Source organism: Carex rostrata, chromosome 6, assembly GCF_964058835.1.
Source record: "Carex rostrata chromosome 6, lpCarRost1.2, whole genome shotgun sequence".
NCBI lineage: Eukaryota > Viridiplantae > Streptophyta > Magnoliopsida > Poales > Cyperaceae > Carex > Carex rostrata.
The window spans coordinates 1,473,223-1,545,311 of record NC_135923.1 but is presented as its reverse complement, the minus strand read 5'-3'; the positions used below and the strand labels follow the sequence as shown (position 1 = coordinate 1,545,311).

Sequence of the window (72,089 nt, the reverse complement as noted above, 5' to 3'; positions counted from 1 at the left end):
AAAAATCCTTTAAATATATTTTAAATCTACAATTTTTTTTTGCGACAATATCTTAAAGTTGTATTTTTCTTTTGATAATTAACCAAGTAAAGTCTATACATACATACATACATACGTATATATGTATGTCCACAACAAAATTTAGGTACACAACAATTATTATTTTATTTATTTATTATTTTTTATTACAATATCTTTTATTTTCAGTTTTTATTTTTAAAAATTAATTATAAAAAGATAATATAGTGGATCCATATTTGATGGAACTGAGTTTTTTTTTTTGCTTCCTCCAAAGAATCCGGAAAAAAGAATTGATTTTATTTTCTATGACGCATGGGCTGTGGAAAACAGTTTATGTTGACTACCTTCTTTTGACCGTTTCAGTTGTTTGATAAACTTTCTTGCAAAGTAAGCTGCCTACAGGAATTCAACCTCTTGACCAAGACAAGAAAATATATATAGTTTGCAACAAATTAATTCTATTGTAACATTTTCCTGCCTTTATTCGCTGTTAAAATTTATATATATATATATATATATATATATATATATATATATATATATATATAGAGTACGGCTAACGCGCTTCCTCTAGCATATGGGCCGAAATGCTTCCGGTGGAAAGTTGAAATTTCAAAATCCAAAAAGTCGATCTGAACCGTTCATCTTCTTCTCCATATTAATATCTGCTTGGAGACCAAATTTTACATTTTTCTGAAATTTTTTACTATTTATTAAGCCATTTTGAAAATCGCTGATCCAACGGTAGCTTCTGATTTTTACTGTTTGGTAAGCCACCGTTGGATCAGCAATTTTCAAAGTGGCTTAATAAATAGTAAAAAATTTCAGAAAAATGTAAAATTTGGTCTCCAAGCAGATATTAATATGGAGAATATGATGAACGGTTCAGATCGACTTTTTGGATTTTGAAATTTCAACTTTCCACCGGAAGCATTTCGGCCCATATGCTAGAGGAAGCGCGTTAGCCGTACTCTCTCTATATATATATATATATATATATATATATATGACTGGACTGGAGCATTTCATGTAATTAAAGGTTAATTAAAATATTCACCTGGAAAAAAAGTTTCCATATTGTGCTGCTGCTGCATCTTAATTACTAGCAAATTAATTGTTGTTGTATAATTATACATGCATCTAGATTTAGTGTGCATGCATGTCAACTCACTATTTTGATTCTTAATTACAGCCAAATGCATAAGAATTGATTTTCTTTTAAATGTTCAACTGAAAATTAATTTTAAAGATTAAATTTTTCAAGGGCTAGACTGATTTTGCTTTTAAATAGAAAAAAAAATAAATACTTTATTCCATGATCGATGCTTAGATTTTCTTTGAGTAGGAAAAAAAAATATAGTTTAGACCATGATGCTTAGATTATTTCAAATAGAAAAAATAGATAGTTTATGATATTATTAGATATATTTTGAATAGCAATTTGGATATTGTACTAGTTCAATATGAATATTTTAATTCCTCAATTTTGTGTTACTTATTCTTCTACGATACTTTAGATAATGTTGATAATTTATCAAAATATAAAATATAATTTTTAAAAAAAAAAAAGAAGATAGTTTTCGCTATAGCTAAGCTATTTGCAATAGCTTTTTTATTTTAAGTCTTTCCGCTATGACGCGATAATCACTATTTAGAACCTTGGTATTTGTTATTTCAGAGATTTGGCTCTTATTTTTTAATTATTTAAATAAAGCAAAGCGCTGGTCTGTAAATTTGATAAGAGCATATATATATATATGTATATATATATATATATATATATATATATATATATATATATATATATATATATATATATATATATATATATATATATATATATATATATATAATCATACTAGAAAGTGTAAACACATTTGACATAAATATATATACTAGACACGGTTATCATCACTTAACCTGGCCTAGCTACCAAGTTTCTATTATATATATAGACTATATATTCAAATTAACTATTAGACCAACTCTTGTATGACTTAATTACACAGTTTACATCAATTATGATTGTTATTTTTAATAAACAATATTAATTTCTATAACAATCGGTAACAGATTATTGTAACAAATTATGATCATATAATTTTTTTAAACATTTTATTCATTCGTAAAAATAAAATAAAATAAAAGTAATGAATTCAGGTCCTCTTTATATATTTCTTTTGATTCAATTAATTCAAATCCTCTTTTATTATTGTTAAATGAAGTTTTCTTTATATTTCCTTTGACTCCTCCGTACATTAATTAAGTATATAGAAAGGTATTAACTTAGATATATACTGTCAAACAGGAATTTTTTTATAAACCATAATTAGAAAATTCAATTTTACCAAACCAACATGATTATTTTTTTTTTATCAAAAACCACAAGGACCGAAATGACATTTCGGTCCCGCATTTTTTTTTGGGACCGAAATGCCAATTCGGTCCCCACACTGATTTCATAGTTTTTCCAACACACGGCCGCAAAAAATCCAAAAAGGCAATTCGGTCCAGGGTGTTTTCGGATTTTTTGTGGCCGTGTGTTGGAAATTAAACTGTGATTTAGGTTTTTGTTTAGTGTAATTTAGGTTTTTGTAGTGTAATGATCAATTGTATAATTTTTTAGTTTGCATGTAGAGTAATTTACCGACATTTTAATTTCAATGATCTTTGAATAATAAATGAAACCCTAATCCATTAAAAAATAAGCAAACACACACAATAAATAGTAAATGCATTTTAAAGGTATTGTCATTTAGAGAGCATGGGTGCGTTATCGATGTTTTGACAATGAAACATCGATGCACTTTTGCCGTCGTTAAGCCGGGCATAAAACATCGGTGCGTTATCGGTGTTTTTGCATGGAAGCATCGTTTTTTTTTAACTTTAAACAGCCATAACTTTGGCTAGAAAAGTCAGATTTGCGCATATGACCCCAATTCGAAAAGGGAGGGACGAGACGATCGGGACCTTGCTTCAGAATTGCAAAAAAAAATATCGTTTAGTGCCTCAAAAATTCAGTTTAAGTTTTCTATCAACGGAAGACATACAATGACCAGTATTTTGTTTAGTGTAATTTAAGTTTATGTAGTGTAATATTAATTGTAGAATTTTTTAGTTTGCATGTAGAGTAACTTAGCTTTTTGCATGTAGTATAAATTAATGGTTGAATGAATTATTTTTTTAGTGTAGTTTAAGTTTATGTAGTGTAACTATTAATTGTAGAATTATTTAGTTTGCAAGTAATTTAACTATTTGCATATAGTATTAATCAATTGTTGAATGATTTATTTTTTTTTCAGTGTAATTTAGATTTTTGTAGTGTACTTGTAGAATAATGTAGAGTAAAAGAATGAATGTTAATATTTAATTGGGTTTGCATGTCATGCATGTCAATATTTAATTGGATTTGCATGTTAATTTTTTTTTGTATGTATTTATTTATATTGTAGTTTTATTTATATTGTAGTGCAAAATGGATGATGAACTACCCTTAGGACCTTTATTGTAGTTGCCTCAAGGACAACACAAATTATACTTGGTTAATACGAGGGTATTTGTTTAATATCGGTTTGGATTTAAATTTACTAATTAAATTTTTGGTTAATCTTTTTTTGCATGGAAATTATCGTTCCAGCCTGATTATGCACTGCATCCATGGCAATTATAGAACAAGGGTATTTATAAAAAAAAAAAGGACCGAAATGCCAATTCAGTCCCAGCTGAAAAAACACTGGACCAAAATGGTATCTTGGTCCCATGTATTACACCAACGGCCACACGGTTTCCTACGAAAATCTGTGAAATCAGTTGGGACCGAATTGACATTTTGGTCCCAAAAAAAAATGCGGGACCGAAATGTCATTTCGGTCCTTGTATGTTTTTTTAAAGAAAAAGTAATCATGTTGGTTTGGTAAAAATGATTTTTTTAATTATGGTTTATAAAAAAAATCGTCAAACAGATGTTATAAAAATTAAGTAAAAGTTAAACATCCAATCAAAATTATAATATGAGCTAATATTCGTTCAATAACTGAAAAATCTTGATGATGTGAAGTGTGAACGTTGAAAGTAAAAATCAAAGAAAGTGCATCGCTCTAATGCTGGCTAGTGTTGCTGTTGTTCACTGTGTGGCAAATTGAATGTACTAGCAGGTGGCAACCGCAATAATTCCGGCGCGGTTTAGGCAAATATATTTTGCTTCTGATCACTAGGGTTTTCATCACAGATTTAATTTATATCAATTTTATTCAGTTCTTTAAGCCTAACGACAGAAATAATTGATGTAACTTGTATTTTCTTATATTTTTTCATTCAATTTTTATTTTTCCTCATTATATTATGATATTTTGTTTTCTTTAGTTTAATAAAATTTAGTAGACAAAATCCACTATTTTAGCAACAAAAGAGAGCTAATTTTAAGTATAGATTTATGTAGCAACAAGTTAGATTACATCAATGCGCTCAAGCTTAGGGGTGTCAATCGGTACGATACAGATAGGGTGGGAGTCTTTTCATATCCATACCCACTAAGAATTGACATTATTCATAGTTTACCCATATCATAAAGAATTGATCTTACCTTACTCTACTCTTACCCGTTAGAATTATCGGGCAACGAAACGGTAGCGGGTGATAACAAATAATACTAATTACAAATAAGCCATAAAAATCATTAATTTCACACATATCAATCACATTACTAATAAGAAAAATGTACAATCAATTCCAACTAATATTTTTTTATAAAGCAAGAGAATTCAAAAACACAATCTCTTTGGATAAATTTTATTATTTAACTAAATAACAAAATGTGCAAAAAATTAATATATTTAATATTTTTTATAATAAAACACTGAATAACAAAAGTCACTCACTCATTATTGCTCAAATTATATTATATTAAATATTTCACAAATAAATTCCACCATCACTAATTATTACTCAAATATTATTTTATACAATTACCTATAAGACAATGGATACGAAATAGGCTTTACCCGTACCCTTATCCATTTAGCTAATGAAAAAAAATTCTTACCCATACCCATACCCTATAAGCTAATGACAAAAAAACCTTACTTATACCCGCTTTATTGAATACAGTATGGATAAGGTAAACGGTTAAAAGGGTATCATTGACACCCCTACTCAAGCTCCTGGTCAAGAAGAACTGGCTCAAGTTCTCGGCATTGCTTAACAAAAAGGGCTGCTAATGAGTCGAGCCGGCTCGCAAATCAATGAGTTGAGCAGCTCAATATTTCATAACGAATCAGACTCAAAACTAAAAAATGCCCTAACTCGACTCGGCTCACTTTTGAAATAAAAAGCTCAGCTCGGCTTGACTCATATAAACACTTGGCTCGACTCGCGAGCTCGCTAGTCGGCTCATGAGCCGGCTCATATTACATGTTAAAAAATTGATTATTTAATTATTTGAAAGAAATGATTGAAGTGGGATAAAGATATTCTTGTGGAGAAAGGTGTAGGTCCGATGCCCATCGGACCTAGTTTGGTTTCGATGGGCAGATATTGTTAGTTTGTAATAATCTAGAAGTCAATAAAACGATAAATTATCATAAAACTTTGTTCATGAATTGAATGTTTATATCATTTTGTTACCTTGGATATTATTGCATTTATGGATCATTTCGAGTTCATGACTGAAATTGTGAAACTCCATAATATAGATGATATATACTCTTAAAATGTCACTGACCAAGGTAATTAGCAGGAACACTAATTACCGCTATAAGGTTAGTATGTGGATTAAAAGATGGTTAAGTTTTACAAACCACTTGACACGAGATGTCATTTTAATCACATAGATACATGTTATAGGAACATGGTATTTGACAGACCCCGAATGAGACATTAAATAGAATTGTGTTCGTGTCATTTATGTTTTCATTCAGTGTCATGTTCTACAGTATGAGGTATTTATTGTTCCCACTGAGAAATATGTATATGTGATTGTTATCCACCGCTGTCCGTAAAAAGCAGTCATAACGGTAGCATTTCCATATGTATAGCTTAGCTGAGGAAGTGATAGTCTGCCAAGAATACTATTTGTCCCTCGTATCTCTATACGAGCTATAGCATCACTGGGCCCCTTGGTAGAGTTAGATTATCTGCATGCGGTATAATTACAAGAGTAATTATATTTGGTAATTTACTCAAGATCAAGAAAAGATTCAGTTAGCAAGGATGACACACATCTACCTTGAAACTGATCTGATAGCTATGAGACAGAAGAACAGACACAAGTAAATAGTTTACTGGATCGTGATATTGTACAGTACAGCATCATCTGTGTAATTGGATGGTCATGATGTGTTGCCAGATACCACTCATGATTATAGAAGTTAAAACAGTTTTAACTCTGTTTACCAACATAACACATATCCTATTGGGTCACACCATATAGGAGCTACTCGGAGAATCTTACTGATTAATTATAAATTGATTATAATTAATATTAAGATGGTTATAATTAATTATACGTGATATAATTAAATTATAAATGTCATTTAGAATGACAAGCAGAAACAACGATTAATTTATAAACGTACACATTACGTTGTATAAAAGTTACCGAACAACAACCGAAAAAGAAATATAATTGTATATGACAATTATATATATTTGATTTGGATTTTAATTTGTTAATTATGGATTTGAATTATGGGTTTAAAGGCCCAAAAATAATCAAAGCCCAAAGTTAAATCCCAAAATCAAAGCCTTTTACTATTCATGCCTTAATGGGCCAAGGGCAAAATGGTCATTTCACACCTATGCCACCTTGCATGACACCTTAGGGTGTAGAAGCATGGAGAAGAGTGTGGAAGGGGTATTTTGGTCATTTCACATATTAAAGCATGAGATGTCAAGGTATTTTGGTAAATAGATTTGTTTTGAGGGGTATTTCGGTCTTTTGCGAACCTCCTCAAAACACTATAAATAGAGGGGTGAGGGTAGAGAGAAAACTTACTAATTCACGTGTTAATCTGATTACTTCGTTAATCGGTTTTTCTCTCTTTCCCGGTTTCGTTTATTACGAGATTCGAAAAAATATATTTTTGCAAACTCTGCGGTATTTCTTGTTTTGCTTTTAAGTGAAACGAAATAACTTGGAGTCTCAAATATATTTAATCTGTCCCTTTTTGGTGAATAGTGTTTCTGCAGAATTTCACGGTTTACGGTATTTCTGGCAAAAGAAATAAACTGCTCTCCGGTTAGTCCTGGTGGATAACCGATAGAGGTATCACACGTGTGATACTCCGAGTCGATTCCTTCCCTGGTGTAGCTCTTCTTGCTCGGTCTGCATTCCAACTGTGATTTGGAAACAAGGTATAAACATGTTATATTAATCTATTTAATTGATAAATAGATTTAAAGCTTTAGAAAATCAATTATGGAGTAGATCTGTAAATATGATTAAATGGATCTTCCTGATTCATTTAATCCGTAGCTTAAGGTAGATGTAAAATTTTTTGTTTTACTCTTTCCGCACCTTAAGCTAAATCAATGGGTTTGAATCGTCAAAAACCCAACAGATATACTGTCTAATTTGCTTCATGATTTGTGCTCACGAATATTAAAGCAGACGCAAAAGTTCTGGCGTGAATCCTAAAGCCAATCCAACTGTGAGTGAACCCGTTGGAACCAAAGTAGGTCCGATGCCCATCGGACCAACTCTGTTTCCATTCTTGTGACTTTAAATTACATTTTGAAAAACTTTGACTATTTTTTAAAGAAATGATCTAAAGAAATTTGAAAAAAAGATCATTTTTTTAAAATAATTGCAAAATGCCGGCTCATATTACATATTGAAAACTTTGAAATTTGAAAAAGGAAAAATTCGAAATTTGAAATCTGAAAAAAATTGAAATCAGAAAAATTTTGAAATTTAAAAAAAATTTGAAATCTGAAAAATTTTGAAATGTGAAAAATTTGAAATGTGAAAAAATTTGAAATGTGAAAAAATTTGAAATTTGAACCTTTTCCAAATTTGAACTTTTTTCAAATTTCAAAATTTTCAGATTTCAATTTTTTTTCAGATTTCAAAATTTTTCAGATTTCAAATTTCAAATTTCAAATTTTTCCTTTTTCCAATTTCAATGTTTTTCAACATGTAATATGAGCTGGTATTTTGAAAATAATTTTAAAGAAATGATAGTTTTTTCAAATATCTTTAGATCATTTCTTTAAAAAATAATCAAAGTTTTTCAATATGTAATTTAAAGTTACAAGAATATCTCTATTCCACTTCGTTCATTTCTTTAAAATAGTTAAATGATCATTTTTTCAACATGTAATATGAGCCAGCTTGCGAGCTCACGAGCCGAGTCGAGCCAAGTGCTTACATGAGCCGAGCCGAGCCGACTTAGGGGCGGAACCAAGGGGGTGCGAGCAGAGGCTAGACACCCCTCATAAAATCTGATTTTCTTACTGGATCTACTGTGCACCAAAGAAGTAATGTTCATGTGGCACCCCCCAAACTTATCAAATAGAGGCCTCCTGATTCCGCCTCTGGAGTCAAGTACTTACATGAGCCGAGCTGAGCTGAGCTTTTTTTTATTAAAAGTGAGCCGAGTTAGAGCCGAATCATTTTTGCTTCTCTCATTAAGCCGAGCCGAATTTGAGCCGAACCTTAATCATTAGCAGCCGGCAATTAATGTGGAGACCTCAAATGTGATCTCCATTCACTATTATTAGAGTATATGATGGTATTGTGAAGCATGTCATCCTAAAAAGCCCACATAAACGTTTTTTTTTTTCAGATGCACTTCCTTTGCGGAGCTTATTGTTTGTTTATGAGAATCGTTTTCCTTATCATGACATTGACAAGCCTCTACCGTAACTATCCCGGCCGGGTAACCCTCAAGACCTTCGATTAAGAGACTCGAAAAATATGATTAAGGGCGGGGTATCTACGAGTTCAGAGAAGAGGGGTAGACATAATTATGATATGCACACTTAATTCACGACATACTAATATGCCCATAGCATTTTATTTTTGGTCAAGTGACAAAAATAATGTCCTCTATGTGGGATTTCACAGGTTTGAAATTCGAAAGAAAAATTTATTGTGGATATTAAATAGTTGGGTGGCTTAACTTTCAATCTTTACCGTCCGTTGCAGAAGCGTTCAAGAGATAATTTTGTCAAACATATTATGGACATACAACAATACCCGCTCATCTCTACTGAGTATGAATGAGGGATAAAATGGAGATGGATGACATCGGGGGGTTTCTCATGTGCCTCGGCTTATAAGGTGATAGATTAAAGAGGAGTTACATCGACGGACCAAGCTATTTGAAAACTGTAAATCCCAATGAAAATCAAGGTGTTCTTGTGGCTAATGATTGGCAATAAAATCTTAAGACAGGACGTACTAATCGGGCGTGGATGCACGCTGCAGTCAACATGCTATCAACTGTGTAACTCACAACAGGTGGAAACAAGATATATATCATCTCTTTTGAGATTGCCGATACACGACAAGATTCTGGGTGGGACTCTTAGCCCCCACTACAACATCACCATACCGCTCGTGGGACCTATCTCTCTAATCTGGACCATGGGAAGATACCGGCAACACGTCAATTTGTTTTATTAAAGGGAGTCACTAAAAAATAGAAAACAGATTAAGAGCTCTATGACAGTTCTTGACACAACCTTGTAATCTATTAAGAACTCTATGTCAGTTCTTGACATAACCTTGTCATCTAAACTTTTTTCGTTTAATGGAAACCGGACTTCGAATTTTTAACTAAAAAAAAAAAATTAAATCTCAACCGAGAAATTGGAATTCAGTGCCTATTTAAACATATGGGGTCTGTTTCGAGATTCATGTCTAGTTAAAACTTCTAACTGATTTAATTGTACCTGGTTCGGTATTACACTGTATACGAATCCCGGGGGTTAGATGGTTTGGATGTGTTGTTGATCAATACAATTCGTTTAGGTGTGGTACATATGAAAACATATAAGAGGGCTTTCAACTTTCAACCTTGTGTGTCGATCAAGTCTTTCTTAACAGTATATACTTCAAACTGTTAGACCGAGAAAACAATGGATGAAATATTGTTAATTATAAATTAGGGGATGTATACTACAATATTTACCAGTTGTTGCTGTTAAGTTGATTCCTCTTATTGTAATAGGAATATACTGTTGTAATTATCTGATAGCTTCTATCAGAATTTCAAAAAAAAGAGAAAACCATTTAACATGACTCACATAGTTATAGCAACTTTAATTTCTTCCCACTCTCCCCTTATGTATACCTCTCCACATCTCAAATCTCCAATCACACAATCAAAAGGAAATTCAAATTTAAACAAAGCTATATTTATACATCTGTTCCATTTCTATTCTTCTCAAATTATACAGTCCGACTCTGATCGATCAAAAATTTGAGATGGTGTTAAGTAAAAATCAGAGGATGTGCATCGTTTTGATGCTATGGCTAGTGCTGGTTTTGTCGAATGTGTGAAAACTCGAAGCCAATGGGCCTTTGCCCGGAAGCGGACGAATTTTTTTTATAAACCATAAATAATAAAAAAATTTAACGATAACAATATGATTATTTTTTTTTTTAAAAAGCATAAGGACCGGACGGTCTGTCCGGTCTCACAAATCGTTTTTCTCCAGACCGGACGGACCGTTCGGTCTGGAATTTTTTTTTTTTTTTTCGTTTTTTTTAGTTTTTCATTTCTTTTTTTATTATCCGCCACATAAGATCGGGATTTTTATAACTTTTCTCCGGACCGAACGGACGGTCCGGTCTTAATTTTTTTTTTTTTTTTGTCTTTTTTCGTGCCTTTTTCCCGTGAGTAATTGGGGTTTCTCTTTTGTTGCACTTTTCTCCGGACCGAACGGACGGTCCGGTCTTAAATATATTTTTTTTTCTTCTGTTTTTTATGTTTTTTTCTGTGTCTGAGCTAGTATTATTATTCAGCTCGTCAAAACGAGTTGCCAAATCATTCACTATCGGTATTTCGGGTGGATCATCACAATATATGGGTGAATCAGACACCGTTGGGTCTCTGCTACTTCCAGGTACACTACCCGGATATGGGTTATAATTGATCTGACTAACAACTGGTATTGACTCAACCACTAAATCAAGAAGTTTAAAATTCAGTACCGGAGTGGCATATTCAAGCATCATGTGCCATATCGTTTCCAAGTCTACGCTAAATAATTGGTATTTTTCTGCTGAGCCAGGTGGTGCCGTGTTCAAACGAGCCTTGATTGTCAGATCGAACTAGCTAGCTAGGTAGCAAATGAATGCTAACATATATATTTTTTCTTAGCTCATCAAGACTCGTTAAATTAGTAACAGGAAATGTGCAGGTCGGTGCGTCTGAAATTTCGCATCCATAATAAACATTTATTATCACTTGAGACATTATCTGAAAAAAAAAATCACAATCAATCGTCGATATCATTTTCAATTTTACAACCTAAAATGTGATCGTAGTTGAAAAAATTAACTTACTACAATCTTTAGATGAAAGCTACCAATACAATGCAGATGCCGATCTGTAAAAACACAATATTTTGGTAGAGCTTGGTTTTTAGTTGAAAATGGTGAAAATGGCGAAGAAGAAGAAATCAATTGTCTGGTGAAAATGGTGGAGAAGAAGAAATCAATTGTCTGTTTGAGGAAGACAGAAGATGGATATTTATAGTGAAAAAAATTACATGGAGACCGAATCCCTAATCCGGTCTCCAATTTAAATTCTCGAGCTTACTCAGTCAAACTAATAATAATTATTTCTTTAGAAAAATTAAAAGGTTTACTTTATCTTTACTTTAAAATTATTTACAAAAAGTCACACAAATAAACAAAAATCGGTGAACTGCTGATGAAAACAGTAATATTAATAACACTTTTTCAGTCAAACTAGTAGTAATTATTTCTTTAAAAAATCTAAAAAGTTAACTTTATCTTTACTTTAAAATTGTTTGTAACAATCACGGCAAACAAAAAACAAAAAAAATGATGAAAATAGTATTATTATAAGAAAAAAAATGACCAAAACAGTATTATTTGAAGAAAAATAAAAAAAATTAAGACCGAACCAACCGTCCGGTCTGGAGAAATAAAAACAAACTAGACGGATCATTCGGTCCGGAGAAAAAGGCACGAAAAAAAAATTAAGACCGGACCGTCCATTCGGTCCGGAGAAAAGTGATAAAAATCCCGATCTTCTGTGGTGGATAATAAAAAAAGAAATGAAAAACAAAAAAAAAACGCAAAAAAAAAAAAATTCCAGACCGAACGGTCCGTCCGATCTGGAGAAATACGATTTGTGAGACCGGACGGACCGTCCGGTCCTTATGCTTTTTAAAAAAAAAAAGTAATCATATTGTTATCGTTAATTTTTTTTAATTATTTATGGTTTATAAAAAAAATTCGAAGCTGACTGTTGTCTGTTAGTCAGCTGTTAAGCTTCTTAATAGGAAGTGGGCCCTCTAATTGTACCATCCCCAAAATTTTCGGCGGTCATTGCCCATGAGATTTCTTCTCATCACGCTCATAATATTCATTTTCATTTTCATTTTCTCTTGTAAATCAATCGTCAATGTATATGCTTTCTTTTTTGTTTTCCTTTAGTCAATCTCTAATATGTGGTTGACGGGAAAATGTGTAAATTTAATTCATTTATTCAATTGTAGTTTGATCTTGTAAGCTATATATATATAGTAAAAAGTACTAATCTTAAAGTTGAAATAAATAATCGTTGTTTTTTTTAAGAATTGTGATATATATATTTTTAAATGGGTGCTATTATAGTTGTTTGGATAATTTTTGTTCTCAATCATCAAAATTACACAAGCTGGAATTTGCAGAGTTGGCACGTGGCATTCCTTTGATGGTAATTGACTCAAAAATGAAAATTGCTACTAACTAAAAGTCTTTTGCTCAACTCTTTCTTCCATCAAATATCAAGCATTAAAAAAAAAAAAAACATTAATATATATTTTGAGACTGGATATTGTATAGATCATTGCAAACTTTAATAATTGATGTAAGATGTCAGAACAAATTTTATGTGGCGACACATCTCTACTATTTAAAAATAAATAAATAGATGTGGAGTCTTTATACATGAGCTAAATATTAATTATGAGTACCTATTTAATTATTTTGTAAATGAAAAACAATAGACAAGTCTGTCACCTTTAAATAAATATATTCATATATAAAAAAAATTCTTATTCGTATTTCAAACCCTTCGTCCTTTTCACACATAAGATATAATCTTTAACCACTAAATTAAAAACTAATTTTCGAAGATAGTTCTCTTTGAAATTTAGAATTTTGTTTAAACAGAAATTAATGAAAAAAGCAGCTAAGAATAGACAGAAGGTTAAGAGCTCTATGTCAGTTCCTGACATAATCTTGCAATATAAACTAATTTTGTTTATTAGAAACCATGCTTCGTTTTTTTTTACTTAAAAAAAAAAATTAAATCTCAATCGAAATATTGAAATTGGGTACCTTTTTAAACATATGAGGTATGTTTTGAGATTCATGTCTAGTTAAAACTTTTAACTAACGACTCAGATCTAATTGTACCTAGTTAGGTATTACACTGTATATGAATCTAGGGGTTAGATAGTTTGGATGTGTTACTAATCAGTACAATTCGTTTAGGTGCGGTACATATGAAAACAGAGAAGAGTGTAGGCTCTCAACTTTCAAACTTGTGTGTCAACCATGTCATTTTTAACAGTAGATACTTCAGAAAACCATTTAACGAGACTTAGACTGTTATAGCAACTTTAATTTCTTCCCGCTCTCCGCTAGATCAAAACAAGGGACTCACGACTTCATTTCTCTCTCTGCTTTCCTTTTTCTTTTCTTTTTTTGAAAACTTAGTAGCGGCTACCAAGCTCCGCTTCCCTTTTTCTAGTTGGAAATGATTTATGCAAAATACAAATGGCGTAAAGCAAATATGATCCGAGGGGAATGCACGGGGCTTTTTAATATTTGTGCTAAAGCAAATCGGACGGTTTGAATTTAAACTGAAGATTTGTGTTTGTTGGTGGTGGTGTTGTGTTTGTGTGGGTGGGTGGGTAGGGGGGTATGTTGAATTTGTTACTGATCGGTACAATTCATTCAAGTGTGGTACACAAGTAAGCAGAGAAGATTGTGGCCTTTCAATTTTCAACTTTGACCAAGTCACCAAGCCCATTAGTAGACCTAGCTGAAAGTAAAAAAATTAGAGAAAGTGCATTGCTCTAATGCTTTGTCTATCAATTGTTGGTGTTATCTAATGTGTCTGTATGTCTATTTAGAGCAGCTGGTAAGACACTCCACTCTTTCAAGAGAGATGTGGGTTCGAACCCTGTCAAGCCTATAAGCAATTCTCAAAGAAAAAATTTGAAGCAACCAGGTTATTATTTGCATGGAAGTGGCAACCACAATAATTCCAGCGGTTCATGCAAAAATAAAAAGAGAGATAATGCTAGCTAATATTAAGTATAGTGTTACAAGGTATATATTACATCAATGAGCTAAAGTTCCTGGTGAAGCAGAACTGGCTCAATTTCTCGACACCATTCAACAAACATACTGTGGCCAGCAATACGGAACTTACTATTTGCTTGTGTACGTAGTCGTTTTCTTTCTGACAAGAACAAGCTTCTGCCGTTAATTATGTGGATAACCTCCGAAACCTCCAATTAAAGAATTCAAAAATGTGATTAAAAGTGGTTCTATAAGTTCAGAGAAGAGGGTTACACCGCAATCATGGTATGCACACCTAATTCACCCCTAAGGCATACTAAAGATATATGTTTAGCATTTTACTAGTAGAGCAGAATAGGTCTGATAGGCTTCAAGTTTGTCCAATCTATTTTAAGATCCGTGCAATCCGTTTTAATATTTGTGCATTTCAGCTTCAATTTTTGTGTGCACAAATTTTAAAACGGATTGGACGGTTTTGAAACACATCAAACATACAGCCTAGTCAGCCTATTTTACTATGACTTTGGTTTAGGTGAACTGTTGTACAACATTTATGTGAACTGCTGTTTTTATCATATCTTTGTACTGTAAAGTATGATCAAGACAAAATTAGACTGTGTAACCATGATAGATTCTGGTAAATTGGAGTAGCAAGCTTCCTTAAGCTCTGACAGTCAGCCTTTTGACCTTTGGTTAATATTTTGGCTGTACAACCAAGTTCTCTTTAACTTTTATATTTTGAATTTCTTCCAAGTCGGTGTGTGTGACTCGCAGTTGTTCGTGGAATTTACAAATTCAATCAAAATTAAGGGAATGCTCTTCCGATCACTGCGATGACTCGGCTAGAACATCATCAGATCTCTATTGGTCACGATAATGGCCTACAATCAAGTCAATAACACCCTTTCTCATACTCTTTTACAATATAATACACTAACTTAAGATTACCTAATATATTTTAATGAAATTAGAACAAAAGAGCAAATTCTAGATAAGTGACTTGGAGAAGAAGATCAAAACTTGGAAATGATTTCTGCAGAATGCAAATGGCCTAAAGCAAATATGATCCGAGGGGAATGTACGGGGCTTTTCAATATTCGTGCTAAAGCAAATCGGATGCTCTGAATCTAAACTGAAGATTTGAGTTTGTGGGTGGTGGTGTTGTGTATGTGTGTGTGTGGGTGGGTGGGTTGGGGGTATGTTGAATTTGTTACTGATCGGTACAATTCGTTCAAGTGTGGTACACATGTAAACAGAGAACATTGTGGCCTTTCAATTTTCAACTTTGACCAAGTTGATACTTCAAACTGTTAGACCAAGAAACATGATTGACACGGTTATACCAACTTTAATTTCTTTCCGCTCTCTTCTTATATATACTTCTCCCCATGCATTTCTTTCATCTACATCCCAAACCTTAATTCCTTATACCTCTCTCCAATCACACAATCAGAAACAAATTCAAATTTAAAGAACTAGACAGTCGAGAATTCAAGATGGCGCTAAGTAAAAATCAGAGATTGTGCATCGTTCTAGTGTTATGGCTAGTGCTGGTGTTGTCGAATGCGCGTCAAGTCGAAGCCGCTAGAACTTTGGCCGGAAGCTGGCCATCATCGGTCAGTCAACTGTTAAGCTCCTTGCTAAGAAGTGGGCCCTCTAATTGTACCAAAAATCCCAAAATTTCCGGCGGTCATTGCCCATGAGATTTCTTCTCATCATGCGCTTAATTTTCATTTCCATTTTCTCTTGTAAATCAATTAATCCTCTGTGTATAGGCATTCTTTTTTATTTCTCTCTTCAATCTCTAATATGTGGTTGACGGGGAAAAGGTGTAAATTTAATTTATTAATTTTTTCAATTGGAGTTTGATCTTGTAAGCTATATAGTATATAGTCAATAACTACTAATTTTAAAGTTGATATAAGTAACAACATGATAAAAGAATTTGTTTGACGAGTGCTATTAGGAGAATTTTTGTTTTCTCATGACGGTCAAACTTCAAATTCGATGGTTGTTGACAAAAAAAATGAAAATTCCAGCTTGCTAAAAGTCTTTTGCTTAATTCTTTCTAACCGTCAAATATCAAGTATGAGAAAAATAAAAATATTATTATATATTGGTATTGATTAAAACTGACTGATTACGTTGTTATATTCGGCAATCAATTAATAGCGCTTTATTTCGATTAATCGGCCGAACTATGGGTCTTTTTTTTTATATATATATATATATATACTTAAAGGAGATAATCAATTGCTTTAAAAAAATTAAGCACTTTAATATGGAAGAAATTGTATATAAAAATATATTTTTCTTCGCCATAGAATATACAATACCTTTTACCTCTTTTTTTTTAGAAAAAAAAAATGCCTCAATTCTTTCTCTTTTTTTTTTAAGATAAAAATGGGATCAAGTTTCTTAATTTTAAATATTCACAAAATACTTCTAGTCAGGTCTCGAAGTTGTGATACAGAAGATATTCTCTTAGTATTTATTTGTTTTTGTTTTTGCCAATTAGATAAGTCTACACATTTTAGACCATGAAGTGGAGACCAAAAGTTTAAATAGCATTTATCGTGTCATAGTGGAATTAATGGTTAGAAAAATAATACTATGTCCATGTAATACTGCTATAACGTGCTATAACACGCTATAACACACTATAGTATCAATAGCGCGCGTTATAATTTTTATAGTCCGAAAATGTTATAGTGACGCAATAGCAGCGCTATTTAAAACCTTACTAGAGACCGAATCTAACAATATATATGCACCATGTGTTTCAAAAACAAGCACATCTTATTTTAGGGGGGCAAATTAAATTGGGAGCTAGTCAAGTACAACTGTTATATTTATATTTATTTTAATTTCTAATTAGAATACCTTTTTATTTTCCCATATTGGCGATTTGTTCTTGCTCCAACTTCACATATATATGAAGTAATCTTGGTAATTGATGTTGAAAACAGTTTATGTAGACTACCTTCTTTTGACCGTTTCAGTTATTTGATAAACTTGTTTGCAAATTAATCTTCTTACATGAATTCAATCTCTTGACCAAGATATGAAAATAGCTTGTAACAATTAAATTCTCCTTCCTTAATTTGGTGTTGAAATTTATACTTTACTGGACTGGAGCATTTCATGTAAAGGTAAAAATATATATGATCACCTGGAAAAACATTTCCAGATCGTGCTTTAATTTTTTTAACAAATTAAATGCTATTATTTTTGCTTATACATGCATTGATATTTAAATAAAGTAAATAAATCAGGAGGGTTTATTATTATTATTATTATTATTATTATTATTATTATTTAAATAAGCAAAGCACTGGTCTGTATATTTGATCAAAGCATATTAGTCATACTAGAAAGTGTAAACATATGTGACATACTTGACACGGATGTCATTAATTCTTCACTTAACCTGGCCTAGCTACCAAGTTTCTATTATATATATAGACTATATATTCAAACTATTAGACCAACTCTAGTATGACTTAATTACACGGTTTATAACATTTAGAATTATTTTTAATAAACAATATTAAACTCTTAAATCTATAACAATCGGTAACAAATTACGATCATATAAATTTTATTATTTTTCTAAAAAAAATATTCATTCTTAAAAGAAAAAATAAAAGAAAATATGATTGAGAATAATGAAATTCAGGTCTTGGTTCAATTAATTTAAATCCTCTTTATTGTTGTTAATTATATGACATTTTCAATTTCCTTTGATCTGCAAATTAATTTAGTATACAAAAACAGATTCACTTAGATCTATACATTAATAGTCAAACATGTGTGATTTGAAAATTTAAGTAAAAGTTAATACTCTGGTCAAAATTAAAAGATGAGCTAATTCTCATTCAATATATAACTGAAAAATCTTGATGATGTGACTTTAAAAGTAAAAATCAAAGAAAGTGCATCGCTCTAATGCTGGCTAGTGTTGGTGTTGTCTATTGTGTGTCAACTTTGAAGCGACCCAGTTATTGCATGGAAGTGGCCACCACAATGATTCTAGCAGTTCATGCAAACAACGTTTTCATTCAATTTTCATGAAAATAACGTTTTCATCACAGATTTTAATTTATGTCAATTTTTTATTCAGTAGTTTATAGGTAAGCCTAATGAGAAAAACAATTGATGTAACTTGTATCTTTTTTTCATTCAATTTTTATTTCTTCTCTTTATTTTGTATTATTTTTTGTTGTTATTAGTGTAATAAAATTTATGTCAATTTTTGTATTTAAGAAAAAAAAAAGGTAGCTAATTTTATAGTTTTATGTAGCAATAAAGTAATAAGATAACATAGTGATATATAATTCATTGTTATTTGCCACTTGCGGGTCAATTGTGACTCGCTACATTGAGAAAACTAACTTTCTCAGCTTTGACTATCTGCAGGAATAATAAAACAATAATTAATTAATAATTAATTAAAACTTTGTAATAAAAGGCTAAAAGCCGAAGCACAAAAGTCTACCAAGTCCTCTCTCTCCACTTTGTCAAGATGGAAAAGTCCATTTTACCCCCACCGAGTTACCATTTCAGTCTAATATTTGACCCACTTATTAAATTTTCTTTACTTTTAATAGTTATTAAAGGCGTCCGCGTTCCCCTTTTTCAGACAACTTTGTATGGTTTAATTTATTGGTTTATTTTAGATTAGACAGTTTATATTAATAATTTTGACCGTATACCCACCTACCTTTCAACCTTTGACATGTTTGGTTTGTCTCATATTAATATGAGACTGTTTGATCTGAAATAAACGACTGAGATCAATCTAGATTAATTTAATGGTCACATAGTTTCATACTATAAGTGGTGTGCATTGTAAATAAAACATTTTGGACGGCGCACATTGGAAAATTAAATGCCTAATTCAAATTAAAAAGCACCACCTTTCAAAAACTAAAAGTAACAAGCACACAACATGAAGTTCAAACTTTTTTGCTTGACGTTTTTTTACTTTATATAATTAAATATTAAAATAAAAAGTATACAAGAACTTGTACTGCCATTACTTTTTATTACATATTTATAGAAAATTAGTATCAACTTTATTCAAACGCAAAATAGTATAAAATTGAACAAGTCCCGCAATTCAATAAGAGAATGCCTTCATTTTTAAAAGCGTTAATGAATCAAAATTTAAATCATAAATATTAAAATAAAACTGTTAAATGTGATCTATGTTATTTTTTCTATGTGTTCATAAAAAAAAATATCATATTTCGAGTTTGTTTTTATGTGAATCAATAATTTAAAATCAAAGTCTAGAAATTATCTACATTAGTATGTTTTTACAAGATTTTAATGACAAACAAAACAAAGTTAAAATGCTATAATTTTTTACACGTTCATAGCTAGATAAAATGATGTAAATTATATCCAATGGTTTTATTTTGAACTTTTAAGTTTTAAATTTTAAGTTATTAAAGTTTTTAAAAATAAAGGTACAATAAAGACACAAAAAATAAAGACATTTGAATCCTCCCCATTCAATAATCTCTTGTGCTGACCTCTTTACACATTAAATTAACATTAATTCTATTTGATCAAAAAGAGAAAATGATGGCATGAAGAATTGCTCAAAAAAACACATGAATGTAGGATTTTCTTTGTTACACATGTCCAGTATCTGATCAACTATCTGAATTCAAACATTGCTTGTAGGAAACATAATAGGAGACTAGCACCTAATTTATTCTCCGGTTTTGACTGGTGCAAACAAATATGGATAGCAAAATTTTAATTTGAAAACTTAACTCTAAAATATTATGAAAAATAACCTACAAATTGGGTCAGCATTTTCTCAAAAGTTTATTACAAAATGCATTGAAGATAGTGTACGTACACAAAATGCATTCATCAAACAATATTCTGCCTACGGGCTTCACCTCAAAAAAATAATAATAATAATATTCTCATAAATTCATGTAGATCTAATCAAATTGTTATCTTTGGAGAGAGAAATAAAAAAATAAGTAGTCACTAGTCAGAGCATCAACTTGAAATTTTTGAAGGCCAAGAACGCATGTGTTTGTGCTACATGTTAGATCTTTATTTTTTAAAAAACTCTTATTAACTAAAAGTATATAAGATCGAGTGTTATAAAAAAAAGTTAAAACCGAGAAATAAAAAGTAAAGAGATAAATGGGTCGGGTTGATCGATTTTAATTTAAATTACCAACACAACTTATTATATAATTAAAAAAACTTACAAGCAAGAAATATAACATTTTCAACTAAAAATAACATTAAAAAGTGCTAATAAAAAAATTTAGAACTTAACAAGTTGTTACACAAAAATAAATTGCAGCGGCTCAACGGAGGCAGCGGGGGTGAAGGGCAGCGAGCGAGGGAGAGGAGAGGTGTGGCGGTGGGGAGAGAGGGAGGAGGAGAGGTGCAGGGCTGGTGCCAGCGGTAGTGGCGGAGGGAGCAGAGCCGGAATTTTTTTTTTGTCTTTCTGTGGTGCGGAGGGAAAGGAGCGAGACAAAGAGAGTGAGAGACAGATACGACTTCGTGGGGGTATTAAATGGGGAGTGAACCGCCCGTAGCACAGGCGCCTCACTTTGTTTATGGCCCATCGTCCTCACGGGCACCCCGCTAGCTCTATGGACCGCTTCTGTAATAGACGCTCCACTGGGAATTTTGGGCCGCCCGTGGGCCTGGCGGTCAGGGCATAAATAAAAAAAAACCAGAAGCATGGTTATTTTTAAAATTTTCTTTTTTGGAGGGGGTATTAATAAAAATGGCTACTATCTATGAGTCACGAGTTGACTCAAGTTGTTCACAAATTGAATCCAAATTATAATTTTTGACTCAAAACTGGATTAGCAACTCGGACAACTCGGCTCATGAGTTAACGAATTGAATCCAAGTTGCCCTCAACTCGGATTCAACTTAGCTCATGAGCAACCTAAATCAAACATTCTCATATTTTGAAGGAGTTTTACACACCTAATTTAAGATAATAAAAAAAAGTATTTACACACCCCTGAGATCAGGGTGCTTTACTCATCTAATTTAATTACATTAAATTGTACACAAAATGCATTGATCAAACAATATTCTCATAAATTAATTCATGTATATCTGATCCAATTATAATCTTTGGAGAGAGAAATAAAAAAATAAGTTGTCACTAAGAGCATCAACTTGAAATCGTTGACGGCTAAGAAGGCATGTGTTTGTGCTACATATTAAATCTTTATTTTTAAAAAATCTTATTAACTAAAAGTATGAAAGATCAAGTGTTAAAAACAATATTTTATGTGTAAAAGGTTTGAAATTAGAATGAAAACTCTTTTTTTAGATATTAAATAGTTAAGTAACTTGACCTTCAATTTTTATAAAAAAAAAATTGAAACCGAAAAATATGAAGTAAAGAGATAAACGGGTCGGGTTGATCAAGTTTCATTATTTAAATTACCAACACAATTTAATATAGTGGAATTATGTTACTTTCCAATTTGTGACCAATTAAACATGAAATACTATTTAATTTGAACTTTATGTTAGGCGGTAGGGTTTTGCGTATTATGCAGATTTTGATTAAAAAAATGTTATAACAAAATAAGTTATAATAATATATAATTAAAAAAAATACAAGCAAGAGATATAACATTTTTCAACTAACAATAACATAAAAACATGTTAATTAAAAAATTTAGAACATAACAAGTTGTTACACAAAAATAAATTGCTTTATGAAAATTAAGAACTTAACAAGTTGTTACTCAAACTTTTATTACAAAATTCGTATTCAAATTTTAATTATCGGGTTAATCAAAATACAATTCATATTTAATCAATTTAAATTATAATTTCATAGTTTTTTTTTTATGAATCAACTGAACCGATTTAAACTAGTGTTGTAAAAAACGTCCGTTTCCGATTAATTAGTCGATTAGCCATCAATGATAACCAAAATGTTACATATTTCCTCAATTATTCGAATCGAGATCCGCTGCTATTCTTTCCATACTCTTCCCATACTCTTCTCTCTATCTCTCTCCTCTTTATCTCTCCACTTTCTCTCTCCTCCTCTTTTGAAGAGATAGATAGACACATAAAGAAAAGCACAAAGCTGTTATTCTTAGAAGAATAGTAGCAGATTCGTATCCCAATTATTCAGCCAGTTATTTTTTATTATAACTGATTATTCTTGATTATTTTCAGTTAATCACTTGATAGTACTATGTCCGTCCGATAACCGCATACTGTGATTTGCAAAACTGATTTGAACTAAGAGCCTTGAAAACAAAGTACCATTGCGTCACTAGTGTCCGAACTTACCGGACACGTTTGTCTGCTTTTACTTTTAAACCTTGTACAATTACCAAGTAATTTAATTGCATCCAAAAAAATAGAATTTTCAAATTATTTGACCAAATGTTAACATCCTATGCAACTATGACTTCCACGCTCTATTTCTTTCTTCATTCCTTCTCACTATATATACCAACCACACCATGCAAGATGCAACTCTCTTCTACATCAAACATCTTCACTTTCACAAAGAGAAATTTTCAGATTTCAAATTTGAAAGAAGAGCAACCTTTTTTTTTTCAATTAAATCTCCAAACATGATGCTAGGAGCAAATCAGAGGAGGTGCCTCATTCTACTTCTATGGCTGGTCCTGGTGTTGTGTAATGTGTGGCATCTCCAGGCTGCTAGGCCTAGGCTATTAGGGGCATCCAATTGTACTGGCAACCCTAGCAACAATGGAGGCTCATGCCCTCCAGCACACTGAAGTGTTTTTTTTTTAACAAGATTTTTAATATTTATTTTCCCCAATTCTTTCCAATTATGAGCTTGGGGTAATCATATATCTGGAACATTTTTTGTACATGCAGTTTGGTCAATATTTTTTTATTTTTCCTTTGATCAGAAAGCCAATTAAAGCTTCTGTGTAAAATAAGAGGATAATGTTAAGTTTCATAATTTTATTCTTTTGGAATTAATTTAATTGCTTTTCTTCTGAGGGTCATGTTTGCAGTCCAGTTCTGTCAAATTGTATTGTCAGCATTTCATTGTTATGGATTTTACTAACATGATTGACATGGTTAATAAATCAACCAAAAAACATTGGATAGTAAAATAAGAAGTTTAAATTATGAGTAAATAATTTATATAATGTTTAGTGTTTAATATCCCACTATATCAAAATATAAACAGCAAAGTCGTAATTTTAATTCATCAAACTTCACAGAGTTTGATATCAGATTTCATAATTTTCAATCAAGTGGTCAAAATCTTCACACATTATAGCAAAAACTTTAATTAATATTAATATGTCTTTTTGAAACTCTTGATAATGACGGTTAAATATAATTTTCATTAATTAAACATAAATTGCATTTATTTTTCTACATGCAGACTATTATTCATATCAAACTATATCAACATCTATAAAACATCAATATCATCAACATTAACATCTAAACCTTAATATCTAATAGCACAAACAACTTAAATAACAAAATAAAACAAACCCTTTGCATCAGTAATAATTTGACCATTATGAGTGATCAAAGGAAAGGGGACATCTTCTTCTTTTCCTGCTAAGTTTGCAAGTGGGGACGTCGGCACGGCCTGAACCTTCCCTTCTTTATCAAAGATTTTGTGGAGCGAGGATATTGATGAGAGGGTTAGGGCACTAAAGATGAGAGGATTGACGGCTAAGACTATTGTCGTCAACTCTCTTTGAAACTTCCGATGAGAGTGGAGGACGGAAAGATGCCAGAAGAAATTACTAGCGGCTAGGGCTACTATCACTGACTCTCTCTTATTTCGAATAGTGCAAGGGACAATGAGAAAATACAGAAGTTGTAGTAGGATAGTGGGGTGGAGAGGAGGGGAGTGGCATGTTGACACAAATAGTCAAGCGGAGGGATAACTTGCTACCGGTCTCCGTCCTTGCCCAGAAAGAAGAAAATAGAACATGAATTACTGACGAAAATAGTAGAGCGAAGGAGATATGGTTGGAAGGGAGACGGATGAACGGACTAGGCAGAGGAGGTGGAATGGAGTAGTGGCTAGAACTTTAATCAATATTAAATTTACTAATTATTTTTATTATAAGAGATTCAATTGGTTATGCCTTCTTTACTTTATTAGAGTCAATTTCGAATTGCAACTCCATTTCAAATCCGTTAGTTGCAATTGCATTTTCAAATATATATAGCTTTGAGCAGAAAGTTTTTCTAAATTCATCAAGTTTCTTTATAAATTCAACTCTAAAATTTGTTGGATTGAATTCAAATAACAAATTCAAACTGTTAAACTTCTTCTACTTTATGAGTAATGTGTCTACATGCAGAAAATATAAAATTTATTTTGTATAGAGTCAAGTAGTTAAATAGCTTAAAAAAATAAATGCATTAAAATTAATTTATAAACCTTCTAATTTTTACCACTTAAATTTATATTAAATTAATTCAAATTTTTAAAATTTTCACATATGTAGACGTATCACTCGTAAGTAGAAGGATTTTAATAATTTGACTTCATCGTTTAAAACCAATTCGATAGATTTTATAGTTGGATTCATAAAGGAACTTGACAAACTTAGAAACACTCGTAATTCTACTCTATAGCTTTTAACATTTTGTATTACTTTTCAATCTCTTTTATACAAGTCTGTAGACGCATACATACACACTCATTAAATTTAAAGCTTTAATTTAATGGTGATCTTGTGGTTTTTAATTTTTTTTTTCTCTTTTGTAAAATGAGGAGAACTACTTGAGAGTTTAAAAAGTTAATTCCATCTATTTAGATACGCAGCCGGCTAGCAAAATTCTTCTTTGACCACCTCATAATTTTTTAGATACGCAGCCACCAAATTTCCAAGTCTTGGAAAGTAACCTGTATAAAATTTGTATAAAATTCTTCCTTGACCACCTGATATATATATATATATATATATAGGATTTGGCTAATATGCTATGGGTAGCTAAGAGGCCTCCCGTGCTACGGCTCAATATTCGACTTTTCAAAATCCTAACGGTCGATCCAAACCGTTCATCTTGTTCTCCATATTAATATGTGCTTGGATTTGGTTAATATGCTATGGGTAGCTAAGAGGCCTCCCGTGCTACGGCTCAATATTCGACTTTTCAAAATCCTAACGGTCGATCCAAACCGTTCATCTTATTCTCCATATTAATATGTGCTTGGAGACCAAATTTTATATTTTTTGGAAATTGTTTACTATTTTTTTAGATTTATTGAAAATCGCTGTTTTTCAGACAAATCTGGACCATAAAAAACAGCGATATTCAATAAATCTAAAAAATTAGTAAAAAATTTCCAAAAAATGTAAAATTTGGTCTCCAAACACATATTAATATGGAGAACAAGATGAACGGTTTGGATCGACTGTTAGAATTTTGAAAAGTCAAATATTGAGCTGTAGCACGGGAGGCCTCTTAGCTACCCATAGCATATTAGCCAAATCCTATATATATATATATATATATATATATATATATTTTTTATTTTTGGAAATACACATGAAATTAGACTTCCAACAAAATCTCACTATGCATGTGTTTGAACGTTCCCTTACATACTTCGTCATTATTCAATTTCAGAATTTGAAATATAATTTATAATACCAAATAATAAAAAATATGTGATTATTAATTCATATAATATATTAATTAGCATGTTGATATATTGGTAAAAAAAAATTTGTAAATTTTATGAATAGTCTAAGATAAATATCATGCTGAATATAAATTATAATACGGATATAATTTGAAAATAATTTATTTATTATTTAAAATTATATGTTAGATATTATTTTATTCTGATATTTGAAAGAATATTTATTTTATTAAATACTGAATTCAACATTCTTACAGGAGTTGTTTCATTTTAAGAATTTATATTTTCAATAAAAAAAATTTAAAGCAAAGTCTCAAAAACAAAATTATCTAGTCACTTAATAAGGTTACCAAAGTAAATGTAGTAAATTTCTAACGCTAGCTTAACTAAACAGTAAAATCAGAAGCTACTGTTAGATCAACAATTTTCAAAGTGGCTTAATAAATAGTAAAAAAAAAAAAAATCCAAAAAAATGTAAAATTTGGTCTCCTAGCACATTTTAATATGGAAATCACATCTAACAGTTTGGATCGATCATTTGGAATTTAAAAATCAGAAAATGACTTGGTTGCACAGAAGGCTAGAAACAATCGATTGTTTATTAGCCTATATATATATATTTAATTTAAGGTTAGTCCACGTACGTCTTAGTGTTTGAATTTTCTTTTCTTTTCTTTTTTCAAAAGGACTTGGTCATGAAGCCATGGTTTATGAATTAAAAAAGGAAATGCGTTCTCACCAGTCCATTATTATACATGTAAAAATTAACCAGTTTATATGATCAGAACATAGATGCATTAGAAGAACATTAAAACACCTTAATTTTGTTCGTTCTTCAGATGGAAATTATTATTTAAAAATAAAAGATATATAAATGACAAGTTTAATTAATTAGTCCATAGAATTAAGTCAGCATTGTGATTTTCATATGGTTTGAATTTGAATATGGTCGACATTAGACTCCTAAATGCTTGACAGAGAAGCTATGACTGAAGAAACCATAGCGCAGATTATACTATTCGTATACGCCATTTTTCATTTTGAGATCTTCTACTTAGCATTCGTCAAATAAATAACTGTACAATTTTCACTGATTTTGCATTTGACTTGAAAGTGTATACATCTATATATGTTCTGAATAAACTCGGCCATTTTTAGTAATACTCTAAAGAAAAAAAGAAAAAGAAAACTCAAACACTACTAAGACGTGAACTAACCTTAAATTAATTAATTATATATGTTGCCTAATTGACTGGCAACAAATTGCTTTCTAGCTGGATAAGACTCTCTGGTTGGTCTTATCTAAGACAACTACACATGCTTTTGCATTTATTTATTTATTTATTTATTTTAGATTTTTCTCCATTAATTAGGTTTTATTTTCCATGGCAAAAGGAGACAAGCAAGCTGGAAATGGAAATTTCCTGTCGAAGATTGACTATTCCTAGTTAAAGTTAATTAATTGAATGCTTGGGGACCAAATACGATTTAACACTTTTTTACTTTGAAATTATACTTTATTTGAATGCTTGGGGACCAAATTTTGTATTTTTTGAAAAAAAAAATACTATTAATTTAGGTAGGTTCAAATTCGTTGTTTTTAAATGGTCAAGAAACAATTAATTTTTTTATCTATTCAAAATAATAGTACAAAAGTTTCAAAATAATAGTACAAAAGTTTCAAAAAATAATATAAAATTTGATCTCCAAGCACAATTTTATATAGAGATCATATTGAACGTGAAACATGAGACATTTGAACCCTCCTCAAATTGTAATTAATTAGTAACTAAGTTGATGTACTAATTTTTTAGGTCTCTAAAATTTTGTCCAAAAGAATTTAAATTGAAAGTTTAGAAACTTTTGGATATACACACAAGAGGGGTTGGTTAACATCAAAATATTGTTCTTAGACCGTGGAACAAATGTTTTAGTTTTTACATTTTCAAAGTCCAAACAGTCGATCCAAACCGTTCAATATTCAATCTATAATAAAATGAGCTAGGAGACCAAATTTTAGAAAAAAATTTTGAATTTTTTTTAACTATTTATTAAGCCAATTTTAAAATTGTTGTTTTAAATAATATAGAAATTAATTATTCATTGTTTACTAAAAATCAAGAATTTTAAAACTGACTTAATAGATAGTAAAAAAAAAATTCAAAAAATGTAAAATTTGGTCTCCAAACACATTTTAATATAGAGTTCACATTTAACAATTTGAATTGCCTATTAGAACTTTAAAAATTGGAATGCTAATCAATTTTAATTATATACACGCACGCACGCATCATTAATTAACAGCATAGAACAAGATTAATTTATGAAGGATTCTTTTAATTTTTTTCACTATTTTTCAAAAAAATTGAAAAATATAATTTTTCAAAAAAATTGAAAAATATAATTTTTCAGAAAATTATGTACCATCAAAAACAGCGATCAATCAGTTGCTCCAAAATAAAGCTTATAGCAACCGGGCAGTCATATATTTTTTAACATGAGTTGACGGTCAGAATCCACAAAGTTTGCTCATTTTATCTACCGATCGATAAAAAAGGATAAGTATCCATAAGACCATAGATATTTTTATTAGGTATATATGTCTCTTTAAACTTTGAATAAATTAATTAAAGAGGGAACCGAACCGTACAGTGCAAACGACCACATGACATGTCTAATGCTGTAAAGGCCAAGTCATTATATTATATTATATTTTATTAAATTATATTATATTATATGAGTTGGGCTACATACTTCGCGAAGTAAAGTGATTGTTTTACTTTATGTCTATATCTTTAATTTTAAAGTTCAAAATATCGATCCAAATTATTCAAATTGATCTTCATATTAAATTGTGCTTGGAGAATTTTTTTTATATTTTTTGAAATTATTTTACTATTTCTTTAAAAATTTTGAAAATCATTGTTTTTCAGAAAATTCTAGACCATAAAAAACAGTGATTTTCAAAAATTATAAAGAAATAGCAAAAAATTTCCAAAAAATGTAAAATTTTGTCTCCAAGCACAATTTAATATGAAGATCAACTTGAACGATTCATATCGACATTTTGAGTTTTAAAATTGAAGATATAGACGTGAAGTAAAACACTTGCTTTACTTCGCGAATTACCGTAACCCAAATTATATTATATCATATTATATTATTTAATATTATAAGCAAGATCGCTAGTAAAACATAATACAATAGTACTAATTAAGACTTTTCAAAAAAATTGACCCACACCATGCAAAATTAATAACTTACACGGTTTATACCAATTGACTTAATTACCCTCTCCAATTATACATATATACCTCTCTTTTGTTGCATCTTGTTGAGAAATAGAGTTTAGGTCTCAGAAAATCATCATTGACCATTTAGGAAGAAAATTAGACTAGCATCTTGAATTAGCTGTCAAGGTTAATTTAGTACCTAGCATAATTTCCTGAGATTAGACAAATCTAGAATATTGTATTTTAGGAAAATAGCCAACGGCTATATCATTTAGCATATCATTCTCAGCCTATAAAAGGCCTTGAGAATAAGTTGTAAAATCAGAAAAAATCAACACAATTATTTTCATCATTTCTCTTTCCAAAAAGTATTATGGTATCAGAGCAGGTCTAAAGGACCTTAGAACAAAAATCACAAAACCCAAACACAGTCGAAACAACAACAAGAATGGCAGAAGCAACAACAGGTGGTCAACAGTCGCTCAATGGCGATGCTAATCCAAACCTGAGGCTCACGGCCACTCTACTCAACGAAAACAACTATCTTTCCTGGGCAAGATCGGTATCACTGACTCTCAGTGGCAGAGGTAAGATAGGCTATATCAATGGCAAGATCAAAAAACTAGAACCCCCAAAAGAAGGTGAGGTTGATCCTCAAGTACTAGAACAGTGGCAAATGAACAATGATATTGTCTGCTCTTGGCTTCTTAATTCCATGGAACCAAGCATAAGTGAATTATTTTTGCTTTGTGATACTGCTTAAGATATGTGGGATTCAGTCAAAGAAATGTTTGGGCACCAATAAAATTTTGCACACATTTTTCAGATCAAGAAAGAAATTGCTCAAATAAAACAACAAAATAGGCCAAATACTGAGTACTATGGGAATTTGAAAAGAAAATGGGATGAGTTATCTGTTTACCTTCCACCAACTTGCGATCCAAAAATCCTTCAAGATAGGGTAGAATTTGAGCGTATCTACACCTATTTGTCTGGTCTAGACACCAGTTTTGAACCAATTCGGGCTCAGATCCTCATGGCACCCGAGCTCCCCTCTCTTTCAAGTATTGTAGCCGCAGTGCAAAGAGAGGAGTCGAGAAGGAAAGGTATGAACAGTGAACCCGCCACAGAAAACCAAGCCTTCCTTGTACACCACCAAAATCAGAATCAAAACCCTAAACCGAATTCTAAGGGAGAGGTGCGGGGAGCCAACGGCCTGAGATGTGATAACTGTAAAAAGGAGGGCCACGGTAGAGACCAGTGCTGGTTCCTCCACCCTCACCTCAGGCCGAAGAGAAGAGGAGAAAAGGGTGGTGGCCATGGCGGATCGAAAGAAGAGAGGAAGGCCATGGCGGCTACAGCAAATGAAGGCGCTGAAGGAAGAAGTGTTCTAATCGGATCCGGATCCGAAGCAAATCAAGACAGTGCCGCTGGCCCAAGTCTCAGTCAGGCCCAACTTGATCTGATTGTGGCCCAGATAACCAATAAATTGGGAATAACAGGTATTTACACAGGTATTGCATCTCAGATTAAATCCTTTTCTGTTCAACAGTCAGATAGAAGATGGATTATTGATTCTGGCGCAACTGATCACATGACAGGAAATATTAAAATTTTAGAGAATGTAAAAAAAAATGATGAAAACTCACAAAATGTGACTATTGCAAATGGTGATCAAGTACCAATTAAAAATATAGGAACAATGAATTTATATGGAAAAAGGATTCAAAATGTACTACATTTACCTACATTTAATTCTAATTTGTTGTTTGTTAGTAAAATTACAAAAGATTTAAATTGTGATGTTATTTTCTCATCTCAAGGTGTGAAATTTCAGGACAAAATGAACGGGAGGATGATTGGTGAAGGAAGATTAGAAAATGGCCTTTATGTTTTAAATTTTCCAAATAAAGCTTTTGTTGTTAATAATAATGTAGAACAAAATAAATTGTGGCATTGGAGGGTTGGTCATCCCTTTGATAATGTTTTAAATAAGTTATTTTCTTTTTCCAATTTAGATTCAAATCACTATGAGATTTGTCGGTTTTCAAAACAAACCAGACTGCCATTTTCTTTATCTATCAATAAAACCTCAAAAATATTTGAAATAGTACACTCTGATGTTTGGGGACCCGCATCTATAGAGTCTTACAATGGTTTTAAATACTTTGTTACATTTATTGATGATTTTTCACGCACCACTTGGATTTACCTACTTAAATAAAAAAATGAAGTCTTTTCTAAATTTCAAGAATTTTCAAATCTTGTTGAGAATCAATACGATACAAAAATTAAAATATTTAAGTTTGATAATGGTACTGAATACATTAATAAAACAAATTTAGAGTTTCTAAAACAAAAAGGAATTTTTCATCAAACAACGTGTATAAATACACCTGAACAAAATGGAGTGTCAGAAAGGAAAAATCGTCACATATTAGAAGTTACTAGATCTTTACTTTTTCAATCAAATATTCCAAGAAGATTTTGGTCAGATGCTATTCTAACTGCTATATATCTTATTAATAGATTACCTAGCACAAATTTAAACAATAAAAGTCCATTAGAAATTTTAAACAAAAGAAAAATGAACTTAGATCATCTTCGAGTATTTGGATGCACATGTTTTGTACATATCAAAAGACAAGATAAATTAGATAAAAATGCAGTAAAAGCTATATTTGTTGGATATTCTTTTAAAAAAAAGTGATATAAATGTTATGATCCTTCTAACAAAAAATTATATATATCTAGAAATGTATATTTTTCTTGAAAAAGTGTCGTTTTATAAAAAAGAGGAGGATCAACAACCTAGAAATGATATTGCTCTTCCAGAACTAACAATTTTTGAAGGTACAAGAACTCAAGAAAGTCACACAAGTACAAATGAAGAGGAGTTGCACTCGGGGGGGGGGGGGGGGGGGGGGGAGGAAATCAAAATGAAGAACAAATAAATGAGGCAGAGGAGCAACACACAGGGGGAGAAAGTCAAGAAAACCCTCGCAGATCAAATCGGACAACACAACCATCATCTAGGTTACGTGATTTCGTCACATACAATGTAAGGTATCAAATTCAAAATTATATTTCTTATGACAAGGTATCCTCTCAACACAAGGTTTTTTTGACAAATATTAATGAACAAATTGAACCAACCACATTTCAAGAAGCAAAAAACAACCCTGTTTAGGACAAAGCAATGAAAGAAGAGCTCAAGGCTCTTGAAAAAAATAACACATGGTCTATTGTTCATTTACCATCTGGAAAGAAAACTGTAGGATGTAAGTGGGTGTACAAAATAAAATACAACAGTGATGGTACTATAGAAAGATACAAAGCTAGACTTGTTGCAAAAGGTTTTACCCAAACATACGGTATTGACTACCAAGAAACATTTGCTCCTGTTGCCAAAATGAACACTGTTAGAGTTCTTTTATCAGTTGCCGTTAACTTGGGTTGGAGTTTATTTCAGATGGATGTTAAGAATGCGTTCCTTCAAGGTACTTTAGAAGAGGAGGTTTACATGACTTTACCTCCAGGTCAAAAACATGAATTTGACAAAAACCTAGTATGTAAATTACACAAGTCAATTTATGGCTTAAAGCAATCTCCTCGCGCCTGGTATGCCAAACTTAGCCACTCTCTTTTACTTCACAATTTTACGAAATGTTCTGCTAACTCATCTATGTTCATTAAACACACAAACACTTCAACTACAATTGTTCTAGTTTATGTAGATGATATAATTATCACTGGAAATATTCTAGGCATTGAAATTGCTCATTCTGACAAAGGTTTGTTACTGTCTCAAAGAAAATATACCCTTGACCTTTTAAAGGAGACATGTAAACTTGGTATAAAACCTGCTAATACCCCTATGGATGCCAATAATAAACTCGAACCAGAAAGTGGTGAACCTTTAAAGGATATAGGACAGTACCAAAGATTGGTTGGTAAGTTAATTTATTTAACTGTTACTAGACCAGACATAGCTTTTGCAGTTGCTACTGTAAGCCAATTCATGCATGCACCAAGAACCACTCATCTAGATGTAGTGAACCGAATTATTAGGTATCTAAAGGGATCTCCTGGACAAGGGATATAGATGAAAAAAAATAATACTAACAATATTCTCGCTTACTCTGATGTAGATTGGGCTGGAAACTTTGATCGAAAATCAACCATAGGATACTGCACCTTTGTAGGCGGGAATCTCGTGACATGGAAAAGTAAGAAGCAGAATGTAGTTGCAAGGTCAAGTGCGGAGGCAGAATACAGAGCAATGGCATCAACAGCTAGTGAGCTAGTATGGCTCAAGCAATTATTATGCGATATGAAGATTTCATGTGAAGGGCCAATGCAAATGTATTGCGATAATCAAGCCGCCAAACACATTGCTTCAAATCTAGTGTTTCATGAAAGAACTAAACATATTGAGGTGGATTGTCACTTCATACGAGAAAAGGTTCAAGCTGGAGAATTTGAAACTCCGTTCGTGAGAAGTCAGGACCAGTTAGCTGACATTTTCACCAAAGCATTAGATAAAGGGATGTTTCAAAATATATTGTACAATTTGGGTTCTATAAATTTATTCGAACCCAACTTGAGGGGGAGTGTTGAGAAATAGAGTTTAGGTCTCAGAAAATCACCATTGACCATTTAGGAAGGAAATTAGACTAGCATCTTGAATTAGCTGTCAAGCTTAATTTAGTACCTAGCATAATTTCCTGAGATTAGACAAATCTAGAATATTGTATTTTAGGGAAATAGCCAACGGCTATATCATTTAGCATATCATTCTCAGCCTATAAAAGGCCTTCAGAATAAGTTGTAAAATCAGAAAAAATCAACACAATTATTTTCATCATTTCTCTTTCCAAAAAGTATTACATCCTCCACTTACACTAGATTACAAAACTCAAATCTATTTCAAGAACCTTAATTAGGTTGTATTACTACTTGGGATGGATCATTTAATTACCATAATGGTGCTAAGTAAAAATCAGAAGAAGTGCATCGTTCTAGTGTTGTGGCTAGTGTTGGTGTTGTCCAATTTGTGGCTAATAGTAATTAAACTTAATTACTTTTGATGTGACTAAAAAAGAAATTACAATTGTTACTTTTTCATCAACTAAATGCGTTGAAAGAAAAATGTAATTGAGTGTTATTACAAAAAGGTATTGTATCAAATAATATTAGTCAAAAATTAAACATGCATGCATGTCATAACTTACTGATGTTGAGTGTGTTCACATCAACAATTAATGTATAGAGTGATATTAGTGGCTGTAATGATAATTAATTAATACATAGCTTTATGTTATCATTATCAGAGGGACTAAAAAATCTCTCATAACTTGATACAGTACCTTTCGTTTTCTTTGATCATTGTCAGGTTTTTTTCAATGCTGACAAATATAAGCAAAGTAACTAACAATTCTAACAACTAGTAATAGTCATTTTCAGTTTTTTGTTTAAATCCAATAGTTGAGATGTTATCTATATTTTATGCATGTTAATTATAATCATGAAAAATGGTGTTGGTGCAATTTCACCTTTCAACAAATAATTTAAAGGCAACATTGTGGCATTTATGGAAACAGAGGATTGAAAGGATATTTAGGGACAATGTGTTGTTTATTGACTTGCTGGTGCTGAGAAGGGAGGAAGCCAATGACAATAGCGTTGTTTTTTCAACTGTTCCACAACTATAACGCAATAAAGGCAATTTAAATCTTTGATTAAGAATGTAAAAATGTAGGATAGGGAGTTAATTTATATGTTTTTGTATTGATGTAATTACTTGGCAGTCCCCACCAAGTTTCTCAACAAAAAACAAAAAACAAAACAAAAAAAATTAAAATTAAAATTTTCAATTGTTTGAATATAAAGAAATTTGATGAAATATTAAATAATATTAAAATTGCATTAATTGAAGCAAATCATCTACTAGAATAACAATATGTTTATGATTTTTTCTCTATTTAAAAAAAAAATTGACTTGTTTTAAGAAGATGTTATTAGAGTTAACCCATATAAGAAACCAAACATAGTTCAAGTCAAGGCACTCTATTTTTTTTTTTTTTTTATTAATCAGGTACCAAATGTTTGAGTTACTAATCAGAAAATATAACTATGTGAACTTAAAAAAAGAAATCGTTATAGTACAAATGAAATTTGACAAATTATAACTAGGGACAAAGAATTTCTTAATATTTTATTTTCCAATTCCTAGTTCGAGAAAAGAGAAAAACTTATCCAATGAAATTCAAAAAAATAAATGAATGGATTTAAGAGTTGTAGTGATAGCTCCTTGTTTTTTATCTCATAGAAAGAGAGACATTAAGCTTGTGCCATGACCTTAAGAATCAATCTTAATTTGACTTAGTGGTAAAGACAACATTTTCCGTATAGAAAGTCACAGGTTCATAATACGGATGAGGATTTATGATGAATATTAAATAATTAGGTGGCTTGTAAAAAATGACTTGGTCATTGTACAAGGTTTAAGTGAATTTTTATTGATAAAGAATTTCTAATGAACTTTTGTAGTTTTCTATATTAATATTAGGTAATCTATTGATTAAATAAGTGGCACTATTTAAAATAGAAAAAAAAAACTTTGTTGTTTTGCAAACTTGAAAATTTCACAATTAGTACAATTCGAATTTTTAAAATCTAGTACACTATTTAAAACCTTGTCTGAAGGATGCCCAAGTCGTTTATGCCAAAGATCAGAGTTAACAACTTTTGCGGAAGTACAAAAATTTATTTTGGAGTTAAAAAAATAGAGTTCATTTTCAAGAAGTCCTTCACCAATCTTGATGCCAGTTTTCCGGTTTTAAAATACAACGTTTTTACAAGAAAATATTGCATTACAATTTAATTATTGTATTAATTTATTTACATAAATTAAATTTATGGGAAATGTTTTCAAATATAAAACATTTTTAATTTGTTTACCGTATAAATTAATTTCTCCTATCCCATTTACTTTTGCTTTCAAACCATTTGCAACTATGACATATCTATTATCATAAGCCAGTTTGAGGTTTGACAATAATTGTTTATTTCCAAACATATGGTTTGTTGCACCACTATCAATCATAATTTGATTAAAAATGATTTTTTTTTTTTGAGAGTTAGAAGCAATACCACATGAGCTCTAATTTTGAATTTGGTTAGCAAGCATTCCGATGATTTGTTGGAGAATGTTGCTCTTTTGCATTTCATTAGAAAGTATTCCAATGATTTGTTGGAGTCGTGGTATCAAGATTGAATTGTTTGTGGTATTTGAGTGGAAAGGAGATGCATCTCCCCCTCTTTTCTCTGCCACTTTTCACCCTTTCGATTTGAGATTAGGATACAAGAATCAACATTGATCTCGAGTGCGACCCTCTTTTTTTGCAATTTGAACAACCATTGGGATTGCTTTGGTGATTGGTAAGACAAGTTTTGTGTCATAGCTATTTGATTTATCAATAATTTTTTTTTTTAAAGAAAGATTTTTTTTTTAAAAGATTTTTATCAAAAAAAAATTAAGGAAGATTTTTTTCAAGAAAGATTTTTCAAGAATTTTTGGTAAGAACAAATACTAGAATTTTATTTACCGGTTTTTGGTATATGCATAGGGCTCCTAATGATTAAGATTCGGCTCAAACTCGGCTCGACTCAATGAGAAAAGAAAATTGATTCGACTCTAACTCGGCTCACTTTTAAAAGAAAAAAGCTCGGCTCAGCTCATGTACACACTTGGCTCGACTCGGCTCTTGAGCTCGCAAGCCGGCTCATATTACATGTTGAAAAAATGGTCATTTAACTATTTTAAAGAAATGATCAAAGTGGGATAGAGATATTCTTGTGAATTTAAATTACATGTTGAAAAACTTTGATTATTTTTTAAAGAAATGATCTAAAGAAATTTGAAAAAAATATCATTTTTTTTAAATAATTTCAAAATGCTAGCTCATATTACATGTTGAAAAACTTCGAAATTTGAAAAAGGAAAAAATTGAAAAAAATTGAAATCTGAAAAACTTGAAATTTAAAAATTTTGAAATCTGAAAAAAGTTCAAATTTCAAATTTTTTGTAAATTTCAAATTTTTTCAGATTTCAAATTTTTTCAGATTTCAATTTTTTTTCAGATTTCAAATTTTTTCAGATATCAAATTTTTTAGATTTCAAATTTTTTCAAATTTCAAATTTTTTCTTTTTCAAAGTTTTTCAACATGTAATATGAACCGGCATTTTGAAATTATTTTAAAGAAATGATTTTTTTTTCAAATTTTTTTTGATCATTTCTTTAAAAAATAATCAAAGTTTTTCAACATGTAATTTAAAGTCACAAGAGTATCTCTATCCCACTTCAATCATTTCTTTAAAATAATTAAATGATTATTTTTTTAACATGTAATATGAGCCAGCTCACGAGCCGACTCGCGAACTCGCGAGTCGAGCCAAGTATTTACATGAGTCGAGCCGAGTTGAGTTAGGGTATTTTTTTAGTTTCGAGTCCGATTCGTTATGAAATATTGAACCGCTCAACTCATTGATTCGCGAGCCGGCTCGACTCATTAGCAGCCCTACATGTGCAGAGAGATGACTATTTTAGCTCTTTTGTTTTTATCTTTCTTTCTCTTGACACTTGTTGAGTTATTGGGTCTTTGGCGCGTGACTCTACTTTTTTTGACACTGATTGAGTTCTTGGCTCTTTGGCTCTTGACTCTTTTTTCTTCTCTTCGCTGGTACCGACTAGCTTTGCTAGTTTATATGACACTTGTGCATAATTTCATATCTATAGCTCTGATACCATGTTATTTTTTATAAGACAAGAGAAGAGATTAAATAAAACAACTTATTATTGCATTCTTATTTTGAGCTTTACATGTATCTCTATTTATAGAAGAAATTTAAAAACTAGTTGTTGTACTATTAATTACAACTATCAACTACTAACCACTAACCACTATCTCCTAACCTATTAATTACAATACACTACTCCCTAAACTAGCTGTTATAATTCAAAAATTATAACTCACTACAATAGATCCGACTTTCTGCGACCGGTTTTCCGATCGCATAACGTCCCAGCGCCAGATGCAGATAATAATACCGGTCGCTGACTCTTAATTCCAATCGCAGAAACTCTGGTCGCAGTAAGTGTTGTCGCAGATACTCGTTTGATGACGTCACTGGTCGTTGAATGACGTCAGCCGGTCGCTGATAATATTTATGCGACCATTTTTTTGTCACTGTTTTTTTCTGATGTCAGAAAAATAGGTATCTGCGACCATAATAAACGGTCGCTGATACTTCAAACCGGTCGCAGAAAGTGTTTTGCCAGGCTTTAAAAGATTTTTTTATTATTTAAATTTGCAACATTTAATAATTGGTACGACACGTACCAATATACAACATAATACACATACAAGATATCGATACATGCATACACATAATACAACATAACATCAATACATACACAAAATACAAGATATCAATACATACAAAACAGATATAAACATAAATATCAAAAAAATGTATACCATATCATCAAATAGAAAAAACAAAATGTCAAGTAATGTAAACATAAATGTAGAATAACATCAAGCAACAGATAATCTAAATGTCAAGTAGTATCTAAACCAGAAATGTCAAAACAAATATCCGAAAAAGATATAAATACCTAACCACCTAAGACGTTCCATCGCCGCCGACATCTGAGAACTGCCCCTCGTTATCATCCTCGTCATCCTGAGGAGCGGGCGGCGAGGCTTAGTGCAAGCCCGAACCTCCGGCCTGTGAGGTTGTTAGAAAGTAGTTTAGATAATTAGGATTTAGGGTTTACGGTTCACAATTAAAACATACTTATCGAATTTCGTACCTGAGAAGCTCTGAACCGAGCCTCCACCCGAGCCTCCATCTGTTCAAGTACCCAAGCTGATATCCTGTCGATATCTTCTTCTGTGAGACGCCGGGCTGGCGGCATAGAAGAATATGACTATGAAGAACGCGATTGAGAACCGCTAGACCTACTGGAGTGAAACATGCCTCTCGTCTTGCCTGAAACATTAAAAATAAGACAATTAGTACGAAATGACATAACTAAATTAAATTTAAAATTTCAAAGAATATTTATTTTACCTAGAGCACCAAGACCATAGTTGTTGCCGTGGACATTCTGATCAACAATGCCTGTAGAGTACCAAAGGTCGCTATCGTATGCGGGCCATGTGTCTCTATTCTCTCCATACTTCTCCGTCATAGCTCTCTCATATTTTAGCTGCAAATTTTATAAAATATAACAATAATGTTATGTACAACCAAAACCAAGATATTTTCTAAACAATTCAAAAGTATTATTACCTGTGTGTTTTTAGCCTTAACATTAATGTATTCCTCCGTCTTCTTTCTCGTATGGGTAGGCTGGAATAACTCTTCCGACCATCTGAGTTCGCGCCCTTGTGTTTGCTCCTGTTAAGAATTTGAAAGATCATTTCATTTAAAAAAAGATTATCAAGGTTAGTTCGATTAGATTCAATTGGAATGAAAATAAATTAATTTAATGAAAAATAACTTACGAAGCGCTGTTTGTGAACAAGCATGTTCACAGAGCCCGTTGTGGCCCCTGAACCTTCGGCATTGGCCCTATTTTCTGCATTTCGCTTGCTCCGACTGATAAAATCATCGCTGCACCAATGATCGACGAGTCCGGGCCAGTACGCTGGCTTGATCCATTCGCAGTAGGGGTGAGGAGCAGCCCCACGCTCCTTCCACTCAAGCATTGAATCTCTGTACTGCTTGTTTGCTGCCCCCTTGCATTTATTAAGCATATCTTTCAGCCGTACATCAGCTATTTTTCTAAATGTAGTCCATGCCTCACGCTCCACTACATCCGATGCAAACTGGTAGTGCTTCTGCAATGCATAGTGGACAATTAATATCGTACTTCCTAGATAATATTCTTATTATTAGAGGTTTTGTTTCAAAAAATTTTACTTACCAAAAAGAATTTCTCAAAAAACATGCCTCAACTTGATTTCTCAAAACTCATAAAGAAATCAAATCATAAATGCTATGGTATCTCAAAAAGAATTTGTTTTTAACATATGATTTTTAATATAAGAAACAAGAGAATACAAAAGAGAAAAACTTATTTCAGAGAAACACTTAACAAGTTAATTAGTACCATCATGTACACACACATGATATTTCTCAAGCGAAGAGAATAAAGATAGTTGACACACACATGGCATTGTGCTGGTGTAATAAATTAAATTATCCTATTTGGCATTGTTCTATTTAACACTAGCATACTCAATAATTAAAATAATAAGTAATAACCATAGATGTAAGAAGTTACTTACATGAACAAATATTTTTCAGACAGGGATTAAGACTAATAAGTAATAACCAAATGCAACAAAACAAAATTACCGGACTCGGTTTCCTTCCATCAAATTCAAACATTGACACAGATCAAACATCATTAGAAACCAAGAAACAGTGATGTAGTTAACCACTACAAATCACACGTCCAAACCGACCATTAGTCCAAAATCTCTGAAAATCACCTATGCTATACAAGTACACACTCGAAAATCACCATGCTGTCTCAGTTTCACCCCTTCCCCGTACACATCGAAAATCATGCCGTGATAACCAAAAAAAAAAAAAAATTTGAGCAATCAATTTACTTAATCAGAGCCTTCGATCCTTCCCTATCCTGGTTCACCGGCCGCCTCGTTTGTCTTTGCATAGCCTTCGATTCTTCCCTCTAACAACAAATTGAAAAAAACACAAATTGAAAAGACAACTTAACCACGAGAAAAGCGGAGAGCAGAGAATAGCTAGCTTGATTTAGAGAAAATCTAACCTAAACAGCGAGAGGATATCGCGAGAGGAAGCGGTTGAGTCCGGATGAGGGAGAGTCGTCGGAGGAGACAGAATCGATCGGCACCGGAGGCAGAATTGATTTTCGAGAAGAGAGAGGTTTGGAGTTTTGGCGATCAATTTCAAAGGAGTTTTGGCGGAGAAGAAGGGTTTTGGCGATTTGGCAGAGAAGGTCGCGCTAGCGCCTTTTTTTCAGCGAAAAAATTCGTTCAGCGACCGGCGTCAGCACCGGTCGCTGATACCGGTCGCAGAAAATCCTGGTCGCTTTAAGTTTTTTGTTTTTCTTTTTTTTTTGGGAAAAATCGACTATCTGTGACCGGCGTCAGCACCGGTCGCTGACACCGGTCACAAAAAAAGCGTTCTGCTGTAGTGACTAGTCATTATTTTTAACACACCATCATGCATGGAAGTTAAGATTCTACTAGTAGTAGCAAAACTAATTATGGTTCTTGAGTTTTTTTTTTGTTGTAAGTAGAGAAGCAAAAGAGAGACATACAAGGAGAGGTCAATAAATTAAACTGGTGTTTTTTTTGTGGTTATTTATTATTTATTTTTATTTTTTTGAGGAGAACACGCCGGTAGGCTTTCATTGCATAAAAACATTGTTACATGACTAAGAAACTTAAGAATTAATTACTTCCTTCTTACATTGCAAGACTACCCTGTCTATTTTTTTGAGGAGAACACGCCCGTATAACGTACCCTGTGAAGTTTAACTTATCAGTCCTACCTTTCCTCGCTAGCAGGTCTGCCAAAAAATTTTGTCATCTCGGAATGTAGAAACACTCAAACATATATAGACATTTCCCTGAATGATTTCCACACTTGTAGGGGATTTTTTTTTTTATTTAGAATTACGCTAAAATAATTCATTCAAACAAGCCTTGTAAGGCCGGATTTTCTGTAACTAGCCTCCACCGATCCCTAGGATCGGTGGAGCAAAAAAAAGCAAAACTACACCGGTCCTAGGGACCGGTGTAGCTCATTTTTCGTCTGCCACAACGGTTACACGGAGGATTACACCAAAACGCACCTGCACCGATCCTGTGGATCGGTGTAGCTTAAAAATTAGTCCACCGGTCCTGTGGATCGGTGTAGGTTCACACTATACCATTTACCCAGCCGCACCCTTCTTCTTCTCTTCCCGATCTCCATTTTTCTTTCTTCTTCCTTCTATTTTTTCTTATTTTGTTTTTTTCAGATTCAGTAGAGGAGTTGTCATATGAACAGATCGCCACCACCATTGTACTCAGCATCGTCTTCTGATTATTATTGTGAGTTTTTTTTTACTCATATGCTTATATTTAGTGTTATAAAATTGAAAAATATTTAGAGTTTGATTTAGTGTTTATTTTTTACTCATATGTTTATATTTTAGTTTTTTTTACTCATATGTTTATATTTTGAGTTTTTTTACTCATATATTTATATTTAGTTTATTTTTTACTCATATGTTTATATTTATTGTTTTTCTGTACTCATATATTATGTAGTGTTTTTTTATATGTTTATATATTTAGTGTGTTTTTTTTATTCATATGTTTATTTAGTATTTTTTTTACTCATATGTTTATTAATTTAGTGTTTGATTTTTGTTCAGCAAAATGTCACTGCTATTGATCAATGTGTATTATGGTGGTAACCTCCAAAGCACTTCAACAGGTGTTGGTTATGACATAGGGGCTGCATTTACCTTTACTGTATCTGATTCTACCAGTTTTGCTATTATAAGACGGCAAATATACGTTGGACTTGAATTGCTTCCGAGTCGAGTCAAATTGACAATCAGGGTACGTATGAACACAGCACCGCCCGGATCGTACCATTTCTCACTATTTCGGATAGAAAATGAGGAAACTTGGGATGCCATTAAACAAACTGCAGCTCAAGTGGCTGGATTTAAGGTTATAGAATTGGTAGCTGAGGCGCACCAGGCTAGAAACCAAACCAGTTATGATCCGTGTCCAGATAGTTTGCCCGGAGGTAGTAACACATCGTCGGTTCAGACCGGCTTTGATCCTAATTCGGGCAGTGTACCTGTACCCACCTACACACATCCGGTTCAGGCCGGTGACGACCTTTGTGAGCAATCAGATCAAGACACAGAATCTGATAGAAGTTCTTTTGATGATGATGATTCGGATGAAGCATGGAACGCAGATATGGACGAAGCGGAAGCTGAAATGAACGACAGAGAAATATTGAAGGATTGGCACAACTCGATCCCATTTCTCAATCGAGGACCTAAGCATCCATGTTCCTCATTCCACGATGATTTGCCAATGCCATACGCGGATCGTGCATTTTTTGCGAACCCCCCCAGGTTAGATGAAAAATTTGCTGAAGGTCAAATGTTTGAATCCAAAGCCAAACTAAAATCAGAACTTGCTGAATTTCACCTAAACAAAAACACAGAGTTAGACGTGCTAAACAGCAGCAAAACCAAGTATAGAGTTAAATGTAAATCTTCAAAATGCCAATGGAAATTGTATGCAATTGTAGTACCAACAGGTGCATGGACAATTTCCACCAACCCGTTTATCCACACATGTTTTGGCAGTGCTGAAAGGTTGGATAGTCATCAAATGACTTCTAGAGTAATTGCTGATATTATTAAACCGGCTTTGAAAGATGATCTGGAGTTAAGCATTAAAATGGTCAAGCATCTGGTTAAAGTTAAATTTGGGACAGTAGTGCCCTCGTATAATAAGTTGTGGAGAGGTAGAGAACTTGCAATTGCGGACTTGTTTGGGAGTTGGGAGAAGTCTTACGAGGTGCTGCCATCGTTTTTGGCTGCCATCAAAGCGTCTAATCCAGGTACACAGTACCTACTAGAAAGTGAACCATCAACCAAGTTTAATATCAATATTTTCAACCGGGTTGCATGGGCATTTGGGCCATGCATTGAGGCATGGCCTCATCTTCGACCCGTTATCAGTGTTGATGCCGGGTTCTTATCCGGAAGGTATAAGGGTAAACTTTTTATGGCTTGTGCTTACGATGCAGAGCAACAACTCTTGCCACTTGCATTTGCAATTTGTGAAAAAGAGTCTATAGAAAATTGGGGTTGGTTTATGAATTGGTTGCGTACCAATGTTGTCGGACCAGGAAAAATGTGTGTCATCTCGGACCAGCATCTTGGTATACGAGGGGTGTTTGAGGCTCCTAATCTGGGATGGTGTGAGGAACAAGGTGAAGCTGTACACCGACTGTGTGCACAGCATATTTGTGAAAATATTTGGAAAAGATACCCTCAAAAGTGGATCAAAAAGGTATTCAAGAAATTTGTTGAGAAAAAAAAAATCTGGAGATTTGAAGAGGGGATGGATTTGATTAAGCAAAGAGATGCAGCTGTACATGACTACATTATGAAATTTGGTAAACGGCTCCGCAACTCTGATGCAGAGCCTTTGGCTCTGCATAAGTGGGCACAAGTGCATGATGGATTCCTTAATCGGTGGGGTATAATGACAAGTAATGGCTCTGAGGTACTAAACATTGTATTTAGGATTGCCAGACAACTACCTGTGTGTGCAATTGTTGATAAGACATTTTATAAGTGCGTCGACTGGTTTGTAAATAGGCGGGAGGTTGCGATTGGATGGGAGGCAACGGGATTGGATTTTTCAATGAACATTACACAAGTTTTACATCGTCGTAATGAGAAAGCAAGAAAACATGATGTAAGACCGATGTATTATGGCCATAACAACTATGAGGTTATTGATAAAGATGGACTTCTCGAGACAGTAAGTTTTTGTATGAAAAATCTAATTATTTACTTTCACGTAATACATTTGATGTAAATTTTTTTAATTGAAGGGAGTTCGGGGCGAAGTGAAGTACAATGTTACCTTCCCTCCGGAAGGAATGCCTATATGTTTGTGTCAGAGACCTCAATTAACAGGAATTCCATGTAACCATGTTCTTGCAGTTTGTTTCGTGAGGAGGCTAAATCCTAACAACTATGTTAGCCCATATTACAGCTTACAAAATTATATAAACACTTGGTCTGGTCGTTTCAATGGATTTGGAAATAAACGGGATTGGCCATTGTATAATGGCCCCGTTATAAGGCCAGATCCGGATAAAGTAAATAAGGGTAGGAGAAAACACAAGCGAATTAAAATGGCTATGGACAAGATGGAGGCCCCTGCGAAGAGGCGTAATGCTTGACAACATAATTAAGAGGCAACTTCAGCAAGACATTCGGGTATAACAATTTTAAAATTCAAAAGACAATTCGTTTGCATAATTACTATTTTATTTGAACTAAGTTGTACTCATCTGTAACAGGTGCATCGACTTGATAAACTCCTAGGAATTTCTAAGAATTGGTTGCGTTGACATCATTTGTAAAAGTTGTACTCATTAATGTTTCTTATTTAGACATTTTTATTGTATTCTAAGAATTGATTCCCTTCTATGGCAGCAGCATTTTTCTGCACACCTGAACTTTAAAGATTAATTCCCGCCAATTGGCTACACCAAATTTTGTGTTCTTTATATGAAAATTTCCCTTAAGTCATGATCTATATGCATGTAAAACAGTTTTGTAAAACTCGGTCCAGAGCTATGTGAAATATGTGTTTTTGTACAGGAGAATCTGCTGGTATTGAGGCAGCAGCATTTTTCTGCACACCTGAACTTTAAAGATTAATTCCCGCCAATTGGCTACACCAAATTTTGTGTTCTTTATATGAAAATTTCCCTTAAGTCATGATCTATATGCATGTAAAACAGTTTTGTAAAACTCGGTCCAGAGCTATGTGAAATATGTGTTTTTGTACAGGAGAATCTGCTGGTATTGAGGCAGCAGCAACAAACAAGCATAATTTGAGCAACATATTTAGTCATGCTACAAACATTCAAATAAGCATAATTTAAAGGATAATTAAAGTAAGTCTAATTAAAGTTACAATAGTCCATTAAACATAAATTTAAAGCCAATCTAACATTAACCTTACATTAATGGATCCAATCTAATTACTCTTCAGGTACCTCTGCAAAAAAAATTTTAAATGTATCATGCATTATGCAATAAATGATGGATCCAATCCAAAAATTAAAATGTATCATGTTTAATAGAACATGTTGTAAGTAATATTTATTTGCATCTTCCATCCGACTGTTGTAAGTAATACGAGTCTTATGTGAATTTATCTGGTTCAATGAAGAGGAAGGCTGCCAAAAAGAAATAAAACATTATAAACCCTTCAAATACTTCATATAATATTTATTTGCAACAAATAATTAATAGATATAATCAAAATTACCATATCACGAACTTTCCATGCTCTGTGGTTCTGTGGTGCTAATTTCAACAGCTCCGGATAATTCACTTTATCCATTGACTCTGTTAGAAAATTTGATAAACAATATTTTTGCAACTAATGAGAGTCATCACACATAATTATATAAACAAACATTTTTTTCAAGCATATGGCTACAATAATCAAAATTTATGTAAAAAACATATCATCTAATTTTGATTTTAATAATAAACTTCATGAATATTACTAATTTTATACATTATAATTTTATCTAATTTTAAACTTCATGAATATTACTAATTTTACACATTTATAATTTTATCTAATTTTAAACACCATGAGAGTCATCACACATTTATCTAATTTTATACAAATTATAATACATATTACTAAAAAGTTACATTATACTACATGAATACTTAATTACACAAATTTATTCTACATAAATACTAAATTACACTAAATTAACATCAAATGAACTATAAATTAACACTACATTAGCACTACATTACACTAAATTAAAATCAAATAAACGCTAAATTAATACTACATTAGCACTAAATTACACTAAATATACTCCAAATTAACACTAAATTACACCAAATACTAATTTCACACTACATTTCACAAAAACAATCTAAAAATACTAAACAAACTAAATTAAATTATTTATTTATTTTAATTCGGCTAAAATAAAAAAATTACAAAAAGAAGAATTTTTACCTTATCAAAATCGTAGATCTGAAGAGTTTCTAATTCTCTTCGACGATCTGAACATTTTGAAACAATTGGATGGACAAATGGTTGAGTATATTGAAAGAATAAAAAAAAAATAAAAAAATAAAAAAAAACTCACCGTTTTGGAGAAGAAGGCTCGGACAGGGGAGAAGAAGAAGGAAAAATGGGTGTGCTGCGGGCGGATTTTGAGAACAAAGCTCCACCGATCCTAGGGATCGGTGGAGGGCTTGCTGGGATCTTCTGTGGCCGAGTAATTGCGGTGAGGAAAAGTGGCCTCCACCGGTCCTAGGGACCGGTGTAGTTGTGATTTTTTTTGCTCCACCGATCCTAGGGATCGGTGGAGGCTAGTTACAGAAAATCCTACCTTACAAGGCTTGTTTGAATGAATTATTTTAACGTAATTCTAAATAAAAAAAAAAATCCTTGTAGGGCCTGTTCGGCCCACTAATGGGATGGGCATAGGCATAGGAATGCTCCAAATTTGCACTGCTTTTTACTGTTTCGGTGGAAAAAAAATATTTTCTTTTTCCCACATAAACAGTAATCAGACCGAACATGCCCGTAGTGTTTCAAAAAAAGCAATCCAGTCTATCCTCATTGGCAACTGTTGTCCCTGACACACGTTGGCATGCAAGGGACTAGCAGTCAGTGAAGAAAGTGCACCCGGTGATTCCCTGAGAGGTGAACAAGCGACATAACTTGCTGAGCGATATGCCTCAAGTTGGTATAAACCGTGCAAGTCATTTAATTTGCATTGCATGTTGTACGTGGGTCAAATTTTTTGAGTCTTAGTACTATGGTATTATATATGTTTTACTTGTTATATATGTTTTACTTGCAATATTGTTGCATATATAGAATATAATTAATATAATGACTTGGTCTTTACACCAGACTAAGATGAGAGTATCAGATATATATGTCACGCTTAATTTGTTTGCACTTTGTAGTATTAATTATGTCACTTTGAAAATTACTGATCCAACGGTGGCTGCTGATTTTACTGTTTTGTTAAACCACCGTTGGATCAACAATTTTCAAAGTGGCTTAATAAATAGTAAAAAAATTCAGAAAAATGTAAAATTTGGTCTCCAAGCACATATTAATATGGAAATTAAACAAGATGAATGGCTCGGATCGGCGTTTTGGATTTTGAAATTTCAAATTTGGACCGTATGCATATCGGGCCATATGCATACGAATGCACATTAGTCTCTCTCTCTCTCTCTCTCTCTCTCTCTCTTTATATTTATATAGAGAGAGAGAGAGATGGGCTACGGTGAGTTGCGAAGTCAAACGCGTTTCTACTTCATGCCGTATTTTTATTTTGAAAGTCCAAACGACCGATCTGAACCGTTAGATGTTTAATCCATATTGAAATGTGTTTGGAGACCAAATTTTATATTTTTTGGAATTTTTTTACTATTTATTAAGCATTTTTGAAAACTGCTGTTTTGCTGTGAACAGTAAAAACAGTAAATTTTTCTGGACCATCAGATCAGCGACATTCAAAATTGCTTAATAAATAGTAAAAAAATTCCAAAAAAATGTAAAATTTGGTCTCCAAGCACATTTCAATATGGAGAACAAGATGAACGGTTCAGATCGACATTTTGATCTTTAAAATCTCAAAATATGAGCGTGAAGTAAAATAGTCGTTTTACTTCGCAACTCACCGTAGTCCATCTCATATATATATATATCAGGCTTCTAAATAGCTAGCTATAGCGGCGCTATAGCTTTTCCGGACCATAAACGCTAAGCTATGAGATAAAATTGCGCTAACTCAGCTACGACCGCTATAGCTATAATAGCTGACCGCTATTACCGCTATATGAGACCCGCTATAGCTACCGCTATGCTACATGATTTTTTTTTTGCAATTTATATGGACTTCTGTACTTCTATTCTTATTTCTAATGCTACATGGTCTTCTACGATAAGTATACAAAACCAAACTATATGCTTCTATTTTTATTTGTGATTTATTCTATCATTCTATATCGAGAAATATTCAAATACTAATTATTCATTTTGATTACTCTTTTTATAGTATTCATTTGTAAAATTATTATCGTTCGTTTCAATTGAAAGCTGATTTTGATTATTATTATAATTATAAAATGTTTAAATATGTATATTGACTTCATTTACCTTATAAAATTAATTGCTCTTTGTCTATTATAATATGTAATACTATGAAGTATAAACTATTAAATAATGTTACTTTTTAGATTTTTTTTCATTCTTATTTGCATAATTGATAAAAAGTATAAACTTAGATTAGTTGTCATTTAGTTGTTACATCAATTCTCTAATATTGATTATGTTGATAATTAGTAGAAATATAGAATATAAAGTTTGAAAAGGAAAAATCGCTATGTGTGATAGCTTCCGCTATAGCTACGCTATTCGCAATAGCTTTTTTTTTTGGTCTCCCCGCGATGCCGCTATAATCGCTATTTAGAACCTTGATATATATATATATATATATATATATATATATATATATATAGAGTACGGCTAACGCGCTTCCTCTAGCATATGGGCCGAAATGCTTCCGGTGGAAATTTGAAATTTCAAAATCCAAAAAGTCGATCTGAACCGTTCATCTCCTTCTCCATATTAATATCTGCTTGGAGACCAAATTTTACATTTTTCTGAAATTTTTTACTATTTATTAAGCCATTTTGAAAATTGCTGATCCAACGGTGGCTTACCAAACAGTAAAAATCAGAAGCTACCGTTGGATCAGCGATTTTCAAAGTGGCTTAATAAATAGTAAAAAATTTCAGAAAAATGTAAAATTTGGTCTCCAAGCAGATATTAATATGGAGAAGAAGATGAACGGTTCAGATCGACTTTTTGGATTTTGAAATTTCAAATTTTCACCGGAAGTATTTCGGCCCATATGCTAGAGGAAGCGCGTTAGCCATACTCTATATATATATATATATATATATATAGAGAGAGAGAGAGAGAGTTAGGCTGGGGTGCTATGGATAGCATAGAGGCCTCTATGCTACGGCTCAATATTTGAGTTTTCAAAATCTAAACGGTCGATCCGAACCGTTCATCTTATTCTCCATATTAATATCTGCTTGGAGACCAAATTTTACATTTTTCTGAATTTGTTTACTATTTATTAAGCCACTTTGTTTGCACTTTGTAGTATTATTACCTGCTTGGAGACCAAATTTTACATTTTTCTCCATATATATATATCATGCTTTGTTTGCACTTTGTAGTATTATTACCTGATTTAGACTGTCCGGATTAGGACTTTCCTGAAACATAATAAAGTCAAGTTATGAATGGTCAGTGTTAATGGTTGAATATTTTAGTGGGAGGGTTATAAAAGGACTTGGTCATAAAGATCATGGTATATATGTGAAATAGGCTTTTGAACTGACCGGTACGTGCTTCTCATTCGTATCTCAAACGCAATTTATTCAAAACATAGAACACAAAAAAAAAAAAAAACTTTTTGCCCGGGTCTTCAGGTCAAAAACAAAACAAAAAATTGAACAGAATAAAAGTCCAGTTCTATAAAAAGAGTTCATTAGTCAAAGCTATGGCAGTCAACGCTTAAATTTGAATTATACTGAATTTACTAATATTCAACTTTTTTGGCATTACGGTGTTTCAAATTCAAATGCATGCAATTTGAATTGTCTCCTGAATGCTTGGAGTTGGAAAGAAAGAAAGAATTGTTTCAAACTTGACTTGACTTTTAGTTGCTAAATATAATTTTGGGCTTTTACTTTTGAATTGAAATATAACTGGGCTTAATTAATTTACAATTGACTTCAACATAAACAAATCCGTGTGGACTTGGTCACAAAATCCAAAATAAAAAGGTCTACCTTTGATTTTGAAAAGCTTTCTTCTCTTCAGATAATCGCACCAAAAGTTTTTTAAAGAAATTGCTTTTTCATTAAAAAGACAAAAAAATAGCCGTTTTTTATTATATTCTTATTTTAGCAAGAGAAATGAGGATTAAAAATTAATTTTTGCTTGTACTGCAAAAGCCCAATTTTTAATTTTTTTTTTATCAAACTTATTAATTTTATAGTTTATGTCTATATCAGTTAATTCAAAACAAATCTTTAGATCAACAATCAAATGATTCTATATTTTCATATACAATTAATACGTCCAAAAACGATTATCATTTTAATGGTTCTAAAAAAATATTTTTCCGTAAAATAAAGTATAACATAAAAATGTAAAATAAATTTTATTATATTATGCATTCCTTATATAAGTATTTTCTGTTACCAAATAAAACATACACGGATTTGCCTCTCAATTAAAAAAAAATATATTAACAAATAATAATGTTATAAATATTCAATCATAGTATTGATTTAAACGGATCCGTATCCTCCCAGTAACCTGACTCAACAAAATTGAAACGGACGGCCCAGATTTAATATCAGCCGGTGCCTGTTTGAGATGACAGAGGGGCAGTATTATTTGTGATTTGAGATTTGTGCCAAGTTAAAAGTTCCAATCTTGGACCGTCCAATTTAATTGTACTCAGTCAGGTAACTTGAGGGGATGTGAATTCGATTTAAACAGCGGCCGCTTGAGCGGAAAAATTGGTATGCACTATATATGCTGCTAGTAAAAAATGTACACTTTTTTTTTCCTCATTAGCAGTTTATTATTAGTGTCATGCACTTATTGCATCATAGTAGAATGGCTAAAAATTATATCTAGTGCCGATAGCACCATATCTTTTATAGTACGAAAATATTATAGCACGCTATTTAGAACCTTTGCGCCATATCTTTTAATAATATTTTTTTATATTGTATCCGTTTACCCGACCTGTACTCGTATTCGAAAATACGGGTAAGGATAAAGATTTTTTTTCGTTATCATAACGTGTACGAGTATGAAAATATCTCCACCCGACCCGTATCATACCCGTTGACACCCCTATGTAAATCTTTGGTGCAAAGATATTGACAGAACTGATTTGGCTTCATGCGGTGCATAAGCTGTATATATACCTTTTCATTTTGTCTCTATTAATTGTCTACTTTATAAAGCCAAACTAGCTCTGTTTATATTTTTTTTACCTCGCAGATACTCTGAACTTATATTAGAAATTTACATGGAAATGTTCTCCGTTTTTTTGTTCTTCTTTAAATTTCCAAATTTCTCGATCGCTCAAATCTTTTTTATTTCCAGTCTGGCATGCAGTAAATCCTCGATCCATAACTGATTTCATATGCACGTAAATTAAATTTCAATTCATATATATGATTTGTCGAAGCTAGCTAATTAGTTCACCTTTGACAAGAGAAATTTTTCTATCATATACACAATAAATACATGCAATTAAAAGAATGAACAGATTTATTGTTTCTTCAGTTACAAAAAATGAACAAATTTACAAGAGAAAAAAGTAAAAAAAAAAAAAAAAAAACTATACAAACTAATGTATATATATCTCATGCTTAGAACGCTGACATCGATTTCCTGTACAATTAACGCCTCTCTTCTATATCCAAATTAGTCTCTGATACCAATTATAATTCTGTCTAAATTGATTAACACGAACCGCCAGGGTTGCTCGGGTTGCTACTACAATTTGAGGGCGTTGAGCCGGACCCACCTTTCGGCAAAGAGCTCAGAAGACTACTCGGCCAGCTTCCCTCGAGTAATCTTGCGGCATCGAGATATTGCAAATTGAACAACACCAGTACCAGAAACAACAACAGCTTTACAACAGGTCTTTGATTAGTACTGAACTTTTCCATCACAAACAAATGAATCGTAGAAATATATACTTAATTTCTTTTGAAGTGGAAGAAATAGTATATAATTAGTGTAGGTTGTGAGTTATATATTGAGATGTACAGAGATGAACCAATGAAGGATGCATGGAAAGGTAGAGATGTATATATAGGTGAGGGTTGCATGGATTGGTCAACCATTTTGAATTTTTTTTTTTTAAGGTAGCTTTACGAGACTTTGATTGGGTCAGATCATGAGTTCATAACCTGCGTACCAAGAAATAAGTAACGACTTAATTCCTTGTTTTTGGATTCTCTCCTGTAAGACAAAAATGGGCATGTCCAGTTTCCACTATGACATTGTCCGCTGAGTCCAAACCTCAATACAACGGGGGACCAGTTTTGTACGAAATGGAGAGTTCATGGTAAACGTGTGATTTGTTCCCGACTCTAAAAAAAAACCCTGACAATGATCAAATTAGAAAACAAAACGTTACAGTCCTTAATTATAACAGAGAGCTATGTTCTCATCATTACAGCCACTAATACCATTAGCACCATCATGCAAAGGAAGTTAAATGATTCATCTAGCTACAAGTAGTAGTAAAACTAATTAAGGTTATTCAATTAATTTTTCTCTTATTGTGAGTGGAGATGCAAAAGAGAGATGCATGCATGGAGAGAGCTAGCTATATATATAATTGGAGAGGGCAAGAAATTAAACTGGTTCAGTAGGTATAAACATACCGTGTAAGTCATTTTGCATGTTGTACGTGGGTAAATTTTTTTGAAAGTCTTAGTAGTATGGTATAATGTTTTACATGCAATCGATGTTGCATAGAATATAACATAATGACTTGGTCATTACACCGGACTAATTATCAGATATGTCAAGCTTTTTGTTTGCACTTTGTAGTATTTTTATTTTTATTTGGAAGGCTTGCACTGTGTAGTATTATTACCTGATTTAGACTGTACGGATCAGTACCCCTCCTTAATTTATTCAAAATTTATAGAGACAAATTAATGCATTTTTCAAAAGAACCATGCAATAATATAATGGGAAGGTTAATCTTGTTCTAGGCTGTCAATATATGATGCGTATATAACGTTTCTAAACTTTTCAAATTTCATTTATACAAAATTTAGTTTGAATAAACTAATTAAATTATAGTTCATATAATTTGTTGAGAAATAAGTTCACCTTAATTTGACTAGAGATCTTTTTCTATTATATATATGTCCACACAATTACATTCAATTAAAAGAATGAACTCAATTTACAAGACCAAAAAAAAAAAAAAATTCTATACAAACTAATGCATATTCTCATGCTTAGAATGCTGACATACATTTTCTGTACAATTAGCGCCTTTCTTCTATATCCAAAGTCTCTGATACAAATTAAAATTCAGTCTAAATTGATCAACACGAACCGCCATTGTTGCTCGGGTTGCTACCACAATTTGATTGCGATGACCCGGGCCCACCTTTCGGCAAAGAGCTTAGAAGACTACTACTCGGCCAGCTTCCCTCGAGTAATCTTGCTGCATCGAGATATTGTATATTGAATAATACCAGTACCAGCAACAACAACAGCTTGACAAGAGGTCTTTGATTAGTACTGAACCTTGCCATCACAAATAAATCGTACAAATACTTAATTTCTTTTCATGTAGAATAAATAGTATTAGCTTGTGAGTTATATATTGAGATCAATTATATATAGAGAGAGAGATGAAGGATGCATGGAGAGGTAGAGATGTGTGTGCATATATATATATATATATATATAGGTGGGGGGGTTGCAAGTCTACTTTCATAAATTGGTCAAGAAATTTGAAGTTTTCAGACCTTTTGACTTGGTCAGATCATAAGCACTAACGAGTAACGAGTAACGACTTCCATGTTTTGAGGTCTCTCCAGTAATTTATAAATGGATATATCCAGTTTCCACGATTATATTGTCCGCTCAGTCCAAACTCCAAACTGAAAAATGAGAATGTGGGACCAGTTTGTATGAAATGGAGAGACATGGTAGCATTTAGGATCTCTTTATCCGATCTCTTTATCCGACAATTTAGCAAGAATTCCCTGCTGCCTGTCTTTTGTTAGTATTTTTATGCGGCTGTTCACTATGCTTGAAAAAGAAACCTATTGATTAAATTGCAAAAGTTTACAACGGGTGAATTTTCCCATTTAACTAAATATGATGATTAACAATGCTCTAGGACTATGATCAATGTTATAACAATGTTGAGTAAATAAAAAGATCAATTATTATTATTTTTTTCTCTTTTTGAAATGAAGAGGGTTCTTCATTGTGCCTCTCTTTTTAAATTTTTTATTAACTCAAATTTTAAATTATAAATGTCGAAGCAAAACCATTAGATGTTATCTATTTTATTTTCTATAAGTGTTTATAAAAAACATATCATATTTAATTTTTTTTATTTGAATCAATAAGTTGAAAAACCAATGTCTAGAAATTATTAACATTAGTACATTTTTTACAAGCTATTGATAACAATCAAAACAAAGTTGGAATATCATAATTTTTTACATGTGTATAGATAAAATGATGTAGATCATATCCAATGTTTCATTTTGACTTTCAATTTTCAAATTTTGAATTATTAAAGTTTTAAAAATAGAGACACAAAAAGGCATTTGAACTGGCCTCCTCTTTTGAAATATCAATGTTTTTTGTAATAATAATTCAATGATATTATTTTTCTCAGATTATAGAGTTGAAATTCAACAGTGCAGCCAGATGATATATCATTGTGTCATTTATTGAATTAGTCAGCATGTTAGAATTTAGCAACTCCACTAGTAAACACAAATTAATTTTATTAAAAATATTGCAGGTTGTGTAGTCAATTCTTGAAATATATATTCATTATTCCGAATTTTTTATTAATATCCAAATTTAATATTAAATTTAAAAAAATAACCGGATCAGCTGGGATTTTCGAAATCTACCCTTTCCGGAAAAAAATTTCCGGAAACAGAAGCTAACTCCGGAAATTTTTTTTCCGGAAATAGGATTTTTTTTTTCCGGAAATTTTTTTTCCTGAAATAGGATTTTTTTTTTTTCGAAAATTTTTTTTATAGGAATTTTTTTTTTTTTTTTCAGTTTTTATTTATAATTTATTTATTTTTTGTATTGAAGTATTACAAATATTTAATATATTTTTTAAAAAATAGATGGAATACTATATAATTTGATCTATTCGAAGGACTGCTACAAATAATCCGGATCAACATTTTTCATGCCGGATTTTTTACGGCCGTAAAAAAAAAAATATAATATAATAGGATTTCGTTCCACGGTAGGCATTCAACGATCGGTATTTTCAAAGTTTTCAAAGTGCAAACAGTCGATCCAAACCGTTCAACATGATGGATATTTTAAAATGTGCTTGCAGATCAAATTTTACATTTTTCTAATTTTTTTTTACTATTTATTAAGATGGGTACAAAAATTCAATGGTCTGAATATAGATAGCGATTTTGTTAAATACTCAATAAATAGTAAAAAAATTCAAAAAAATATAAAATTTGATATGCAAGCACATTTTAACATATATATTATATTATATATACATATACATATATTATATTATATATACCTATACATATACATATATTATATTATATGAATTTTTCTTACGGTCATAAAAAATCCAGCATGAAAAATGTTGATCCGGATTATTTGTAACAGTCTTTCGAATAAATGAAATTATATAGTATTCCATCTATTTTTTTTAAAACTATATTAAATATTTGTAATACCTTAATACAAAAAATAAATAAATTATAAATAAAAACTGAAAAATAAAAAAAAAATTCCTTCATAAAGGGTTAGCTTAAAATATTTGTATTCCTTCATATAATTTTCCTAAAAAAAATTCCTTCATAAAGCTAAATTCTAATTCACACGTTTAAAAAAAATTCCTACAAAAAAAAAAATCCTATTTCCGGAAATTTTTTTTCCGGATTTAGCTTCTGTTTTCGGAAAAAAATTTTCCGGAGTTAGCTTCTGTTTCCGAAATTTTTTTTCCGGAAATGGTAGATTTCAAAAATCCCAGTTGATCCGGTTATTTTTTTAAATTTAATATTAAATTTGGATATTAATAAAAAATTCGGTTCATTATTTGTTTTGTATGAGTATGCATGCTTGAGAACAGAGTGATTATTATTTAATACAATTATTTTATGGATACAATATCATGGATTTTTGTATGATATAAAGTCCAATTTTTTTTCACGGTGATAATTTAATTTAAATACAATTTCTGAACCGTGATGAGTATATAGAATAAGAGGTTAATTTACTTTTTCTCCACTTTAAAGTGGAGAATTATATGAATAATTTTCAAAAAATCAATATCAGTAATTTTTTTTGAATAAATGTTGGAGCTCAAATCACACAATTATTTAATATTCATGTTATTACAACAAATATTTTTTTTCATGTAAATTTTAAGCTCATAATTTTCCACAATCGAAATTTTTATTACCCCATACAGAAATTTTGAAATTTTAATATCATATGCCTTAACCACTACGCCAAGTCAATATCCCGAAATTTTTATTAATATCCAAAAAAATATTAAATTTTAAAATCTACATCCCATGCAGAGAAATTTCAAAATATATCCAAATCGGAGATTAAATTTCCGATTTAGGCTAAATTGTCAGAAATTTATTTCCCAGTTCTAGACAGTCCGAAATTGAAGATTAAATTTCCAGTTCCAAGAACTAGAGAATTAATCCCTGGTTCTAAACTTTTTTTAATTAAAATTACTGTTGTCAGAATTGTGTCAGAAGTGAATTGACACTTCTCATAATTGTGTCGTAGTTTTTTTTTGTATTTTCAAAAATAGAAGAATCCAAATATTTGTATTTACTTAGAAGTGATTTTTGAACCTGAATCAATAACTAATATTCAAAATATTTTTATTTTTTTCCAATAACACACAAAGAAATATTTTAATTTTTCTGATCTGAAAAAGTTTGATCCGGATTATTTGTCGCAGTCTTTCTAATATTTCAATACAAAAAATAAATTAATTAAAAACATTTATATTTAATTAAAAAAAGCTAAGAACCAGGAATTTATTTTCCGGTTTTGAATATCTAAAACAAAAATCGGTAATTTATTTTTCAATTCTGGAATTCCAAAATCAGAAAATAAATTTCCTGTAATTTGACCTAATACCAGAAATTTAATCTTCGGTTTGAACATATTTCAAAATTCCTCTGCATGAGATGTACATTTGGAAACTATTTATTAATTTTGGATATTAATAAAAATTTCGGGTCAATATCAATACAATAGGTAATTTTATCAAACCGAAGCCGTGAGAGAGATGTCATCTCACTAGCCAATACAGGTGGCGCGTTGGGCTCGTCCTTTTTTATATTGCGCCATTCAATGTCATGTCCGCATGCAGAAAGAGATTAGTTTACTGTATCTCTACTTTAAAAAGGAGAACTACATGAATAATTTTCAGAAAGCCAATATCAATAATTTTTTTGAGTAAATGTTGGAGCTCAAGTTACTCAATTATTTAATAATTAATATTCATGCTATTACAACAAATAAATTTTTTCAATGTAAATATCGAACTCATAATTTTCCACAACAAAAATTTTTATCACCCCATGCATAAATTTTGAAATTTTGAAACCATATACCTTTACCACTACGCTAAATCAATATCCCGAAGTTTTTATTAATACCCAAAAAAATATTAAATTTCAAAATCTACACTCCATGCAGAGAAATTTTGAAATATGTCCAAACTGAAGATTAAATTCCCGGTTTTAGGCCAAATTACTAGAAATTTATTGTCAGGTTCTGGACAATCCAAAATCGAAGATTAAATTTCTGGTTCGGAGAATTAATCTCCCGTTCTAAGCTTTTTTTTTTTAATTAAAATTACTGTGTCAAAATTGTGTCAGAAGTGAATTGACACTTCTCAAAATTGTGTCGTAGTTTTTTTTTTTTTTTGTATTTTTCAAAAATAGAAGAATTTAAATATTTTATGTATTTATTTAGAAGTGATTTTTGAATTGAAATCAATAACTCATATTCAAAATATTTTTATTTTTGTCCAAAAACACACAAAAAAAATATTTTAATTTTTCTTAAAGCCACAAAAATCCGGCCTTAAAAATGTTGATTCGGGTGATCTATCACAGTTTTTCTAATATTTCAAAACAAAAAATAAATAAATTATAAATATTTATGTTTAATTAAAAAAAAAATCTAAGAATAGGGAATTTATTTTCCGGTTTTGGAAGTCTAAAACCAAAATTGGAAATTTATTTTCCTGTTCCGAAATTTTAAAACCGAGAAATAAATTTTCGGTAATTTAACCTAAAACTGAAAATTTAATTTCTGGTTTGAACAGATTTCGAGATTCCTCCACATGGGGTGTAGATTTTAAAATTATTTATTAATAGAATAATTATATGAATCCCCCCATCATCTCCCCATCTTTTAAACCTCCATTTATGTGGATTTTGCGAATGTCGTCCACATTTCTCACAATCTATGTGGAATTTTGCGAATCTAAAACCATGAACTTTTTCTACGCAATTTTATCTTTCAAATAAGATCCATGATGATATACTTTCGGGCTCATCGTCACACAAGTATTTATACCTCATCATGCAAATATTTATACCTATACTTGTAAGTATTTATCCCCAATCGTGTTTAACTTCCATAAACTAACTTAACTAACTAGTTTAATTAAATTTATTCAAAACACTGTGGTCTTCCAAGTTTAATTAAATTCATAGGTATAAATAGTTGAAAGATAATAAATTAATACTTGTAAACTAAGATATTAATACTTGCATGTCTAACTTGATATATGTTACATTCCGAAATTTTCAAACTTGATTAAAATTTCTAAATTGATCATTTGGCTTAAATAAAAAATTTAATTAACTTAACGATCGTTCGGGAATTTTCTGACCGACTAAAACGAAACTAAAATTTCGAAATATAAAGGAAGTATGAAATTATGTATATTAAAATTTAGAGTTTAAACATAAAATAAAATATAGCACTAGGAATAAAATTATAATTATTCGGTAAATTAGAAACTTAGAAAATCCGTTACAATTCTTTTTAAGTTTTAGGAAAGAAGAAATTTATTTAATTAGATTCGTGTAAATAAATAAATAAATTGAATTCCAAATAAGAGCATAATTATACGAAATTATTCGTACAATTGGATTTTAGAATTTATAAAACTAGTTCATTTAGGAATTTTAGAGAGTTAATGGAATATATAAAAATTATATAAATTGAGAACGAATTATTCGAATCTTAAATTGAGAGATAAATACACAAATTATATGTACAAATATAGTTACAAAAAATTATGAACTTTCGATTTGAATTTATGAAAGAAACGGAATTAAAACCAATTAAAAGAAACAATGTTTAAATTATGAATTATTTAGGCCATTAGATTTTGCTGCAGCACGAATCTTGATGCAGCCCATTAAACCTCTCCTTCTCTCTTTCTCTCCTCTCCTTCCCAAACCGTGACAGAAACCCCCCCCCACAGCCCGCCCCCGCTTCCCCTCTCTACGCCAAACCAGAGGGAGGGCTCCGCCCCCTCCCCTCTTCCGTCGCCGGCGATCCCCACCGGACCCGCCCCCGTTCCCTCCTCTCCTTCTCTGTCAGTGACCCGTCCCCAACCCAAACCGCTCCCTCTCCTCTCTTACACGCCAAAAACAGGGGCTCCGCCCCCTCCCCTTCCGCCGCTACCACGGCCAGCCGCCGCCGCCCCACTGCTCTCCTCTCTCTCTCTTTCTCGGTTCAGAAAACCCCAGCCCGCCCCCTCTCTCTCTCGGTTTTTTCCTCCCCTCCCCTCTCATGAAACCCTAGGAATTAGGGTTGAGGGGTGCTGCCCCGGTGTTCGCTTGGTGCCGTGATGGTGGTGCCTTGGTGCTGCCTTGGTGCTATGGTGCTTGCTTGTGCTCGAGTGAGATGGCCGCGAGGCGAGGTGAAACCCTCGGAACCGATCACTTGTTTCGACATTGTCTCTTTCGGTTAATTTCTAAAATTCTTGATTTGTGTTTTGATGAATTGATTAATGTCGTAGGATGTGAATTTGTTAGTTTCGAGTACGGGTTGTTGATTTTCCCGACTCGATTGAATTGCTCGAATAAATTAAGTATAAGGGGTTATATTGCAAAATGATTTTTATTAATGGTTGGAATTGTAAAATATAGGACCATGGTGATTTGTATGAATTAAAGGGGCTAAAATGTAAGAAATGATTTGTTTGAAATGGTGGCCGGCCATATGTGAATTTAAATAATCGTAAAGAGGCCTTAAATTGAAATGTTGGTAAATAGGCTTTGGAATAGCTCGTTATGACCATATGTATGTATTTATGTGAAATTGGATAAATGTTAAGTAATAAAGCGGAATAAAAAGGGTTGAATTGCAAAGTAGACACCAATGTGTGAAATTACATTAATTGAGGACCAATATGAAAAAGATGTGAATTTATATGAATGATAGCCGTGACTTTGCGGTTGGGATATACTTGAATCGAATTGAAATGATTGATTGTTTTGGGCCTTAGTAAATTGGACTTGAATTTAAAATGAAATAGTTTAAATAACTTGGCCTTTGAATTTGTTTGATTAACGACATGATATATATAGATATATATATGTGCATACTTGGGTCCAATGCTAGAATGTAAAAGAAACTGAAATTTGATTTGGCTTTTGAAATAAGATTATGATAAGGAAAGTATAAAGAAAATAATATCACTAAAGTAAGCAGATAAATTGTCGAACAATGATTTAAATTAAGTATACGTATAATATTGGCGCAGGCTCGGTCGAGCAAGACGTTGTGAGGCAATTCGAGACGCCCGATCCTTAGATTAAGCGGTACGCTCGTCATAATAAGGTGCGGGATTCTTGGACTTGTTTGATACTTTATTTTCAGGAATTAAACTGTTTATTCGTTTGTCATGTTGAATGCTTAATTGTTGCATATTTTGGAATTCATGCTGTATATTAATTCTTGCATAAATGAGAATGATTTGAATTGTTCGGTTAAGGTTATTTGGCATGTTGGTATGGTTACTATTTGATTAGTTCTATTAATTGTTCTTGATGTGAATGAATCTGCCAGGCCGACCTGTTTAGGTGGCTGGATAAGGTAACGGTGACCTATCCGTTGACCTGTGTTTACGAATTTGCCAGGCCGACCTGTTTAGGTGGCTGGATAAGGTGACGCTGCTGACTTATGCGTTGACTTGTTCGAATTTGCCAGACCGACCTGTTTAGGTGGCTGGATAGGGTGACGCTGCTGACTTATGCGTTTGACCTGTTAGAATTTGCCAGACCGACCTGTTTAGGTGGCTGGATAAGGTGACGCTGCTGACTCATGCGTTGACCTGTTATGATTTTGCGAGACTGACCTGTATGTGTGGCTTTGATATATATTTGCTTGAGATTTAGCAAAGTTGACATGTATAGGTAACTTTGATTCCATGTGATTGCATTTGTCAAGTTGACCTGTATTGGTGACTTGTAACCGGACCTTAGGAAATGGTTAAGCCAAACAGCAATTGCAGATGGGTGTCTGATAAAGGGTCCAGCTTGGTTGGCCATCTGTAGGCGTCTGTAACCTTACAGATGTGGGTTTGATAACGGTCCAGCTCGAAAGAACATCTGTAGTTGCTACAAGCCCTAATAAATCAAGTTAAGCCAAATATATGTTGTGTTTTGAAATTCATCTTGGAAATTCCGTGAACTGTGTTTCAGGTTGATTAATTGTTGTCGAGCATTGGCATTCTGTTATTTATGATTATATATATCTGTTTGCATTGTTATTGTTTGGGTTTCATTTTTGAATATAGAGTTTGATTGCAAGTCCAATAATTCAAACTGTGGCAAATTTTCGCCCTGAGAATTTATTCTCACCCCCACCCTCCCGATTATTTTCAGGTTTATTACACGGACGCAGCAAATGAGGATATTGGTAATGCATATAAAAGATCCACTGCCTTGCGTGTATATGTGACGCTTGATAAATACACGCGGCAGGCTGTCAGACCCGGTGGATTTGGGGTGTGACAATATAACTATATAGGGGACCACTCAAATTATACGGGGGACGAGAATCATCCGTACAATTTTGGGCCGGGCCTGGTAATTTCATCCGTTCTATTCGAATCAAATGCCATGTCACATCATCTGCTATTACAAAAAAAAAATAGGCTCAAAGGATTTTCGGCTCCGTTGGATTTTACCATAGACAACTAATTTTTTTTGGGCCCCCTTAGATTTTGGGGCCTGGGGCCATCACCCGGGTTGTCCTGGGTCAGGGCCGGGCCTGCCAATCATTCATGCGTCAGCCTTCCTCTAACAAAAATAGTTGACCTCATACGTGTAAATACTTCAGTGTATAAGTATAAATACTTTGAATATTTAGATATTACTACTTTCAGTGTCATATGTAAAAAATACTTGCAAGTATAGATATAAATACTTGTACGGTAAGGTATAAATACTTGCACGACGACAAGTCTGAAAGTATGTCATCATGGATCTCATTTGAAAGAAAAAATTGCGTAGATATTAATAATATGAAAAAAAAATTAAAATTGTAGAGATTTTACAGTCCCTGGAGGAAGTTATCTTTCTGCATTTAATTTTTGGTGGCCCCCCCATGGGTACAGTGATGCGAGTACTATTATTTTCGCGCTACAGTACTCGCACAATAAATAATTGTTCACCTCATAGCTATAAATACTTCCATACATAGATATAAATACTTCTATGCATAGATATCAATACTTTAGGAAAAAAATTGAACTGTTGAATTTTTGTGATCCCCACAAAAAGTTACTTTTTCACATTTAATTTTCGGTGGTTCCTTTGCGGATACAGTGCGGGTACTGTAATCAACTTCCGTTTAATATATAGGATTGGATACTATGCATATATTATTATTTTTATTTAGTAACCCCCCCCCCCCCCCCAATTTTTTTAATGTACAATTCTTTTTTTGAGTAAATGTGAAATGTCAAACCATCTAATTATTTAATATTCATAATAGATCCTCATCCGTATTTTGAACCTGTGACTTTCTATACGGAAGATGTTGCCTTTACCACTAAGCCAAATTAAAATTGATTTTCAAGGTCATGACACAAGCTTACTGTCTCTCTTTTTATGAGATAAAAAAACAAGAAACTGCCACTACAACTTTTAAATCCATTCATTTATTTTTTTGAATTTCACTTGACAAGTTTTTTCTATTTTCACACTGGGTATTCGAGAAATAAAATATCAAGAAATCCTTTGTCCCTAGTTATAATTTGTCAAATTTCATTAGTACGATGTAGAAATTTTTTTTTTAAAGTTTACATAGTTATATTTTATAATTAATAACTCAAACCAGTGTTTTAAAATGCGGTTTTGTTCATGCATGCGGAAGGCCACTGCATACCGCATATGCGGTATGCGGACGCATATGCGGATTTTCATGCGGATTTTAAAATAAAAATTCACGTATATATATATATATATATATATATATATATTCATATTCATATATTTTAATTTATTTTCACATATTAAGATAAACAACAATAATTTTTTTTATTTTTTTAATATAAATTTTAATTAAAATACAATCAAATTATCAAAACCGCATGGAAAAACTGCATGGCCGCATATTTTAGTCCACATGGCCGCATATTCAGACCGCATGACTGCATATTCGGACCGCATATGCGGCTGCATGGAAAAACCGCATGAGCATTCTGAACACGGCTGCCGACCTCATACGCATATGCGGCCGCATTTTAAAACACTGACTCAAACATTTGGTACGTGATTACGTACCTTGACTTGATCTTTGTTTGGTTTCTTGTATGGATTAACTCTAATAACATCTTGTTAAAACAAGTCAATTTTTTTTAAATAGAGAAAGAAATATAAACATATTGTTATTCCAGTAGATGATTTGCTTCAATTAATGCAATTTTAATATTATTTAATATTTCATCAAATTTCTTTATACTCAGACAATTGTAAATTATTATTATTATTATTATTATTTTAAGAAACATAGTAGTGACTGCCAAAAAATTACATATACAAAAACATGCAAATTAACTACCTCTCCTACAATTTTACATGCTTAATCAAAGATTTAAATAGCATTTATTGCATTATAGCGGAACGGTCGAAAAAACAACGCTATTGCTGTTTGCTTCCTCCCTTATTCTCAGTACCAGCGAGTCAACGAACAACACATTGTCCCTAAGTATCCTTTAATTCATTCCTTTGTTTCCATAAATGCCACAATGTTGCCTTAAATTATTTGTTGAAAGGTGAAATTGCACCAACACCATTTTTCATGATTATAATTAATATGCATAAAATATACATAACAACTCAACTATTGGATTTGAAAAAACTAAAAATGACTGTTATTGGTTGTTAAAAATGTTAGTTACTTTGCTTATATTCGTCAGCATTGAAAAAAACCTGACAATGGTCAAAGAAAACGAAAGGTACTGTATCAAGTTATGAGAGATTTTTCAGTCCCTCTGATAATGATAACATAAAGCTATGTATTAATTAATTATCATTACAGCCACTAATATCACTATATACATTAATTGTTGATGTGAACACACTCAACATCAGTAAGTTATGACATGCATGCATGTTGATTTTTGACTGATATTATTTGATACAATACCTTTTTGTAATAACACTTAATTATATTTTTCTTTCAACGAATTTAGTTGCTGATCGAAAATTAAGTAACATTTCTAATTCCTTGTAAGTTTAATTACTATTAGCCGCTAGATGAAACAAATGAATTAAATTAATTTATTTACACCAATATTTCTTGTGGCTAACAAACACTACTAGAACTATACACTTCCTCTCATATTTACTTAGCACCATTATGGAAATTAAATGATCCCAAGTAGTAATTAATACAACCTAATTAAGGTTCTTAAAATACATTTGAAATTTCTAATCTAGTGTGGAGATGCAATGTAAGGTGAGATATGCAAAAGTGGGCAATAAATTAAACTAGGTCAATTGGTATAAACCGTGTAAGTTATTAATTTTGCATGGTGTGGGTCAATTTTTTTGAAAAGTCTTAATTGGTACTATGCATGGTATTATGTAGGGGTGTCAATGGCATCCTTTTACCTGTTTATCCGACCCGTATCGTATCCAAAAACACAGGTAAGGATAAGATTTTCTTTCCATTAAGTAATTAGGTACGGATAAGAGTAATGATTTTTTTCCGTTATCTTACTTGTTTTTGTATAAAATAAATTTTAAAAATAAAATTATATATATATATATATATATATATATATATATATAGAGGTGGGCTACGTTGAGTTGCGAAGTAAAATGCGTTTCTACTTCACGCCGTATTTTTATTTTGAAAGTCCAAACGACCGATCCGAACCGTTAGATATTTAATCCATATTGAAATGTGCTTGGAGACCAAATTTTACATTTTTTGGAATTTGTTTTACTATTTATTAAGCATTTTTTAAAATTGCTGTTTTGCTGTGAACAGTAAAATTTTCTGAACCATCAGATCAGCGACTTTCAAAATTGCTTAATAAATAGTAAAAAAAATTCCAAAAAATGTAAAATTTGGTCTCCAAGCACATTTCAATATGGAGAACAAGATGAACGGTTCGGATCGACTTTTTGAACTTAAAAATCGCAAAATATGAGCATGAAGTAAAATAGTCGCTTTACTTCGCAACTCACCGTAGCCCATCTCTCTCTCTCTCTCTCTCTCTGTGTGTGTATATATATATATATATATATATATATATATATATAGAGTTAGGCTGGGGTGCTATGGATAGCATAGAGGCCTCTATGCTACGGCTCGATATTCGAGTTTTCAAAATCCAAACGGTCGATCCGAACCGTTCATCTTATTCTCCATATTAATATCTGCTTGGAGACCAAATTTTATAATTTTCTGAATTTTTTTACTATTTATTAAGTATTTTACAAAATTGTTGATCCAACGGTGGCTGCACAAAACAGTAAAACCGTTGGATTAGCGATTTTCAAAGTGGCTTAATAAATAGTAAAAAAATTCAGAAAATTATAAAATTTGGTCTCCAAGCAGATATTACTATGGAGAATAAGATGAACGGTTCGGATCGACCATTTGAATTTTGAAAACTCGAATATTGAGCCGTAACATAGAGGCCTCTATGCTATCCATAGCACCCCAACCTAACTCTATATATATATATATATATATATATATATTTGTATGAAGATGATATATGATACAATAAAATTTTGTATTTTATTAAATTTTCATAATATAAATTAGCTGTATTCATTATTTTTTTTTCTTATTTTGAAAAATATTTTATTAAAAACACAAATCAAAATATTAATGACACTTTTTTATCCGTTTACCTGACCCGTACCGTATTCGAAAAGATGAGTAATGATAAAGATTTATTTTCGTTATCATAACGGGTATGAGTATGAAAATATCTCCACCCGACCCGTATGACACCTCTAGTATTATGTTGTACTTGCGATCTTGCATATAATATGTTTAACATGTCTTTACACCATTAGACATATCATGTGGTCGTTTGCACTCTGTAGTATTATTACCTGATTTAGACTGTACGGTTCGGTTTCCTCTCTAATTAATTTATTCAAAGTTTAAAGAGACACATATAAAAATATTTATGGTCTTAATGGATACTTGTCCTTTTTGACCGATCGGTAGATAAAATGAGCAAACTTTGAAGATTCTGACCGTTCATGTTAAAAAATATGACTGCCCGGTTGCTATAATTAAGCTTTAATTTGGAGCAACTTATTGGTTAGCCTTCTTAACTAATTACAATTAAAAGAACCATATATGCATATATTAATAGCTGTCAATTAATGATGCGCATGTATATAACTAAAATTGATTACCATTCTAAATTTTAAAGTTCAAACGGTCGATCTAAACTGTTAGATGTGATTTTTATATTAAAATGTGCTCAGAGATCAAATTTTACATTTTTTGAATTTTTTTTATTATTTATTAAGCCAATTTTTAAATTATTGATTTTTAATAAACAATGAAAAATTTATGTATTATTGAAAACAGTAATTTTAAAAACTGGTTTAATAAATAGTAAAAATGTTTCAAAATATACAAAATTCGGTCTCCTAGCACATTTTATATATATTGAATATTGAACGGTTTGAATCAACTGTTTTGACTTTGAAAAAGTTTCCCTACTTTCAAATTAATTTCCTTTGGACAAAATTTTAGAGGCCTAAAAAATTAGTGCATCAACTTAGTTACTAATTATAATTTGAGGAGGGTTCAAATGTCTCATGTTTCACGTTTTATATCTTCGTTTTCAAAATTCAAAGAGTTGATTCGAACCGTTCAATATGATCTCCATATAAAATATTGCTTAGAGATCATATTTTATATTTTTTTTGAATCTTTTTTACTATTTTTTAAAATAGATACAAAATCACTGTTTCTTACCATTAGAAAACAATGATTTTGAACCTATCTAAAATAATAATTTTTTTTTTCAAAAAAATATAAAATTTGGTCCCGAAGTATTCAGTGGAGAAATAAAGTATAATTTCAAAGTACAAAAGTGTTAAATAGTATATGACTCGATTGTAGAGATGTAAAAAAAACGGACAGCATAAACTATAATTAGGAATAGTCAATCTTTGACAGGAAATTTCCATTCGCTGCAGCTTGCTAGTCACAAGTCAGCTTACAGCTCCTTTTGCCATGGAAAATAAAACCTAATTAATGGAGAAAAAAAATCTAAAATAAATAAATAAATGCAAAAGCATGTGTAGTTGTCTTAGATTAGATCAACCAGATAGTTTTACCCAGCTAGAAAGCAATTTGTTGCCAGTCAATTAGGGAACATTTAGTGTTTGAATTTTTTTTTTTTTTTTTTTTCAAAAAGACTTGGTCATGAAGCCATGGTATATATATGAATTGAAAAGGAAATGCTTTCTCCTAAGGTTTTGTATTATATATGTCAAAACCAGATTATTCAGAACCTAGATGCATTAGAAGAGCATTAAAACACCTTAATTTTGTTTTGTTCGTTCTTCAGATGGAAATTATTATTTAAAAAGAAAAGATAAATGTCAAGTTTAATTAATTAGTCCATAGAATTAACTCAGCATTGTGATTTTCATATGCTTTGAATTTGAATATAGTCGACAGTAGACTGCTAAATGCTTGACAGAGAAGGTATGACTGAAGAAACCATAGCGCAAGTTAATTATACCATACTATACGCCATTTTTCATTTTGAGCTTTTCAACTTTGCATTCGTCAAACAAATAACTGTACAATTTTATGTGAATTTGCATTTGACTTGAAAGCATATATGGAGTTGTTGCGGGGTCGAGAATTAATATATAATGGAATACTAATTTCGATCGCTGGCTTTACAATGCTGACCCAATTTTGTATGTTATTTTTCATAAAGCAATTTATTTTTGTGTAACAATTTGTTAAGTTCTAAATTGTTTAATTAACACTTTTTTATGTTATTGTTAGTTGAAAAATGTTATATTTCTTGCTTGTAATTTTTTTAATTATATATATTATTGTAACTTATTTTGTTGAGTCCGAGTTGATAATTCAGTTGTGAGTCAGAAATTCTAATTTGGATTCAATTCGCGAACAACTTGAGTCAACTCATGGCTCATAGATAGTATATAGCTTATCAAATTAAAAATTACCAAAACAAAATCTAACAAAATAAATAGTACATAGTTTATCAAAATAGTACACAATTTAAAATTTTACATAATAAAACAATTAATGACAAATACATAACTAAATATAGCAAAGTTTACCAAATTACTAAATAGTACACAATTTAAAACTTCACATAATAAAACAATGACAAATACATAATTAAATATAACAAAGTTTACCAAATTACTAAATAGTACAAAGTCTAACAAAATATTATATAGTTTATCAAGTCAATCGAGTAGATTCCGAACCAAGTTAGAGACAATTTGGATTCACCAATAAATTTTAGCAAAGATTAAATTAAAGCTTTAAATTTTAACAAAGAGTGTTTTCTCAAAAAAAAATAAATAAATAACAAAGAGTGTGTATGTATGCGTCTACAGAGTACAGACCTGTCTAAAAGAAATTGCGAAGTAGCACAAAATGTTAAAACAACATAAAGCTATATATATTTGAAAAGAATGGAATTGAAACAGGACACAAGGCTTCTTTTATGCTGACGGATTTGGAATGGACTTTTGCAATTCGAAATTGACTCTAATAAATTAAAGAAGGTATAACCAATTGAATCTCTTATAATAAAAATTAAGAAATTTAATATTGATTAAGGTTCTAGCCGCCACTCCATCCCACCTTCTTCGCCTAGTCCATTCAGCTGCCTCCCTATCAAGCAAGTCTCTTTCGCTCTACTATTTTCGCCTGTAATTCATCTTCTATTCTCTTCTTTTCGGGCGGAGGATGGAGACCGGTAGCAAACTATTCCTCCGCTCCACCACCCGTGCCAACAGGTCACCCCCCTCCTCTCCACTCCACTATCCTATCATAACTTCTGCATCTCCTCGTTGTCCTTCGCACTATTCGGGAGAAGAGAGAGTCGGCAATGATAGCTCTAGCTGCTGGCTATTTTGTCTCCCTGCACTTTTCCGTCCTTCTCCACTCTCGTCGGGAGTATCAGAGAGAATAGTCTTAGCTGTCAGTCCTCCCGTCTCTATTGCCCCCACCCTCTCATCCACACTCCTATTCCACAAAACCTTTGATAGGAAAGGGAAGGTTGAGGCCACACTGGTCTCTCCACTTGCAAACTTAGCGAAAAAAAGATCATGTCCCATTTCCTTCGGTCGCTAGTTAGCTGATGTTGAAGATTGTTGTTGTTTACTACTGATGGAGAGGGTTTGTTTTATTTTTTATTTTAATTGTTTGTATTATTGGATGTTGAGATTTAGACGATGTTAATGATATTGATGTTTTATAGATGGTGATGTTAGTTTGATGGGAATAATAGTCTGGATGTAGAAAAGTAAATATAATTTATGTTTAGTTAATGAGAAGTATACTTGACAGCCACTATTAATTATAAGTATTTCAAAAAGAAATATTAATTAAAGTTTTTGCTATAATGTGTGAAGATTTAGACAACTTTATTGATAATTATGAAATTTGATATCAAATTTTGTGAAGTTTTTGAAGAATTAAAATTACGGCTGTGCTGTTTATATTTTGATATAGTGGGATATTAAACATTAAACATTATATAAATTATTTACTCATAATTTAAACTTGTTATTTTACTATCCAATGTTTTTTGTTGGTTTATTTACCATGTCAATCATGTCAGTAAAATCCATAATAGTGAAATGCTGACAATACAATTTGTCAGAAGTACTGCACTGCAAACAAGACCCTCAGAAGAGAAGCAATTAAATTAATTCCAAAAGAATAAAATTATGAAACTTAACGTTATCCTCTTATTTTACACAGAAGCTTTAATTGGCTTCCTGATCAAAGGAAAACAAAATAAATAAAGAATGAAAAAATATTGACCAAACTGCATGTACAAAAAATGTTCCAGATATATGATTACCCCAAGCTCATAATTGGAAAGAATTGGGGAAAAAAAGATTAAAAATCTTGTTAAAAAAAGCTCTTCAGTTTATGGGCATGAGCCTCCAGTGTTGCTAGGGTTGCCAGTACAATTGGATGGCCCTAATAGCCTAGGCCTAGCAGCCTGGAGATGCCACACATTACACAACACCAGGACCAGCCATAGAAGTAGAATGAGGCACCTCTTCTGATTTGCTCCAAGCATCATGTTTGGAAATTTAATTGAAACAAAAAAGGTTGCTCTTCTTTCAAATTTGAAATCTGAAAATTTCTCTTTGTGAAAGTGAAGATGTTTGATGTAGAAGAGAGTTGCATGGTGTGGTTG

At 31.8% G+C, this 72,089-nt stretch overlaps 1 protein-coding gene across 1 annotated transcript; it reads left to right on the top strand.

The window, feature by feature from the left end:
* The first annotated feature begins 43,438 nt into the window (after window positions 1–43,438).
* Window positions 43,439–45,452, top strand: LOC144555234 (uncharacterized). The gene is made up of 2 exons (XM_078303497.1): window positions 43,439–45,025; window positions 45,099–45,452. The coding sequence occupies exons 1-2, from the start codon at window positions 43,439–43,441 to the stop codon at window positions 45,450–45,452; spliced, it is 1,941 nt and encodes a 646-aa protein (XP_078159623.1).
* Window positions 45,453–72,089: the final 26,637 nt, after the last annotated feature.

Excerpts from the sequence above, each read along its gene's own strand:
- LOC144555234 (XM_078303497.1), top strand. The coding sequence starts at position 43,439 with ATGGACGAAGCGGAAGCTGAAATGAACGACAGAGAAATATTGAAGGAT. Across the intron at positions 45,026-45,098 it reads AAGATGGACTTCTCGAGACA|GGAGTTCGGGGCGAAGTGAA; the intron begins GTAAGTTTTTGT and ends TTTTAATTGAAG.